Genomic DNA, 72,089 nt, shown 5'->3' on the forward strand with positions numbered 1-72,089 from the left:
ACTTCCATAAAAGGTATGTGAGCAACCATATTGGAAAGTACCAAAAAGACCTCAAAAAAGACCCTAACCCCTGTCAGGTGTTAATTCCAAGTAAGGGCAATTATTACTTAAATGTTTGATGTATTTGCGGTTTTCAGCTTTATATACTCGGGTGATGCTTCGTATCGGGGGGCGCAGTACCCAATCTGCTACTCCCAACGCGTTGGTGTGTGTTCAATAAACGGGCCTCAGGCTTAGGTCTCTAATCAAATTACTGCCTGGGTGGTTTTTTCCATGACACAGTCCTTTATTGTAATTTGACATTGTGAGTTGATGTTTTAGTCATTAAGTTAATAAAATATTCAGGTGTAGCGTCTGAGTAGGTGCATACATTCAATTTAAATAGTTTTAAAGGCTATCCAAACTACTGAATTTTATTTGATGTCTTTTAGGTCACAACAAATCTTTCAAGCTATGCAAATGAAAGGTACATGCAAACTGAAAATGAAAGTCTTCTTAAAGAGCATATTTATAAAACTATTTAACAGAGCCAGTAATTCAGATCAAGAGAGAGAAGGTGGCTGAGGTAATATGTTTTATTGGACCAATAAACTACATTGCATATTTTAGAACTAGTCAACTTTGTATTGACATATATTGGGGGGGAAAAAGGGTGAGGATAGAGTAAAGATAATGATCTTACATTTAATTTGTGCCTTTGCCACACATGATATTAAAACACTGTGTGATTTAATTATTAACCAATCAGGATGCTTTCCCTATGTTATTAACCAGCTGTAGTTGATAAAATAATAAAATAAGTCAGTTTGCTGTAAGAATAATATAAACTATTTCCCCATCATACTGTTTAAATATGAATACATAGTACTATAGTAAATGAAACAACAAATTCACACAACTGTGGCTCTTTTGGGTAACGTTGATCGCTAATTTGGCTCCTGAACCACTGCCGTCTGATGATCACTGACATAGACAGTTTAAGTTCAAGGTCTCTAAGATAGCATCTGGAAGTGCTCTCTGTTCCATGCATAGGGGAAATGAAAGTCCTGGGAACATGAAGAAGGGAGGACATATATTATTGGAATAGGCTGCCCTTTAAACACAGGGGAACGAAAGTGTTTGCATAAAAAGAAAAAAAAATAGATTTGGGGAGTATAGGAGTTGTGAGCATAGGAATTTATAAACATGAGTAAACCCCTGGAACATCTAAAAATATTACACCGCCATCATATAAATGCATGCTATATTGCCACCTTGAATGCTGCACCATCAAGGATAATGATGTAAAACTTTCCTTCTTTTATAGTTTCAACCTTGCTATGTTCCTAACACAGGACAGTGTATTACTATTTATGCGTATGTAGGAAGAGATTGCAATTGACATTTTTGAGCAAAAACAGGGAATGCAAAGACAGGCATGATTGATTTTCAGACAAACATTAGAAAACTTTGCAACACGTACTCAAGCCTGAACCATTTCCAGCATTCATTTAGTGGAATAACCTGACCCTTTCTTATAAATCACTGACTTTTAACTCTGAAATGCTTGATTCTTTTTACATCAATTTCATTGTAAAACAACTTGATAAATGAGTGTTTGTAGAGAAAGAAAGATCAAAGAACATCAGTGAAGCAACTAAAATATTTTTATTGGTAATTCAGTTTGTTTACACTGTAGCAAACACAAAAGTTGCTATTTTAGTGACCATAAAAAGCAATTATTTTACATGGTTATACACAACACTAAAGAAAAAAATGATTTTACATTTTCATGTAGGTACACACAACATTCCACTGCTAACCACCTGTGTCTTGGTATAGCCAGTACATGTGTCTATTAAAAGCTGTTTGGGATAGTTAAATACCAACAACATACAATGGACACTATATACTAACACTGTATTTGCATTTGATTTTTCCTAAATGCAGTACCAGTGTATCAGTGCAATTCACCCAGCATGAAACCTACTTCACTCACATAAAGCACTATGTGGGTGGAGTACAGAGAGGATGAGGAGGTGAAAGCCACCTGCTAACTCATGGCCAAAGCACAAAGCTCCTGCGTAGCCCCCTGGGTGGTTGGTATCAAAGGCCAGGGCAGGCTAAGCTTGCTCTACCCCAGGCCATGGCCCTATCCATGTTCCGCCCTGAGGCCCCACCACTCTCTCCCCCTCCTCCCCGAAGCTGTCGGCAGCTCAGCTCTAGCTGGCGGTCTGGAGCTTGGGCTTGCCAGCGGCTGGTGCTCAGGCCAGCGGCTTGACCCAGTGCTGGGGCTGGCTGGTGGCCTAGGGCTTGGCCTGGTCAGGGCTGGCTGCAGGCCCCAGCAGAGGAAGCACATGCCTGAGGCAGCACATGCTAAGGGGCGGCATTCCGTCCATTCTTGGGGCCGCTCAGTCCGGGTGGCTTTTTTTTTTTTTCTTTGCTTTGGCAGTTAGGGCGGTAAAATGGTAGAGCTGGCCCTGGGCCTGGTCACTGGCTTGGAGTGGCTGGGCTAGGGCTCCTCCAGCCACTGGGGGTGGGAGGGCTTCGGGGCTCTAGCTATGGGGAGGGGGTGCTGTGGGCAGAAGGGGTAGGGCTGGTGGGTTAGCCTCCCCGAATGGGGGTTCACCCACCGCCCATGATGGGCCCCTCCGAGGCTGTTAATCTAGCCTAGGGATTGAAATAAGAGTTTTAAGTCGCTCTGTGGCCATTGCACAGGGTACCAGGGCTGAGGAATCTAGGATCCTTTCTCTGGCTCCCCGTCATGTTGGCCTGCTATGTCAGGCTCTTCTGGGATAGTGCACAGACCTTTTCCATGGTACCTAATGGTGTACAGGTGCCCCATATGGCTGATAGAGGATACATGAGATGTCTGCCAGCCTAGATCTTTACACCAGAGCCAATTTCACTCCCTTTTACCTCATCACTAATCTAGGTAACTCCTCATCCTTGAAAACAAGTTTTGCATTTACTATTTATTCAAGGATGATAGGACAGGTAGCAAATTTCAGATGGGTATTTTAAAAGCTCCAAGTGGTGGCCTAACTTCTCTTACGGAAGCCAATAGTTAAACTTCCATTGACTTGCCAACACTGAGCACTCTTGAAAATCCCATCCTTCATAGCTTGGTTTCTAGCTAGAACACAGATTCTCTTGTGTTTTCCCTTGTATTTTTTTTTAACCCATGTAAGCAGCAGGTTTTGTTATTACAGGAAAAATATAGTTGCTGGAAAAAATACTGCTTTGTTAATACTGGAAATTAAAAAAAAAAAGTTTTCCATTAAGTATATATTATGTTCTGAAAATTAGGCAGTGCACATGCCCTTTGTCTGCAATACCTAAATGTCTGGGCCCATGAGGGTTCAACTTAACAAGGAACTAGTCCAGGAAAAAGAAAAAAAACATGTTACACAGTTGTAGAATAAAACAGCTACATTTCAACAGAAATAAAAATAATATACATGTACAATATTGTAATGATATAGCTTTATGAAAATAACACTGACCAGTATCAAATTTAGGATTTAGTTGGTTACCCATTTTTAATATATGAAATGCATTTCACAGAAATAATTGTTTATTTGCATTAATTCACGTCTCAATGTGAAAATTGATAAAATAAACAGTGTGTTGAACATTCATAATATTTACATGGTATACTAGTCAAATTATTGACTTCTTGTGCACAAGAAAAGAAATTATTTTTACTTCAAAAAACTATTTTTCTACTTTAGGAATTGTCAGAACACATCTTGAAGGACTTCTTACTTTGTGTTTCTGTTTAAAGAAACAACCCCCCCATGTATTTCATTCTGTTAAGTGTATGGTAGTTGGGTTTATGGGCCAAGGGTGATGAAAATAGCAAACTAATGATCTGATTCAAACTGTTTTTATCCTGAGAATATCTAAGGCACTTTGTGGACAAGGTGTACAAGGAATTCTTACACTTGACATTTGGAAGGTAGGAAAATTCCTGAGTTTGACCAATACTGTATTATAATAAAGTATGGTATGTGCTGAAACCATTTCTCACTTTCAAAATGTTTTCTGTTGGTATTTGTAGGAAAAACTCATGATTTACTGCTTGAAATGTGTTAATTTTTTTGGAGAATCTGCAACAAATCAATTGGAGATGCAAAGCCAAAGAGTCATGCTTTTACTAATCCTAGTATTGGTAACTAGTACTAGCAAAAGATTTAACGCGAGAGTTGCTTGGATTAAAATATTTAAAAAGACAAGCATTAGTCTGCCATGCATACACAAAATGTGAACTGCTCCTGGCAATACACATCATGTTTACCACAGGCATCTTTATCTCTCTATATTCTTATAGGGTCCTGCCCATATTTTAATATTTTACATTTAATTATACTTCACTAAAATATTTACAGAAGTAGAAACTAATCACAAATGCTATTACCACATGGAAAGAAAAAACATTTTATAACAATGTCAAGAATTACCGTATGATGTAGTATTTGCCTTTTAAGTACAGTCTGTGAATATTTTCTTAAAGACCTAGCAGAACTAAATACAATTAGAACCCAAAATGCTCTGTCTACCTCTGGTACATTTTGTACTATCTGCTATATTAAGGGTTCTTTTTCCCAACCATCATTTAGATTGCTTCTGATTTTTCCCATGAGAAATCAATTTCATTTGTAATCTCTAGAAAGATAAAGTTGGCTAAACTACAGTCAATTACTTGAAGGCCCATTATTTAAAAGGGATGCTGTAAACTTGATATCTAAACAATTTAAAAAATCATTAATTTCAGTGACTGTGCAGAATTTTTGTGATTCTGCAATCATATTTTCCTCCATTTAAAAATGTTTTTCTCCTCTATTATGTGAAACACTATGTCAAATAACTGGGGAAACAGTGGACTGGACTATTAAAAGTGCTACCACAAATGCATGAAATAAACTGATAAGAGAGAACAATATTTGTAGTGACCTTAAATGTTACTTGTAATAGTAGTAGGTAAAAATATTTAGACAGAAGTGTGATTTTTAACTTGACTGTATCCTGTTAGTATTGTTCTCAGCTAGTAGTAGTGTAACATTCCAGATAAAAGTACTTTTTTGTTTGTTTGTTTGTTTGTTTGTTTGTTTAAACTGTGCTATTAAGTATTTTGGATTTGATTTTTTTAAAAACAATTTAGACACTCAATCTGCTTTACAAATATAATACATTGAGTTATATACAATATTGGCTTTGATCTAACAAAAGATATTGTTTGCTATTTAGTAAGAATTGTGACTCTAGTTCCTAAGGCGCTTATAATGAACACAAATGACTGATATACTGGAAGTGAGGATGGTCTGGAATTGCTGACTCCAAAGAATTTAAGTGCTTTAACAATTAGTTTTTTCTGCTGTTGTTCTTCATGTTTTGCAAGTGGCTAATGATACCATGCATAATTATGAATGTTATGTAACTGTGGGCAATCAATTTTTTATTTACTTTTTGTGCAAACAGAAAACTAGATTTTTCAAAAGTTCTACTGTCTTAATCTATAACAGCAATTGTCAGTCAGACTCAAATAAAGGCACTGAAATTAATTTCAGAGGATCCATTTTTTTATGATGAACTGTACTTATTACTGGAGCGGAAATTATCATATCCATGATCATCAGCTTTGAACTTTAAGCAGGATTGTTTTTCCTCCAGGGACAGCATGTCTTTGGATTGGCACCAGCAACACAAACATGACTGTTTTAAATAAAAAGAATCATCATTTTACATCTTTCTATTATGCACATTTTTGCACAATGCATTGAAATATTGCTATTACCCAGACTTGACTGAGAAGTTAGGGGCCATTATAACTCTGTTTTACAATGGGAAGAACAAATGCAGCCCCCTATAAGCCTGGATGGAATGTGGCCTGCAATTTTTAATGTATCTGGAAATGGAATGAAAGATGATGTATTTTCATTCTTCCTGCAATCCTTCTTTTAGTTTTATACCTGTGGGTGTTGTAAGACCTGAGTGTACCTCTCACACGTGATTGTGATTTTTACAAAAAATTGTGTGATTTCCCCCCCCTTTCTCTTTCATCTAAAGGTAGGAAAGTGAAATTTTTCCATTCAGTCCCTCTGCCAATGCAGGATTGGTGTGTGGGAGTTGGGGACAACTTGTAAACCATGAAGAATTCCCTGCCTCGTGGAATTTTTCTCTCCCACTGCCCAGCAGTTTCCAAACTCAGGGCCTGATCCAACAAGTCTGTTCTGATGCTGCACGCTCTTAATTTCAATGGGTGGTCCAATAGTGGGGAAAGCTTTCAGAATTGGGCCATCATTATAGATAGGACCACAAGAAAGTTGGAGTGTAACACTAAAATCTCATTAAGACATAATGACAGTTAATATTTGACATTATATTCTCTAGAATCAGAGGAGGGAAATGAGACGAGAGGGTTGTAACTTGTTTGACCAAATGAAATTTCATCAAACCAAAATATTATGAACAAGGTTTTTTGGTCTGAGAGGGGCAAGGGGAAGAAAAGAGGGAAAGAACTAGAGACCCATGTAAGAATAGCCAGGAGACGAGGGCACTCACATGGGATTTGGGAAACCCAGTAGCTTGGTAATTAGGGCGCTCACTTGCAGAACAGGGATTGAACCTAGGTCGCCCACATTCCAGGTGAGATGTCCTAACTACGTGGCTATTCTGAGGTGGGTTGCTCTCTTTCACACAAAGTTTTTGAAGGTCTCTGTTTTGTTCCACCTTGACATTTTTTGAAACTTTTCATGAAACAGAATTGTTTTCTGGCCAGCCCTAATAATTTGTCTTTGGACTCATGAAGTTTTAAGGCTCATTCTGTATGAGAGGAATAAAGACCAAAAAGTACACTCCTGAACTGCCCTAAGAAAATGATTTATCAACCCACATCAAACTGTTGAGTGAGTTCTTGATCCAGCTCAAAAAAGGCAAATAGACAATAATTTATAGTGCACAAAGGGTGAAATGCAGCATATGAACAAGGTACATCTTGCAGGATCAGGCCCTATGCAGAATGCCTGTACTAGGCCTATGCATTTTTTAAAGTTCCATTTGAATCTGAAGGGGTAAATCCTTGCTTAAGTGCACATGTCCCTCTGCCTGGAATGAATTTCACCCAGAGAGAACGTGTTTTTCTAACGTGGTGAAAAGCAGTCTTAGATGGCTTCTTACCTTAAAGCAGTTTTTGAATCTTTTGCTCACCAAATACAGGGCTATTGGGTTAATGCAGGAATTCAGCGAAGCCATGTTAATACCAATGTAGTCCAATACAAGAAAAAAGCTGTGTGAAAATTAAAATAAATGTGATTCATACACTACTTCCTGATAATGCTTATCGAAGGGTCACAGTTGTAAACATCAGGCTCAACCCTGACATGATTTACTACCAAGTATGGTAACAGTAATGCTGGCAAACTATGTGAATGGGTTATTCAGAGGAAAACATTCTGCCTCATAGCACATTTTTGGATAGTAGGACTCATTCTTTGTTATGGTGATTACAAAGGGCCTGATCACCCCAACCAGTCGGAGGGAGATGTAGAGGAGAACATCTTCATGAGGTTTTCTTCATGGAGATTTATTCCCAGTTGTTCTAATGGGAAGAGAAGAGGAGGCAGGGTTTTCGCCTTCCAGAATCAGTAATAAGGCCCACAAATCCTACAGTATAGATTCCACGGGTTAGGGCCACCTGTGAGGATGCCCCGTGTCCTTGGCATACCTCAACTGCAATGAAGCTGTCTTGTGGGAACTTCTGCAAAAAGTGGACTCCTCTTTAAGAACTCCCCTTAAAGGGGGAATTGCACTTCTTTCTGCCTTGGACTGCACTAGTTCACTCTCCAGTAGCTCAGGGCAGCAATGAGGGGATGATATGCATCTCCCTGACCCCAAACCCAGCCTATCCTGTCTCTCTGCATGGATCTCTGGACTGGCAGAATGCCCTTTGTAGGTTTCTGGGGAAGCAGGTGGGGGAATGCTGCCACTGAGGCAGACAGACCCTTTCACGTATAGATCCTGAGCATGACACGGTCAGTCTTGAACTTTGAGGTAAGTAAAGGATTGTATTTATCATCAGATCACTGGAGCATTTCTTCTCCTCCCTTCCCCAGAGCCTGTCCATCTAACGGCGCTGGCCTGGTTGCTTAGTAACAGTGCACTCCACAGCCATGGACAGTGTCCCCTCTAATTTTTCCCACTCCTGTGCGGAATGAATTTTGTTATGTGCACCAATATGGTTATATGTTATATACACCAATATGTTACACATCATCTCCATATTGGTGCACATAACAAAATTCATGTGGCGGGGGTGGGGCCAATGGGTTTGGAGTGTGGGAGGGTGAGGTCTCCAGCTGGGGGTGCGGACTCTGGGGTGGGGCCAGGGTTGAGGGGCTCAGGGCTGAGGCAGAGGGTTGGGGGTATTTTCCTTACAAGCCTGTTATCTTATTCAGCCATAACAGTCTTACCTCAAAAGTTCACATCTATTGGGGTCTCTTTGATCATATATAGTGAGCTTCAAAATCCTACTTAGGTGAAGAGGGAGCCAACACAAGGCAAAGACAAGCACCAGACAGAACACAGTTTTGGCCACCTCGCGTCTCTGGAAACAAAATTGAAAGGAACTGGATTAAAGTTTCTCTCTTGATCTTTTATTATTTGCTTCTAAAACCATATGATACCATAGAAGTGCAAAAATAAATATGAATGTGGTACCTAGGTGAAATTCAGTGTCCCCTCTAATTTTTTATATTGATGTGCAGAATGAATTTTGTTATGTGCACCAATACAGAGGTGATGTGTGACACATCACCTTCATATTGGTACACATAAAAAAATTCATGTGGTGGGGGTGGGGCCGAGGGGTTTGGAGTGTGGGAGGCAGCTCAGGGCTGGGGCAGGTGGTTGGCGTGAGGGCTCTGGCTGGGGGGGCAGGTTCTGGGGTGGGGCTGGGGATGAGGGGTTTGAGAGGAGGCTCAGGGCTGGGGTAGAGGGTTGGAGTGTTGGGGGATGAGGGCTCTGGCTGTGGGTTTGGGCTCTGGGGTAGGGCTGGGGAAGAGAGGTTCGGGGTGCAGGAGGGGGCTAAGGGCTAGGGCAGAGGGTTAGAGTGCAGGGGGGTGCGGGCTCTGGGATGGGGCCAGGGATGAGGGGTTTGGGGTGCAGGTTGCCCTGGGGCTGCGGTGGGGAGAGAAGACTCTCCCCAGCCCTCTCTCACTGCAGCAGCTCGGGGTGGGGGAGAGGTGCCTCTCCCCGACCGCAGCAGCTCCAGTGGGACTGGGCTGTGCCGAGGGAGGGGTTCCTCTCCCTGGCAGCTCTGGCGGGCCTGGGCCAGGCGAGGGACTCCTCTCCCCCAGCAAGTCCATGGCAGGTCCGTGCTGGAGCCGGCGGGGTGTGGCGCCTCTCCCCGCCGCGGCAGGTCTGCACTGGGGCCAGCGGGGAGGGGCACCTCTCCTTGCTGCTGCAGGTCCACACTGGGGAAGAGACACCCCTCCCCACTACAGCAGGTCTGTACTGGGGGAGAGACTCCCCTCCCCACCGTGGCCCTGAGCCCCTGCGTGAGGCTTAATAGGCAGCTGCGTGGCCGTGCAGCTTACAGGGAACTTAGGTGAAGTTTAGAACATCTTAATTTTTTAAAAATGTTAATAGATTTTGAGATCTTTAACTATTGTAGCTACTATTCACAAATTTTAATCATACCTATAACCTATCTGATCATGGATCAACTGTGAAAATTCAAGGGGTCAATACATAAAATCACTTAAGTTACAGATAGAAAAGAGAGTAGTTATCCAGTCCATCTCCCTTCAAAGTACAGATTGTTTTCATCTGTATATTATCTAGTGTTTTTTTCTCTGGTCTGGTTTTAAAGAGCTCAAGAGACATAAATTACAAATATATTAATATAGGTGAACCTTTTTTATTTACACTAATGACATTGCAAATTCATGTACAAGCTAACAAACAAGAAAGTAAGGATTGCAAATATATTTTATTTTAAAAATGTAGTTTAGGTTTAGTTACTTATGATAATTCTTCATGGTATGCTAGTAAATATTCTGTAATGTGTTTTGCAATGAAGTTTTTTGATAATATGATACCTGACTACAGCACAGCAACGTTGCCAACACTCACAGTTTTATCATGAGTCTCACAATACTTGGTGTCTTTCTTAAATCCCAATTTCTGGAGTCATGTGAATGCATTGCAATCTCAGCTTTCATATAAAAACGATTCTAGCCCCCATAGTGGCAGGAAAAAAAGCTTCAAAATGTGAACCCTACAGGTCATAACCGCAGAAGACGAAAACAACTCATAACTGAGTAAAGTCTCAGGATTTTTAAGACAATCTCATAATTTTTGGGGCCTTACGATTTTTGAACAGTTGGGGTTGGCAATATTACTCATAAACGTCTCCTAAGAAGCAAGGTGGAGACTGCAATTTCAGTGGTGTTTGGATTAATGTAGGTTCTACTGTAATCTCATATAAAACTCAGCAGTGTTTTCATGTGCATATTTTTACCTGTTTTAAGTGGTCATTTAAAGCAATCTGCATTCCACTTTTCTTTCTTAACATCTCGCAGGTCATCAGAGTATAAAAAAGTGCTGTGATGGCCAACGGCAAACAGAAATAAAAGCTAAACAGCCACCAATCTTTAGCTGTCTTGTAAAACTAGGGGGGAAACAATGAGACATGTTAGGAGTTCAGTTTGGGGTGTAGGAAAGAGAACATTTATACATGAACAATGTGCAGCATTTTGCAAGCCTGAATTAGCTATCTGTCAATACTTATAACAGCACTAATGAGATATAAGTATTATTGTCCCTTTTTACAGATGAGGAAACAGAGAGATTAAGAAATATGCCCAAAGCCACACAATAAGTCAGCAGTTTCTGTTCACCCTTCTACTAAAGAATGAATTTAATAGCTAATGGAAGTAAAACTTAGTAAGTTTTGTACTTTTAGACTGTTGAGCAAACTAGATACAAGTATTGTTTAAGAGAAAAGACTTGTTTAAAAGAGAAAATATCTTACCTGCATAAAGGATGTTTTTTGTGTGGGATGAAGCATACAGATTCTAAGATGCTTTCCTTTATATTCCATAACAATCATATCAAAACCTATAGCTTCAGGAACAGCTAAAACGACTGACATAACCCAGATCAATACAATTTCAACGGCAGTCCACTTTGGCACTCCAATTCCTTTGATTCGGCTCCAGGAAGCAACTGCTCGATACCTAAATATCAACAGTGGACACTTATTAGATTAAGAGCTAAATTTTGCCCTCTGTTAAACTGATATAAACACATGTCAATGCTGTCATATCCGTTGAATGGAGAGCAGAAGTTGGCCTTATGGGTGTATTTCATATGATCAAAATGACTTTAAAAGAAAATATAGAGTTTGGTAACAATGAAACAGGTCTCACCTATCAATACTGAGGGCACACAAACTTAACACAGTGATGCCCACTGATGCCTTTTGAATGAAGGGCACCAGTTTACACATTTCAACTCCAAAGGGCCAGTCCTCTGCAAGGAGCTGTGAAAAGAAAACACCAGGTATGATTAGCAATTTCAATTTTTATAATTACATGAATGTAACATGAACATTTCTCCAGAATGATTTTCTCTTAAAGGATTTAAGGTTCAATGAGTCCCTTCAGGAAAGGGAACTTGTATATTTGGGAATCACTGCCTTAGAATATATAAACAAGATTTGTATGATCATTATGCAATAGTTCTACCAGGCAATCCAAAGGGTACATCCCCTTGGCAGTCTTGATAGGAGCTATGCTTAGCTGGTCTCAACTGAGCATCTCCTTCTTCTGTTTGAATTAGCATGAACCAGCATTGGAGAACTGGGATCATAGGTGCTGACTCTGTGGGTGCTCCAAGGCTGGAGCACCCATGGGGAAAAAAATGGTGGGTGCTGAGCACCCACTGGCAGCCACCCTTCCGTCCCAGCATCGTCCCCCTGCCACCTTTCCGTCCCAGCATCTTCAGCTCGCTGGTGGCCCTGCCAATCAGAATCTCTCCCGCCCTCCCAGCACCTCCTACCCACCGTGGAACAGCTATTCCACGGCATGCAGGAGAGGGTGGGGACAGGGAGAAGTGAAGGGCGGGGAGGGCGGGGCGCGCTCGTGGGAGGGCTCCCTCCTTCCCCGGCAAATTAGAATGTTGGCGCTGCTAACTGGGATGTGCATTGAGGGCTCAGCCCTGACCTACTGGAGCCTCAAGGATCCAACTCATTATCCCTCTGTTTTAGTGTGTCCGCTTTCATTTTTAATAGTAATCATCCTGCTGGTGGAGAAGGACTTTGGGATATTGCTCCTTATTTGGCTTGAGTGCTCATTGCTTTCCCTCTTGCAAATGCCCAGGACCAATCCCTATTTGGTAGAAACGCAGGAAGTAATCTGAGATGAATCATAACTTAGAAAGTTCTATCACCAGATACAAGTGGTCTTTTGTTGAACATTTCTCCAGTGAGATTGTATATACCACATCTCACACACCATCTCCAAAAGTACATTTAGAATAAGATAACATAGAGATGGTTTTGGATTTTTGTTTTGGTACCTTTCCTGGGTCTCACACTTTGATATATTTTAAATTTCCTGCCAGGTCATACATGAGAGGATTATTTATGTTGCGTACATCAGTCATAATAAATCTTATGGGCACATTTAGGGTCACTGGGAAGAACAGGCCTACTACATGAATAAATAGCTTATGGATTTAGAAAGCGTTTTCAACATAGCTGAAACTGATGAGCTATTTGCTGCAACTTTAGTTTAACATGACCTGATGTATCTACTAATACAGTGATTTTCACCCTTCTTTCATTTGTGGACCTCTAAAAAATTTCAAATGGAGGTGTGGGCTCCTTTGGAAATCTTAGACATAGTCTATGGACCCCCAGGAATCCATGGACCGCAGGTTGAAAAACCACTGTTCTATGATAATGACAAACTTTTGCGGATCCTTTTTTGTGGACCCCCGCAAGTCTGTGGACCACAGGTTGAAAACCACTATACTATGCTGTGAGCTGGACTGATGGCCCAGATTTATGTCATAGCATGAGCCAAATCTTTCAAAACCTCATTGAAGCAAGTCCATCCATAATAGAGGAAATACCAGAAAGGATAGTGACAAAGGGTGTACAGGAAAAGATACTCTTTGAGATTGGGTAAGTACAGTAGTCATGTTATTGAATCCCTTCTGAACAGGTCTAATATTCATAACTATCTACAAATGTCTTGTGGGCTTCTTGTAGATTGTGATCTACAAGATACAGAAGCACAGGAACACAAAGCTGTCACTGCCAACAAGGAATTACATCCCTCTGTTATTTTTCTCTCTCTCAACTGAGTGCAGAGTTAGGGATGTTTCCTTCAGAACCAGGGAATAAATGAAGCATTCTAGTTTGTAAATTTTATGGGAATAGGGGGATTGAATTATTCTTAGCTCAAATCCAGGGTAAACATTATTCAGGAAAATAATGTTTGTACATAACAATATTTATTCTTAGTAAAGTAGAGCTCTAGATGTACTTACTCTACTAAAAGTTTTACACTGTAATAAATAAAATGTTAATAAGATTCAAAATGGAATATTTACAAAAGAGAAGACTGTTTTCCTAAAGGAGATTTTCTTCTACAAACAGTTTGGATATAGGAAGTATATTCCTGGGAATGGGGAAGGAAGAGAAATACAGGTATCTAATTATTTTCATGAGCCAAACTGAAGTGCAAACAAAAATAATTCATTATATGCCAAGTAGTCTCTGCCAGTACTTTATATTCACCCAGCTTATGTGGGTGATATTTTGAATGCCACATATTTTTTAAAGAATAATACAAAAAAAAAGAAAAAAAAAGAAAAAGAAAAAAAAAAGAGAGGATACTTTACAGAATGATGTAAATCATACCAAAGAACCAAGTTCTCTTAAACATGACTTATCTATATCTAAACCATTAATAGCAAATACATATTCAGAAAGGATTAGATTGTGTATTTAGGTACAGCCCTGAGCAGGGGGGTAATATGTAATCTGCACAACTCCAGGAGGAGTCCCAACGGGAATTGTGACTGAGACCTGCTTGTGAGTTATAACTCCTCCCCTGCATCCTCTTTGTTCTGTGGGGGGAGAAGGATGTTAGAAATTTGCTGCTGGAATAAACCAGCAGCAAATTACGATATCCCCCCATGTTGGCTCAGCTGTGCTGGCCCGCAATTAGGGGGTTGGGGCCGAGGCTCCGTCTATTCCTGTTTTCTTTCTCTGGCAGGATGCTAAGCAGATATGTAGTGCCTGCTTGCTCCTATGTACCTAGACCCAAGCTCTGAATAGCCCACGCAGGAGTGTATATAGCAGGAGTTCTTATTCTCTTATACAGGTGGGTAGCCAAAGCTACAAACTAATAGTAATTTACCACTTGGTTTTCAAAACTTCAAAAACCCAGAGCTATGTGCAAAAATGTGCATGCACCTCTGTGCCGAATTCATGAACAAAATTGCACCTCACAATCCATGTACATACATAAATCTGAAAAGGCTAATATATTTCCATCTGATCAGGGCTGGCTTTAGGACTTGCGGGGCCCGATTCCGCAGTCTGGGTCTTTGGCATCGGGGGGGGGGGGTGAGGGGGGGAGAGGGGGTCCGCTCCACGTCTTCCGTGGCACTGAAGGACCCCCTGCCACCGAAATGCTGCCGAAGACCCTGGAGTGGCGTCCCCCGCCGCCGAAATGCCGCTGGAGACCCCAGAGCAGACACACACACACCTGCCTGCTGCCAAAATGTCGCCAGAGCGGACCACCACCGGGTGAGCCTAAGGCGCGGGGCCCTCTTACCTGCGGGACCCGATTCCGGGGAATCAGGGGAATCGGCCTAAAGCCAGCCCTGCATCTGATGTACTGAATACCAAGCTAGATAATGAAGGCAAAGGATTTTTCAGTCTTTCATAGGAACAAGTGTTTCAAATTATAGATTTTGCCAATAAACTATTCTAATGACGGAGATGAATTAAACAATATTTAATTGAAGCACTTGTTTAATATTTTAAGGTTATTAAGATTTATTTAGCTGTTGGGAGCTGGGACTTGCTTTTTAGACATATATGGGTTTCTTTTTCTCTAACCAAGATGAGAATGTCTTATTTAGTCTATCTGATGAGAAATGTAAATCTAATTATGTTCAGCAAATCATTTCTTTTGTTTTAATTTAATTTTCTCACCGTTTTTAATTCTTGTTTATGTTAAGATTATTACTCTAAGGGTAATTACATGCAGACACCCCCAAAGAGAAAAGAACCCCATAAACTCTAAGGAGAGGTGTTGAAAGGTAAACAGTTGTGGACCCTACACTCCCCTTGCAGGATTGGACAAGAAGCATGGACAGATGTGTTGGTTCTCAGTGAGTTGTATTGCCATTAGGCACAAACACTAGAGGAGAAGCCAAAAGACTAAGCAGGAGATGAAAATTGGTGTTGGTGTTGGGTCACAGGCATATATGTAATGAGTGAATAAGTGTACAGATAAGCTGAAAAAAACTTTACACTGAATTTACAAAATCTAAATGGGGCCTATTTTTTACAAATATAAATGACAGATTAAGATCCTTGGAAAACGGCATATACACTGCATGGAGAAATTTCCCCTATCTAATAGGTTAGAGACATAGGACCCAATTTTGCATTCACAATTGGGCCTTTGCTACATGGGGAAATTAACCAGAATAATTACTGTGGAATAAATTATTCTGGAATAGCTATTGAAGAACAACCCCTCATGTGGATACACTATTCCAGAATAAAGTCATTCTTAGGGCTAATCTACACTACTTCTCTACATTAATGCAGCTGCACTGATGTAGCTGTGTGGATACAGCACGTCTGGTGAAGACTAGGGTTACCATATTGCAGTCCTGGAAAAAGAGGACACTCCAAGGGGCCCTGGCTCCGCCCCAACTCTGCCCCTTCCCCGCCCCGGCCCCACCCAAACTCCGCCCCTTCCCCAAAGTCTCCGCCCCTCCTCTGAATGCTCCGCCCTCTGCTCCTCCCCCTCCCCTGCTTCCCACGAATCAAATGTTCGTGGGAAGCCTGAAACGGGCAGGCAGGCAGCAGGTAAGCTGGGGCGGCAGGGGGTGCGAGGAGGCATGGCCCAGTCCGGCCCCCCCGGCCGAGCGGTAATGGAAACAAGCCCGTACTCTGGGACAGTGTCCATATGGGGGATATTCCAGAATAGCTATTTCAAAATAATTTATTCCACCATAGCTGTTCTGGTCAATTTCCCCGCCTAGACCAGGCCACAGGTAAAACCTCCAATGAGCTCATAAAGAAGCCCATGAGCTGAATAGCTACACTTCAAGCCATTAATTTGCTCTTCTGAAAATATCTATATTATAGAGAAAGCAGCATAAAAATCTAATCTTTGGGGGCATAAGTTTTCCATTCTTGGTCTCTGTCTAGAGCTGAGATTTGCAAAATCTCAACAGAATTGGTGCAGACATTGAAAAGAGTGAAAATACTGTACATTTCCCATTATAGAAAAAAAATTACAACTTTTTCTACAGCTGAAATGACTGGGGGCTAATAGCTGAAATTTGGGATGGTAATAATCCTCACTAAGGGGAAGTATCTTGCCTTGGGGAAGTTGAGAAATACCAAATTGATTATTGCCCAGGCAACCTTAATTTAGGCTCTTTGTGTACATGCATTATGATTTTTAACAACATGATCACATACTAGATTTTCCATATGACCCCTGTGTCTTTCCGTGCACAGACTGGATGAACACAGGGCCAAATTAAAGTTGCACGGCAACCATAAACATGGTGTTTCGTAGCTTTTGAGTGCTAAAATACATCACAGAAAAGAGGATTATCATATACCAGGCCAGACTGAGCTTTGACTCATTGGCTTCTGTAGTAACCCTTGTGGTTCCTTAGCTTCGCTGCCCAGGAAGAGCCCCAGGATGTACTTGTGACTCAAGAGTGGCAAGTGCTTTTCTACTCTTCCCCTACCCTCATTCTGGGGGGGAAGTAATCTGTGACAGTTCCTTGCCAGGTACAGATTTCCCCCTGCCCCATGTTGGCTCAGTTTTGCCAGCCAGTGCATGATTGGGGAGAGCAGAGTCAAGACTCCATCCCACCCCACCCACTTGTGATCTGGGAAAGTGGCAGTCATGAAGAGTGAAGGTCCAGGAAGCTGCACAAGAGGCCCCTGTGTGGCCATGGAAGACTAAATCAATAAAATCAAATGGAACGTAATAATATTATTATGTAAAGATAAGAGAATGAATATTACAAACTACTACACACGTGTATTGAAAGTTGTAGAAGAAATTGTATGAGATTATATTATGGTATTTGTGAAATGGTATTTATGTAATTAAACATCATAATGAATATGCACAAGAGGTAGACTTAACGTTGTGCATCCAACTGTAAGTCTGGAATCTGTAGACTTTTGGGTGTTCCTCTTCTCAACCTTAATGTTCTCTTGGCATCTTTTTAAAAAATTTATCAATGAGTGCTTATCTGATAGCTGCCATCATAGCCAATGCTGGGGCCTGGCCCAGGAACCTTCAAGGCTAAAAGCATGAGTCTCCATAGCTTGAACTAATGAGCTACAATCTTAGGCTGACAGCTATCAGACTCATCCTCTGTGGATTGAATAAAGAGGGGGATACATAACACTTATTGATCAGTGGGTTATACTTGCACCCAACTGCTCCCATTGGCCCACACTTTAAGTGGCCTTTTGCAGCCGTGTAATTCCCGCAAAATTCTGTGTTTCTGTCATGCTCGTGAACCAGGCAGAAGGGCATCTCCAGAGGGCTCCACCTGGCACTTTGGAAAATGGAAAAGAGAAATGGTTGGCACATCACAGTTCCAAAAAGTCAAACTGCTGCATAGGGCAGTGGTAGCCTCCCTGTACTCTGCAGTTGTAGGTCTGCAACCACAGCCTTACTGTTCCCTGGGTCCTTCAAATCTCCCATCTGCATTTTTTGTGCATATTTTCTTGTTTGCTTGATCTGTGCAATATTTTCCATTTTTCATAATGCCCTTATTTTAAAATACCCCTTACATGTTACCTTGTCTCATAGTTTAGATGATATTTGATTATCTTTAGATAGCTTCAGGATAAGTGATTTGAATTTTCAAGATTGAGGTGTTTGAACTTTTTGGCTTTTTAGGAACTTACTAGACAAGAATATCTCACCCTAACCTCACCAAGCACATCATTAGAAGTAAGCTCCCCAGAAACCAGGACACACCAATTCAAAGCGGCACCAGACCCTACCATAACAACTGATGCAAAACTTGCAGACATATTTCCACTTCTATGGTGATCAACATTCTCTACAACACACCTTTTAAGATCCATTGGTCCTACGCCTGCCTATCTCAATATATGGTGTACCTCATTCAGTGCATTAATACCTCAATAACATCTATGTGGGTGAAACCAAACAATTACTCACTCTTGAATGAATTCACACAGAGAAATGCTAAAACACAAAATATCACCTCTGGGCAAACACTTTTCACAAAAAGAAGAACAGGAGTACTTGTGGCACCTTAGAGACTAACAAATTTATTAGAGCATAAGCTTTCGTGGACTACAGCCCACTTCTTCGGATGCACAAAATGATCACTCCATTTCTGACCTCTCAATCCTCATCCTCAAAGGAAACCTGTGCAACACCTTCAAAAGATGAGCCTGGGAGATTAAATTTATAACTTTACTAGACACTAAAAATCATGCTCTTAATAAAGACACTGGATTTATGGCATATTACAACAATCTGTAATCCACTAACCACTCTTTTTTGTCCTATGACTGCCAAGGTGTTAACAGGTCACTTTACCTTGAATAGGTTTCAGAGTACCAGCCGTGTTAGTCTGTATCCTCAAAAAGAACAGGAGTACTTGTGGCACCTTAGAGACTAACAAATTTATTAGAGCATAAGCTTTCTTGGGCTACAACCCACTTCATCAGAATGGAACATATAGTAAGAAATATATATACATACAGAGAACATGAAAAGGTGGAAGTAGCCATACCAACTGTAAGAGGCTAATTAATTAAGATGAGGTATTATCAGCAGGAGAAAAAAAACTTTTGTAGTGATAATCAAGATGGTCCATTTTAGACAGTTGACAAGAAGGTGTCAGGATACTTAACATGGGGAAATAGATTCAATATGTGTAATGACCCAGCCACTCCCCGTCTCTATTCAAACCCCAAGTTAATGGTATCTAGTTTGCATATTAATTCAAGCTTGTTGGAGTCTGTTTTTGAAGCTCTTCTGTTGCAAATTTGCCACCTTCAAGTCTGTTACTGAGTGACCAGAGAGGTTGAAGTGTTCTCCTACTGGTTTTTGAATGTTCTGATTACTGATGTCAGATTTGTGTCCATTTATTCTTTTGCGTAGAGACTGTCCAGTTTGAACTCCGGTTCTTTTAACTACTTATGTTAATCTATTCTAATTTGTATTTAGTGAGTACCTTTCCCAGACCTGAAGAAGAGCTCTGTGTCGCTCCAAAGCTTGGCTCTTTCACCAACAGAAGTTGGTCCAATAAAAGATATAGAACTGAATCACAGAATCACCCACCTTGTCTCTCTAATATCCTGGGACCAACATAGCTACAGCAACACTGCAAACAGTATCTTGAATTCATCATGCTGAACAGCTCACACAAAATCTGTGCTTTGTGCAAACTCTGAAGTATCTATTGTGGATCTGTCTAGTTCTGCTAGGTACTTTTTTCATACATTAGGATGGTATTTCACTTTCACATTGGCTACTGTAAGCATTATTAAGAAAGCTACTAGCAATGGTAGGGTTTTGAACACAGTAATTTCCTTCACAATATTTTCCAAATAGGTACCCTCTTTGATTGTCACTCTAAAGGTCTGGGTCAGTGGTATTATAATTGCTCCAAATCATGAGTTACAACTGATGAGTTTGCTTCCTTTACAAAAATGAAATACTTTGCTAGCTTCTACTTTTCTCATTCCACTAGGAGATTTTGATTACAGGTCATTTCACTATAATCTGCCTCAAATGTTACAAGGCTTTTTGGGCTCATCTCTGCAACTGAATTAACTGGATTGTGAAGTTGGTAAACGGACACTGTCAACTCAGATTTGGCACATAATGTAAATTATGTACAATAAGCTTTTACCAAATCTCAGGCCAATAGAAATGTATGTTTCCATTAGCATTCATTGTAAAATTCCATTGGAATCAGTTGTTTTTAAACAAATCAACATTACACTGTGGTGTTTGCAAATGCTGTGGCCACAAGAATCTTAAAGGGAAACTGACTTCAGTGCCCAAGATGAGAGAGGACTGTAAAAAGCATTCAACCACACAAAATAGTGAAGAATAAATTGGATTTTTTGGCTTCTGAGGACAGCGTTATATAGGGGTAGAGGTGTATAGGTAAATGTGTTTATAATATCATTTTAAATATACAGCATCACGTCAGTTTGGGAGCTTGGTTACGATGGATGAGCAGCTCTTTGCAATAGCAGGACCTTTTTGAAATGACAAGTCATACAGAGGATTAACTTAAAAACACATCTTTTCAACATAGCATTCCCAAATTAAAATAAGATCCAAGTCCAAAACTTCTAACCTTCTGGTGGGGAAAGGAGTGGAGAGAAGATCTGCTTGTTTACTTTGAGTAATCTCTGTAAAGTGTTCAAGATATTTAGACTACAGCAACTATCTTTTGTATATTCACTGTCCAGCACAATGTGCCCTGATCTTGACTGGAGACTCTGGATGGACTAGTAATAAATATGAATTAATAATCATACCTGACAGTGACCAGGGTAGAATAGAAATATTTGTTTGCACTCTCTTCTATTTTTATTGCAGCTTTATGCAAAAGTCATAAGGATGACAGCAGCACTTGAAGTGCAGGTAGCATAGTCCCACTCAGAACTACAGCCTTTCACTCGCTGCTCTGGGGCAGAGGTGGGAAAGAAAAAGCTGTAGAGGAGATCTCAGGCCAGGCCACTGGGCTTTGGCACAGGGTGAGTTCTTTACAGTGCTAAGGGTGCACCATTCCCCCTCCTAAAATGCAGCTGCAATTTGAGAACCAGGGCCCAGATCCACAGGCAGGTATTTAGGGGAAACATCCACTGATCTGTACCCAAGCCAGTTTTTCTTTGCTTCCTCTCTCTTGAAGGAAGCCTAGAGTCAGCAAAGCACTTAACAGGTTGTTTAATTTTAAGCAGGTGAGTAAACCCACCCCTAATCAACAAGGTAGGTCAATTTAGATTATTCATCTGCTTAACATTAAGCACCTGAATCTCCCCGTATTTCATCCCCCGTTGAAATTCACCCTGGTGGATGGGACTAACAGGAACACTTAAGGAATAGGAGAACAGGAGTACCTGTGGCACCTTAGAGACTAACAAATTTATTAGAGCATAAGCTTTCCTGGACGACAGCCCACTTCTTCGGATGCATACAGACTAACAGGGCTGCTACTCTGAAACCTGTCATTAAGGAATAGGTGCTCTTTTTGCTACCCCTCTACATGGGGGTGACCAAACCCCCTTTCTTGACTGATTAATATTAGATCTAGGGTGATATTTGTCGCTTTGAGACAGCAGGTGTTAATGCCCTTGCACCTTTATTTAAATAAATAAATAAATAAAAGAAAGGCTTTCGGACACAATGTGGTCGAGAGGGGGCAACGCTGTTGCTGCCTACATGGCACTTCGTGGAACAACTTCTGTCAGCCTCAGCTCTCCGGGTCGGGGAGATGTACCTACCCACCCACCTACCTATGGCCATTCAGCCGGCGAACCAGTCTACCTGCCAGCGTGGGCGGGTGGCGCTCGGCCGGCGCAGGCTCCCTTACCTTGTACACGTTGACGGGGATGGCGATGGTAATGTGGAGCAGGTCCCCCAGGGCCAGGCTGGCGATCAGGATGTTGGGGCCGTTCCTCATGCACTTGTTCTTGTAGATGATGCGCAGCAGCGTGGAGTTGCCGATGATGCCCAGCACGAACACCAGGCAGGACACCAGCGTGTTGATGTACTTGAACGTTTCCTTCACCTCCGTCTGCCCGGTGCACATGGGCGGAGACAGCGAGCGGGCTCGGCCGGGGTCGCCGGCTCGGCGGCTCCCGGGCACAGCCGAGCTGGACGCGTTGGAGCCGGAGCCCTTGAGCCCGGGCGTGCGGGTCACCGCGGCCCCCGGGGAAAGCGGGCTATGCTGCGAGACGCCCCGCGGGCGCGGGGACCCCCTCTCCTCCCAGGCGGCGCAGCAGCTGAGCAGCAGCGCGGGAGCGAGGAGGCTCCAGAGGCTGAGTCCGTGCATGCCGCTGCCAGGAGTGGGGCAGAGCCGAGCGGCGCCGGGTCCCACTGCAACGGAGAGACAAGAGACCGGGATCAGTCCGGCCGCGGGTCTCCAGGTGCAGCGCCAACCCAGCCGCCACCCACCAGATCAGGCTAGCGGCGCCCCCTTGTCTACACTGCAAGCGAGACTCCCGCGGCGGGCCCGGGCTGACTCCGGCTCAGGGGAAGGGGCTGGGGCATTGCAGTGTAGACGTTCCGTAGGACCCGCGCCGGATCACAACGGGGGGAGCCCTTCTCCCCGCCCTGAGCAAGAGCCGGGAGTGGAACGTTTAACGCGGCTCAGAAAGCCCCCCTCCCCCCCCCCCCAGCCAAACCGGGCGGAGGCTTTAAACGGAGAGGCGCCAGCCCTCCCCCCTTACAAAACGCACCGAGCCCCGCAGAAACCCACTTCCTTTCCTGTCCCGTCCAATGTCCCTTTCAGAGAGAGAGCAAGCTGCGCTCTCCCTTCCTTAGTCCGAGGCAGGCGCGCTAGGTGTATGGGAACAGCGAAATACATGCAGTGAAATATCAATTTGCTTTTTAAGCACCGACCTTAGTGGAAACGTCAATTGCAGCTAGCGAAAGGGAAACCCGAGAAACAATCGGAGCGGAGAGTCCCACCGCATCGCCCCCCTGCCTTAGCTGCCCCGGCTTGCAGCCCTTACCTCCGTCCCTAGGGAGGGTTTCCTCTCAGCACCTCCAACTCCTTTATCCGTTCAAAGAAAAGCCCCAAGGTTTGGGGTTTTTTTTCTCCCCAGGGAAGAAAACGCGTGTTCAGTGGCTCGTCCTCAGCTTGCTATAAAAATCTATTTACCTTTCAAATCCTCCCAGCACAAACCGGCTGCCAAGAGCGGGTTCCTGCTTCCCAGAGCCTGCCTGCGATTCAGCACCCGCGCTCTGAAGGACGCTGCCTGGTTAGCAGCAGCTTGGCTCTGCAGCCGCAGGAAGAACTGGCTCCCGCGAAACGACTAAGTGGATGTCAGCAGCAAAGCAGCCTCTCCTCGCTCTCGGTATGCGCCTAAATCCAGTAAATTAGGCAAATCGTTTTTTTTTTTAAATTCAGTCACATCTTTCCCATCAATCACTGCCAAACTCCACCCGCTCCCTCCTACAGAGCAACAACCTTTCGTCCTGTCCCTTTGCCAGACTCTGGCTCCCCCAGATGCCTGGAGAGCATCAACAGAAAGTTTCCTGCTAGCAAAGGCACGTAAGTGTCACTGTGGCCAAATCTGCCCGCTAAATGGGCCGGTTAAGTTGTTGATTTCATATTGGTTTTGAGAGTTTTAAAATGATCTGGCCACATTTAAAAAAAAAAACCAAAAACCACGAGATAATTCAATGCTTCTAGTCTCCTAGAGTAGAGGTTCTCACAACAAAATTTTGGTGGCCTTGGAGTGCAGCCAGCAACTCTTGCTGGTGGCCAGTCTGATAATTTTCCCTAAAATACTCAACTTTAGGAAAAACAAATAAATATGCACATATACATGTCCAAATCATTGTAATTTATGAAGGATTTTTTTTTGCAAACTCAATAATAAAAAGAATGTACAGTTGTCTCTATTCTTTACTGACCCTAAGTAGATTAGAAACACAAATAAGGTGCTTTGCACATATTTGTCTTGTTTCCTTGTTTTTTCTTTTGCCTTTTTTGGTTGCTTCTTTCTTTAAGACTTGCTAGCTACTGAGTCTCCTGTGAAAAATGATATTAACAAACATATACAAATATCACTTTTCACAACAGACTTACTCAGCCCTGGCAAGCTCAGGGACAAATTAAGCCCAGGATGGGGAGGTGGGTACAAAGGCAGCAGGGGGCATGGGCAAGGCGGCAGTAGGCAAGGGTGATGGGGGGAGCTCGGGGCCAGAGCCTGCCAACGTGCAGCCAGGGAATGGAGCCTGAAGCCCTGGGGATGGAGCCTGCCACCCACTGCCCCAGGGCTGAAGCCCAACCCCACTGTCCCTGGGAGGTGGGGAACTCACTGGCTACCTGTTCCTCCAGCTTGTTTGTCTCCAGAGGGAGGGTGGGGGTGGCAGGGCCCAACCACTGCTGGTGGCCTTGGGGGAGGGGCACTGCTCCTCCTGTCCCCCCCCCATCACCCAGGAGGCTGTGGCCGCATTTGCAAAATGCTGTTGGTGAAACCAAGCAGGTTGTGTTTTTGCAACTGGGTTCTAACATAACCATATTGACAACCCGTCTTAAATATTCATATTTAATATTAAAGGATTAAATACAGTAAAAACTAGTCTGCCAGATTATGGGGCAAAATAATCACACAACTCCTTTTTCTGGGTCTTCGAATGTATCTTTCTTGGTCAGTCTTCCTATTTGTGTCTTGGAATGACCTGAGCATGTTGTCAGCCCAATAATAATTTTCTTTTGTGAGATTTTTTTATTACTAAAAACCATCTCAGACTTTCGACTAGTGAAAAGGGGCCACGTTACCACTAGAGGTTTGCCCAAATTCCAGTTTGAGTTTCTGCTGAAATTCACTCTGCCTTTTCAGTTGAATATTTTAGCCTTTACTTTTGGTTCTAAATTGCTGTGTAGTATTGTGTGCTATAATAGCTGTCACGTGCCCCACATCCAACTCGCCCTCCCCCAGCGGTATCTATTGGTGAAAGTAAGAGCTTAAAGTGATGGGAAGTTTGCCTGAGAGAGAGGAGTGGCAGGGCTAGTGCCATAGTTTTTTAAAGCGCTTTGTGGGATGACAGGTGTTATGTATGATGCTGTTCTTATTAAAACCAATTTTATTATGATTTACACTAAGTTACAGCCAGCTAATCTGATTAGCTCTTTGCCAGTTTAGGCAGCTTTAGAGACTGTTCTCAAATAGGGGCTGGAATCACGGGTCTCATTAATAGAGCTTAGGTTTATGCAATGTTTTCTTCCAAAAGTCACAAACAATCTCTGAAAGTTGGAAGGAATGTCATGTTTGGTTAAAGAGACTTCAGTTTAAAAATCCTTTTCTAACATAAGTACTTATTTCTCTAGGATCTCAATTAAATCATGCTGAAGGCCAAATTCTGTTGTCATCTACACAGCATGTGTGTGTAAACACTGTAATTTACGTAAGTGGCTCATCGCCTTCACATAAATTATGATGTGTCAGGGAAACACTACATAAATTGAGTTTTTAAAGTCTCTCCATAGTCTGGCTTCAGACTAATTGCTCTGCGTCCCTCTCCACCCCCTCGCCTCTCCCCGCTTCTTCTGCTAATCTAGTACTAGTCTCATTTCTGCCCTTTCACACAACAAATTTGCCACTGTGGGTTAGAGAGCCTTTTCACCGGTAGTTCCTGCTGTCTAGATCAACCTTCCTGTACCTCACCCATCCATCTGTTTTCAAACCTTGCCTGAACCTATATAACTTTTCTCCCGTAACTATAACTCTTAATTTATCCCTCACACTTTCTTTTTTGTTTTGTTTTATATCAGTTGTAAAATAAAGTCTGATTTGTACCAGTGTAAATGAGAGCAGCCTATGGCCCAGCTGAACAGGATTCACTCCAGTTTTCAGGATCAAATCACAATTTTGTATTTTGCAGTTATAACACCACAGGCCAAATTCCACTCTCATTTACTCCAGTGTAAATTTGTATTAACTTGATAGAAGCTTTGAAATCAATGGAATTACATCACATCTTTCACTGGCCAGTCCTGTACCCTGCAAGTTAACTGTATTGTGCGAATTAACAAACTTCATTGTTTGTGCCTCAAATTTGTGGAGTTCAACAAGTTACCAACCTATCTGCTAGTGCAGCCAGGATTCCAGACAGCTGCTGGTACTTTAAGCATCATGTGGTCTAGTCCTGTTCAGAGGAGGTGTACATCATTACATGGCATAGCACTTAAAATGCTGTTGGCCGCCAGCACCTTGCCTACAGTAGGTTTCAACTGTTAACACTAGTGGAGCTGAATCAACAATGTTGGGAAATTTTAGGTGAAAAAAATCCTAGGATAGACACAGCAAGAGTTGTTAAATGGACAATGGACAATCCTCCCTGCTCCTCTTCCTGGCTATTTTTACAGGGGATGGAAAACTTGGGAAATAAAAAGAAAAATATGAAAGACATATTGTTGCCCCAAAATCTTAGGTAGCCAATGAATAGGTAAAGAGAAGAAACATTCGAAATGAATTGGATGTGGGCATAAAAATAATACTTTGTCTCTGAATGTAACATTATAGTGTTATGTATTGTAAATCATTCTACCTCTGTAGAAATTAATACAACCCTCATATCTTGCACAACTGACTGAATCAAAATTTCAGTGAAATACTTAGCAAACTCTTATTCAGTGGATAGTCCTATTGATTTCAAGGACTATTTGAGTGAGTAAAGATTTGCAGGATCAAGCTATTAGTAATCCCAGATTCGTTATTAAAACATAGCTGAGAGCTTTTATTTTCTCCTATAGTCCAAGATTAAAAGAAATCTGACACAGAGAAATTAATTCCTCGGTATGAAGCAAGAAAATCACAATTTAAATATTTAAAATTCTTAAAATTAATTAAAATGACATTAAAGTAGCTACATTTAATTTGATTTGTTGTAGCAAAAAGACAGTGGACTAGATTGCCCTCTTTTAAAGGAAAACATAGAATGGGGCTTTGAGTGAAGGAAAACCTTTCAGTATTTTGTCCAAATAATTTAGGCCAGTGATTGCCACAGACCTGCCCCCCCCCCTCCCACCCTCCCACACGCACCACCTGCTGCAAAAGAAGCAGTGGGTTCAACAAACCCCCTTTGTATCTTGGAGGATCTATTGGAGGCACAGGGATTTTGCCTGAGCTTTGGGCATCTGCTCCCCTGGCAGCATGACTCAGAGGGAGCAATGTTTGCAGGGATCCCTCACCAACTGATCTCCTGGAATCTCTCCCTCCCTCAGGGTGGTCCCTAGGCACTGAGGAAGATCTGTGCAAAGGTAAGTGAAGCCTACAGATTACACAAACTTTAGGATGGGCACACTTGACTTTGCTGATGGGACGGGGGCGGGGAATGCCAACACTTGAACGTGCAGATGGCCCTTCGCATTCAGGGGAAAGAGGGTTTGGGGACTGGTGCTGCGGCAGAGACTAATCTCCCTTCCCCCCCTTTCCATGTTGGAAGACGGACAGTCAAGCTTGTGCCTGGGTCCTCAATATGTCATTACAAAGTTCATTTTTCTTTTTCCCCTGATATTTAAAATCAAAGCAGCCAGCACACTTTTATATATTTTAATTTTAAGTTGTCTTGTTTAAAATGTTGCATTTACAACATGGATGAAGACGTACACACTTATATCTTTGATGGGAAGTAATTGAAAAACCAGAAATGCAATCTGTTTTTGTTTCAGAAATGAAGGTGACCATGTTTACTTTTGAATTCCAGATGCAGCATGAGATTGGATCTTCTTCTTCCTGGAAGTCTAGATAAGGTCAGTCATAAAGAACCATTGGGAATGTATCTGTGACTGAGAAAAGTATGAGCTGGCTCAAGGATGTGATAGCCAACCATCTATTGTTTATTTTGCTACCTACAAATCACTTTAGGAGAGCCTACCAAGTAATGGTGAAATCTAGCAGACATCCTGTGTCTGAGCTACCATGATTTACTTAGTCTTGCTTTTCTCAAATGTTGTAGAAAGCTTACTCTAACATGAATAGAACTGTCATATAGATGAAAGCATAGATGTAAGTATATAAAGCTGAAATGATTCTCCTGAAAAATTGCACCCCAATGAAATCAGAAATCAAACAAAACCTGGAATGCAGCACAAATCCCAAGTAGCCAGTCTATTTGCTAAGGATGTCTGTTGGGGATGGATGGGGAATATCCTCCTCTTCTCAGACTCAGGACTGCAATCGTACTCATGGCTGGTGCCTTTCCTCTCCATGAAGGAGAATTAATGATTGATCTGCATAATTAATGGGATTACTTACCCAAGTAAATTAGCAGGATTTAACCTTAAATGAAAAGGATTGCACAGGACACCCTAATAGATATTACCCACTATGTACTTTAATGATTGACAATGCTACCTAGATGGATGTTTGCAGTGTTGTTGTAGCTGTATTGGTCCCAGGATATGAGAGAAACAGGATGGGTGCAGGAGCAGCGCCAGGGTTTTTGCCACCCTAGGTGGCAGCGCTCCTCCTCTGAGCATTCGGCGGCGGGGGTCCTTCCACTCCACATCTTCAGGGCACTTCTGCGGCAGGTCCTGGAGCGAGTGAAGGACCCCCCACTGCCAAATTTCCGCCGAGGACGGCAAAATGCTGGCCCCCAAATCCTGCTGCCCTAGGTGACCGCCTAGGGTCACCTAGTGGAAGTGCCGGCCCTGTATGGGTCAGGTAACCTTTTATTGGACCAATTTCTGTTGGAGGAAGAGACAAGCTCTCCAGCTTCACAGAGCTCTTCTTCAGGTCTGGAAAAGGTAACCAGAGTGTCAGAGCAAAATAACAATCTGTCCCACCTTGTATTTAGCTGTGACACTCTGGTTACCTTTTCCAAACCTGAAGAAGAGATATGTGTGAAACCTGAAAGCTTGTCTCATCTACCAACAGAAGTTGGTCCAATAACCTCACCCACCATGTTTTTAACCACATGGATGATTAGAATCCAACCACTGGTTCACAGAACCCCAGAAAGAGTCACAAACCTGCATGATGTCCCTGTGTGCTCAATTTTTTTTGTTAGGGCTCTAAAATATGTAAAAATTCCATGTGGGCAGTCAGTTTCCTATTAATCAGACATCTGAGGAGGCTCCTCTGCAATGTATATTCCTGCAGATGAATTGCACTCAAAAATGCACTCCTGATATATTAGTCTCAGTCAGGAGTATGTAGATAACCTGTGTGTAATGCTGAAACCACGTCAGTAGTTGTCTTGGAGCATACTAGCAATATACATGTATTCGGTATCTATCCTAATGCACTCGTTGGAAGGGGGCAGTATTCTGGAGGAGGACTCCTGATAGTCTGTCACCTCTTTAGGACCCATTCCCATGTAGTGCTGAGCATCTCCTGAGCTCCATTTCAGTGGGAGTTGAGGTTGTTCAGCACCTCTCAGGAGGCTCCCAATATCTCTGCTGAATCAGGACCATAGACCCATCCCACTTTTTTGATTCTGTGTATGTGGAGCCCTGAGCTCTAACTTTTGTTCCTTGTCAAACTTGGCGCATTTATTTAGCTCCTTGTTGAGAGTGTTACTTGAACTCAAAAGCCAACATCTCTTAAGATACTGCTAAAAGATCAGACTCTGAACGTTTGTACTTCTGCATAGACATTCTAGAGTTATTGTCATTGCAGATCCTCTAAGGAGCTCATCAGGGGAACACAGTGGCCAGTACTTAGTCCTTTCAATTTTATGTACTGTTTATTGGTGTTGGACAGATTTATAACACAACGTAGTCTCCACTAGTTAAAAAAAAAAAGTGGTCATAGATTAACACCTACTTCTCCCCTTATATGGTAAAGGCTCCAACTCCATGTGTGAATTGTACACATATCTATATTTAGTACCAGAGAAATACATACTATCAGCCAAAAAGAAACAAGAGTTCTGACTCCAGATGCTCTTTTTATAGAAAATGGCCTCTGGAAAGAGGCTCAAAATCATGACTTTGTTTTTGACAGTACTAAGATGATCCTGGCTTCAAAACATTGAATTCCATTATTTTTCTAAAACTAGCTTGTGTTGCAAGTACATAACACTTCTGCCAGAACATATTTTGTATAGATTAAATATTGTTTACTACTTGGTGGTTATGAAGTGATAGGATTTTGTCTTTTAAAAAAAATGTGTTACTTTGTTCCCTCCTCTATTATGAGTGTCATTTATTTAGTAGGCACACGATAAATGTTTTCCTTGTAATGTTAGAAGTGTGGGTCTACTCTGAAATGTGGATTTAAGAGTACTTCGGGGGTGGAGGGATGATTATTGTGTCTCACTGATTCTACTGCAAATGTTCTCAGTAGGCAAATGAAGAGATGTTTTCTCTAATTGCTAACCCTGCAATCAACATACAGTCTGAGGAGCAGCTCCTTACTCCACTAGATACCCTTTAAAGGCAGCTGGGAGTTCCCCTCTGCGTGGTGTAAGACCAATGTAGTTGTCTCTAAACCCAGGGAGGCATGCTGAGGGCAAGTGAGGGTATGAGCGAAGTCCAGCAGTAAGAGGCTATTATAGGCTAGCACAAGCTAGAGCAGCCCTGAGGATGCTCTAACTTTTATCAGGGGCCAGAATCAGGATCAGGGAAGCACAAAGATAGGTCCGATACTTTCTCTGCCATGTGTGCCCAGCATTGCTTTGGCATGCCTGAGGATCTGATCCTACAGCCGAGCTGGGCACTTTCACTGAGGTGCATCAGTAAAAAAGGTTCTGCAGGCAAAAGTACAGGTCTGTCGCATCTTAAGCGCATTTAACATGCGCGAATTCGGCTTTACGCGGTCAGCAAAACAACAACAAAAAAAGAGAAAAATACCAATTTAAATACTGGTCCTATAGTGTGGGCGATTCCGCCTGCCATTACACTCAATGTAATTTTGACTATACGCGGTTTTCACTTTACGCGCTGACCGCGGAACATAACCCCAGCGTAAGATGAGACAGACCTGTAGGCTTTAGTTACATTGTACAACACCATTACCTTCAAAGCAATTTGTACAAATGTGAGCAACTGGTTCTCACTGGCTCAGGAAGATTCAGTAAAGACTCGCTCAAGTCCTTCTCATGCCCTAGGCTCAGGACACATGATGTTGTTTAAATATCTACCTTTTCCCTTGAGTGCTCTCAGACCTCCTTCCTGGCATCTCTCTGAAGGATGGTCTCTCTTCTGGCCATCTATCTGGGAGTCACATATAAACTGCAATTTCTCCATTTTAACCATAGGACGATATAAAGTGATTTGGTGCTCTGGCTAAACCTCCTTTGGGGTAATCAAAATCCAAAGTAAGGTACCAATCTTCAGTCCTGGACTCATGTCATATTTAGGCTTTAATAGACCCCAGTGACATGCTCTGCATCAGGAATGTCTACTTGTGAGAGAGCAGATGGAAGGAGGGATCTGCCGGTAGGAGACTTGAAGCCTGGAGCAGACTTGCTAAAGGAGCCAAGCAGTTGGCTCCCTATAAGAGAGCTGAAACAGTTCTTGAAGGGAGCTGACTCCGGGAAGTTTGCAAAGGATTCAGCTTCGAGCAGGGCAGCTGCAAGCGGAACCCCAGAATTGGGCGCCTTCTAAGAACTAATAAAAAGACCCTGTGAAGGAACCCTTTTGCTCCTCCAGGCTCTGAGATAAGAGCCAGGCCCCGGGACAGACTTCTGGGACTTTGTTTTACTTTTCAGTTCATTTTGTTTGAATCAACCCTGTGACGAGTTCCCCCCACGAGGTGCCACCTAGAACTGGTGTACCACTGAGCCCCCTGACCCACAGCTTGGGCTCCCTCTCATACTGTACTGCTGCGACAAGCTGCAAAGCCTTCCACCCTGCACTTTCACCAGCATTCATACAGGTAGGGACACACACAGCTGCAGTTACACACAGGCTCTCTAACCACCAGCTTCCCAGCCTGGGATCCTCTGAGCAGTACCATCCTGCCCTGGTCAAATCTGGCCAGTATATGGGTTTAATACCTTGTTCTCTTCACATTGACGGAGAGTTGAACCATGCATACTTGTGGTAACCAAGCAGAGATTTTCCCCAAGCACTCCAGTCAAAGCTCACTGGTTTAATTAAAATAAAAACAAGTTTATTAACTACAAAAGATATCCCCATAAGGGATAGCAAAAGATCAAAGCAGATTACCTAGCAAATAAATAAAAAATACAAACTAAGCTTAATATACTAGATCAATTGGATATGAATTAGCAGATTCTCACCCTAAGAGATGATACAAGCAGGCTACAGATTCTTAAGAGGCAAACTGCACTTGCTTTACAGCTTGGAATCCCCAGGTGTTTCATACAGGCTAGAAATCCCTTTAGCCTGGGTCCAGCACTTCCCTCAGTTCAGTCTTTGTTCCTCAGATGTTTCTAGGAGTCTTCTTGTGTGGAGAGTGAAGAGCACCAGATGATGTCACTCCCTCCCTTATATAGCTTTTGCATATGGCAGGAACCCTTTGTTCCAAAGCTTGGTACCCAGATCAGTTTGTGGAAAAATACTGACATCCCAAGATGGAGTCTAGTATATGCGGCCTGGTCACATGTCCTTGTAGAGTCATAGCAGCCATCACTCACAGACTGTCTGTAACATTCTCAGGAAGGCTCACCAGGTGGGAAATAAGCTTCTTCTAAGACCTATTGTTCTCTCTAATGACCCATTGCCCTGAATAGGCCCTTCCTCACCAGCTATCTAGACTGAAAGCATCTTGTCTAGTGGGTGTTTCCCAGGTAACTACATTTGAAATACAGATACATAGTCAATATTCATAACTTCATACACAAAAATGATATATACATACAAATAGGACAATCATATTCAGCAAATCATAACTTTTCCAATGACACCTCACATGACTTATCTTGCATAAAATGCGTCATAATTATGCTATAACTATATCATAGTAATATCACTATGAAGAATATGGCGTGTAGTGTCAAAAAATCCTCTCTAGTAAAGGTGGTCTGCAGTCTGTCTGAAAGGGTCCAGAAGAGAGAGAATAAAGAGCAAGGCAGTGCAGAAGCATCTCAGGCACAAGGCATGGGGACGGCCAATTCATTTACACTACAGTCATCAAGACTGGGTTTTCACCAGAATGAAATTAGTGCAGTGCTATCTCCTTCACCTCAGGAGCACAGTTTACTCAGATACTGATGCATCTGCAGCATTTGAGGTATAGGTCCCTTATAAGGTCCATTCCATTGCCTGGATAGATAAATCCACAGTTTCACAGCCCTGTCCTTGCAATTTCCATTGCAGCCTTAACAAACCCCACATCTGTTCCTCTTCCACCCATGCAACTTCCTGAATAATTATTCTGAGCCAGCCCCCCTCCTCGGGCAGACCCATTTTCCTTTCTGTACATCTGTCTTAAATGTGTCCTAGATGGGCTTTCCCTTGCATCCTCCCAACTCTTGCTTACAGATGGGGCCCTTGCTTCTTCCCTTCACAACTCTTCTGTGCATCATCCTGGGGTTCTCTATTTGGCACTCAATGGTTCTTCTGTTTGGTTGGTCAGTCTGCCTATCACCACAGGCCCTGTCTTCTGAAGTACCCCAGTGCTCAGTTGTTTTTCTTAAGATAGCTGCCTCATCCTCCAGGCTCTCCAACTTTGCATTCTTTTCTGTAAAGAGCTCAAGAGGATTTCAGAAAGGTGCTTAATCAGCTCATGTGCCTGCAGCAACTTCAGAATGAAGTCTCTTTTTACTCTGAAACAGGACAGTTCTTACTCTGCCTGCATGGCTTGTGCCAAAACCTAATCCCTTGAGGAATGTGTTTCTTCCAGCTCTTGGAAGCACTGTGTCAACTGACTCTGTAAATTGTAAAGTTATGAGGGACCTCAGCCCAGTTTCTGTCGGCCTTGGCAACCTTCTCTTGTAGATCAACCAAGTGAAGAACTGGAGAAGTTAGTTGGGTGGCTGAAGGGGCTACTGTCATCACTCCCACATTTACCCTGCACTCAACATCTGTGTTTGTTTTGTCTGATAACCACTCCACTGGTGGCCTTTCAGTTCTTTGAACATCTACACAGTGAACCAGTTGGTCTCTAGGTTCTTCTGACCCCAATCTCAGAATTGCTTGTGTCTTGATTTCACAGCCTTATTGCACAGCTCCACGGATGCTTCTGTGCTCTGGTCACATACTTTTTCTCAGTTCTGGAACAGCATTCTCGGCACTGGGGCCTTTAGATGCCTTTAGTTGCCATCTATTAGTTTTCTCTGCCAGGTTGTGTGGCATTGCTGTCTCTCCAATGAGTCTCTGGAGTCTGCTGGCCTCAACCTCCAATTTCCCTTTTATCTCTGCTACCTGCTGCTCCAAATACACTTGATTTATCAGCTCAGAAATATGCTCCCTAACCAGGCTTCTGGATCTGACAGGAATCTGTTACCAGGCTATACAAGTCCCTTGCATTCGTAGGTTCCTAGGATGACAACAGATTTGAGATATCTACTCCAGTCAAATGGGAGTTCAAACTTTGCTGTTATCTTCCCACTTTTAATTCTAGACCACAGGGACTGCTTCCTGATTTGCTTATTTCTGAGGCCCTAGACTTCCCCTTGTTCATTTTTTCCCAGAGTCTAGGCTCTTCCTAGGGCAGTGATTTTTAATGTGTTCTGTTCCTCCTCCCTTCCCCTCCCCCCCCAAAAAACCCCTAACAACCTCATACTACCCTGGGAACTTTCCCTTCCTTGCCCCGTCTTTCCTTTTGCATTATGCCAGGCCCCTTTTGTACCCCCTGTTAAACATGGGGTCTCCCTAGAGCTTTGCTTGGGTTCAGTCACTGTATATGTGATAGGCTGTACTTCTGTAGCCAAGGGCGCTGTCCTGGGTAAGGCCTGTGTCTTTAATTCCAGAGACAGAACTTCCAAAAGACTCTGAAAATCTCACAGAGTCCTAAACCCAGGGTCCAGTCCAATTGAGTTCCTCGTGCCACTGACTCTCTGTTCAGTGAATTAATTTCCCCGATTCCCTAGGACTTTCCACATAAAGGAACCTAGAGTTTCCCATGTTCTTAAAGGAGCAGGTCATCTTACAGGATCCAGAAACTCTGCAAGGAAAAAAGACCTTTAGTTTAGGGTTTCCCATCTTCCATCACTTCTGTCACTCCCAGTCTGTGTCCACTTCTGGGCATCCAGCTTCCATTCGCCAATTTCCCAATCTTCCTGCAGTCCCAAAAAACTGGGTGGGGTGTGTGCGTCTATTTACCAGCATCCAGTTCTTCTGCACTCTTTGCAACAGAGAAAGCTGTAAAGTCACATTTCTATGTCTGAAGTGTAGTTTAAATAATAAAGTGTGCCCAGAGCCAAGGGCCTGATATGAACTCAGGCTGACACCAAATGTAGCTGATTGGAGCTTAGTAATCAGTTCTGGTGAAACAAGGTGGGTGAGGTAATATCCTCTATTGGACAAACTTCTGTTGGTGACAGAGACTAGCTTTCGAGCTCCACAGAGCTCTTGTTCAGACCTGTCTCTCTTACCAACAGAAGCTGGTCCAATACAATATATTACCTCACCCACCTTTTCTCTCTAATATCCTGAGACTGACATGGCTACAACTACACTGCATACAATTCTGGGAAAGATGAATAGGAACGGGAAAGAATAGAATCCAACTCACTTTCTGTCAGCTAAATTGGCTCTGCAGTACTCACATAAGTAAAAAGCAGTACAAACTTGTTTTTGTTCCTGAGTCAAGCAAGTATGATTCAGAATACAAACAGGTAGCAGATCTGCTGGGGAATATGTGCCAGTGTAACACAGTCACTTTTCAGAGTAAATCACATTAATAAGTTGTGTTCATTTTGGGTAAGCAACCAAAGCTTAGGAAACTTTTCTGAAACACCTTGAACCCATTGGAAATGTAGAAGCTCATGAAAATTAGCTGCTGTCTTGTTAAATTTCCAGTACTCTGCTTTTGGCCAGGATAGAAATGCCACAATAGTAGCCTTTGATCATTTCTGTTGGAAACGGTACAGAAAAAATAATAAAGTATTACTATTATTATTAAATGCAAATATTTTAAAATCAAAAGGTTCCGTGTGGATTTGGTTCAAATAGAGGTGAAGAGTCAGAGAGGATCTCATTTTATCTGAGACACTTCCTCCAATCATACTGATTAATCTCCTGTATGAACTAACTGGTCACTAATATGTTAAAAATAAAGTGAAAGGAAGATAACCCATTAACCCATGTTCTCTTCCTATGAATTAATTTGTTTGACTTCTGTAATGACGTGAGCGTGTATTGCTGCTTCCTCTTTCTTGGCTACAGAATGGAAACAAAATGCTTTTTTCAATGGGAATTTCCTGGGTAAACATTTTAAGTAAATTAATAAAATGAAGGAGTTTGCAAGTTATATCCTTTCTGACATGGTCCCTAATGCCTTCAGATTGATGTGACCCTTCCTGTGAATATCTTGAATGCAGTCTGGGATGCGCATATCTTTCATACTTGCATTATGCCAAAGGGCATAAAAGCCATGAGAATTAGGCCAAAGAAGATAAGTGGTGATCCCGTAATATTTAAGAGTGTAGTTCTAAGTTTCTCTCCTGTGTGATTGTTTGTATAATAACAGCTAATTTGCCAAAATATCTCAGGGTCGATGTATGCCTAAAGACATTGGGACCAATTATTATCTCATTTACACCAGTTTTATAGTGTCATAAATTGGTAGGGCCAGATTCATCAGTGCATTCCAGTGGGGCAAAGCAGTTAAGATGGGTTTGTGGCTGCTCAGTGTCACCAGAACATACCAATGAATCTGGCCCATTCACTTCAGTGAAGTCATTCCTAAATTTATGCCAGTGTAATTGGGCCTAATTCTGATCTCAGCATTTTATTCCAGTGCTTGCTTTTACTCTTAAGAAAAATATTCTAGTTCTTTAATGTCATTCCTTACCCAGTGGCTATTCCAAGAATTATGATGCTTTCACCTTGTCTCAGATTTTGGACTTGCAAATGCAATTATCCAAAGGTAAAACCAATACACACATTTTTTGCCTTTAGAACAGAAAGGAACAGTGCAGCTGGGAAACCAAATTCCCTCTCTTTTTCCTACGCTCAGTAGGAGCATAAATGTCTGGTTTCCATCACGTACATATTGTTGAGTACAGTATGTTTTCTTAAGAAGATTTCCTGTAGGTGGGGTTAAGCATAATTTTTATGTCCTACTTTCCTCTTCCCCCATGACAAGTGGTTATTTTCAGTAGCATAGAAGGAAACTAAGCACCATGCGCACCTACATTTCTAAATAATACTACTATGCAGATGCAAGGTTTTGTAAGCAGAACAAAATTATATTCGCAAGATTGCTGCGTGTTCCTTATTCAGTGCAAAACTGGTGAAATTCACCTCTGTTCAGAGGGCCAAACCAACTTCCATGTACCACTTGAGTTCCACTTAAGCCTTGAGAATAGGGTTTCAGTGGTGCATAGGCTTTGTGCTCTTTGTGCCCTCTGCACAGGGTTGAATTTCCCCAAATTAGCGTAGCTTACCACTGTGAGAGTCAATTCAACCTGGGTTGCAGCTCTCATCAACAACATCCAAGTTACACTATTTTATCACGCTCATCCACCTAACCTGTCTTCTAATCAACACCCAATATGTATCTTGCACCACTATTTAAGCCACCAGTGAATTCAGATCACTGACTCCAGACCATCGCTGCTTGTCTGCCTTCAACATTCAAATTCTAGTTCCATCTCCTCAATCAGATGCGGACTATAACAGATATTTTTATTCAAATGGGTTAATATTCCTACTTCATGACCAAGAGGAAACATTTCTCTGATCTCCATTTTGTGTGTGTGTATGCGTATATGTGTGTGTGTGTGGTAACAACCCACTCTTTCTTGGCTCTGATTTCAGGTTATTTAGGGACCAATTCTGCTCCCCCAGAAGTCAATGGGAACATCACATTGACTTCCTGAGGAACGGAATAGGGTCCTTAATCATGAAATGGCGTTGTCGAGTTCCGTTCTCTTACAGTTAAAAACAGCGAAGCTAAAAGAAATAAATCAGTGTAGGATACATAACTTCTGGAGAAAAGCCAGGTATAATAAATAACTCATGAGTAAAGGATTCTCTAGATTAAGGAAACAAACTTTGATGTTTTGCCAGACATTAATACTTAAAAAAAATTGCAATGTTATCTTTTGCTAGACTGTGGTTGTTTAAGTAATACTGATGACATCAGTTGTATTTTGAACACCAAAACATATAATAAAAAACCTCCAAAGATTGAGAAATGTAAAAATATTTAAACTAATTCGAACATCTGATATTTTTGTTTGTTTGCAAAGCAGTTACAAATTTAAAAAGGTACTTTGACCCAAAGGAAGCTTGATTGACTTGAATGGGACCTTGGGGAAGTTTTTCTCTTCTTTTGTTTTCATATGTGTCGCACTTGCCCTTGTGTACTAATAGCCGTGTTTCTTTATAATATGTCAAAAATCCAAAATATAATTCTAGCTATTTGGTACAATTATGGGACAATATATAATTAGAGATGGGCCTAAGCCATAAATTTGGATCCAGATTTGGACTTCTCCAAAGACTGGAAACATTTGGTGTATAGGCTTGTGTCTGGTAACAAATGTATGACGTATTATAACTATACACATGGGGAAAGTTCCACCCACCATTTTACCTGTGCTACCCCACCGACATCACTAAATCCAGACAAGTTCTGGCTCGGACATTGAAGGGAAGTTGAATGAATTTGACGACCTTTATTAAACTGCCTTCACTGGGAATGCACAAATGGCATCGAGGGCAGGATTTGACCTAAGAACTTTTAAATTCATGTGAGTGATTCAAAAAAGTTAAGGCTAGATTGAACCTAAAGGCTCAGCCCTGAGTATGGGGCAGTGCTTAGGCATGCTACCCTGGATGGATCAACAGGAGACAGTGTCACTCAGAGCTAACCCGCTATATAGTGTCGCAGGCTCCCTTGTTGCACTGGAAGAGTGTATTTTGCAACCATCTGTTTTCAGTACGTAGCTTGGTCTCCCGCTGCATGGCCAACTAGTTCTGCTGGTCAGCTTATGGGGAGTGGGATGGAGCCATTGTGTAGCCTACTTTTGACCATTCCCCACCCACGTGCTCCCTAGAGGGAGCATTTGGAGCACTGCATTCCACACATAGAGCTAAACTGTGGGTCTAATATGGCTGCGCGAGGCGGGGAGGGAAATCCTTACTTCTTCCTATTCCTTTGCACAGCTGCCTTAGGGTGGCTAGTCACAGTTTGGTCCATAATTAATGAGATAAGACATGACAATCTACATCAGTTTTGGAGGCAATTGGTCAAATTCTGCTCTCAGATGCACTGGTGAAATCCTTTTGAAAGCACTGGGGTTGCACCAATGTAAAAAAGTGAAAAAATTGGGCCAATCAGGCTGCTGAGAGAAATCTAGCTCATTCTGAAGGAGGTGAAGTTTATTATTTTATGCAGGACAGATTCATAGAGGAAAGGTGCTGAGCTCCTGTCCCTTCCACCACAAAATCCATCTTCATTTGCATTGATCTCCCTTCCGAGAACAGCTGTTCAGTAACTTCTTTCTTTCTTTTTTCTTTTTGAAAGCAGGTATTAATAGTCTTTATAGGTTTGTTCACTGTTGTGACTCTGGTATGCCAGGGAGAGTAATCCCAGCACAGGGAACTGACTTTACTCCCTGAGGAATTGTCTATAGTCTCTGCTGGCCCTATGATCAAAGAATGCAAGTTTTGACTCAAACTTGCTGACTTAGTGAATTGGAAATATAAACAATACCATTGCCGGTGTTGAATGAAGTTTCAGATCTGGTTCATGAACTTCTCATTGATATTCATTTCAGTGTCAATGTTGGAACTTGTTTCAGTTTGGTTTGTATTTGCTTTTTCTCTTATTGTAATACTGGCCAAAATTCAACCCTTGTGTACGTATATGCAATTCCCATTGGCTTCAACTTACACCAGTGGTTGAATTGGTTTCTTGTCCAAAAATTAGATGTGGCGGGCCAAATCCTTACTTAGCTTAACCCCATTGGCTTCACTGCAGTTACCCAGGAATGGATTTGGTCAAGTAATGTAAAAACTGCATGCCAAACACTTCACATGTGAGTGCCTAAAATTAGGCATCTAAATTCATACATAGGGTTCCACTAAGACTACTTTGAACTCCACTAAAAGGCAATAAAGCAACCAGAGAGAGCTGGTGGAGAATTTCCCCCGCACAGAGGAACTTTCCACTGGTAGAAAGCTGGCAAAGGTAGTTCCATTGCCTTCTGCATCAGCAGCCCTCTTCCCCTTCTTTTAAGGGCCAGGAAGATATTTTGGGGTGGGGAAACAGAGTTCCATTATGCTCAATCCTCACTCCTGTGCATTACTAAGGCTATGTCTACACTTGCGCAGTTTTTGTGCTGTAAGTTTCACTGGAGATAGGGAACTGGACTCACTTATCTCCACAGGTGTCAGAGAGTGTTTACATTAGCAGCACATCCATTGGGGATGAGAGCAGTGCCCTAGGGCAGCTATCCCACAGTGCAGCTCTCTCCAGTTTGACAATGGGTCTTGTGGGAAAGAGGGGCGGGGGGTGATCGCATGGCATCCTGGGTCCGTGCACAGCCTACTCTCCCCAAACACTGATAAGCTCCAATAGCTCGGCATTGCTTCAAGCAGGGGATTGTTTGCTCCGTGGAACAGGCATTGTCACCTGGCCAGATAAGTGAGCACTTGCCAAGAAAACAGGAAGGGGAGTTTCAAAGTTCCCGGGGCTTTATAGGGGGAAGGGTGGGTGTCTGTTTACCTGGCAACAGAGCAGCAGAGCTGCTGGCTAGAGTGGTCACCTAGGCACTGTGGGATATCCTCCGGAGGCTAAAAGCTGTGTAAACAGGAAGAATATGTCTTCACTTGCACATCATCGCAAAGGCATCACTGGTAAGAGCCGTATGCCTCTCGTGGCAGTGGTTTTCTTTTCGCGGTGAAACTTCTTTGTTTCACTGGAAAAAGTCATTGGCAAGTGTAGACGCTCCCATGATTTTTGCACAAAACAGGGACTTTTTTTGCTTTAAATGGCAAGAGTAGACATGCCCTAAGTTATACAGAGGCTAGGTGGCCCTGAATTATTTAGCTGCAACCCACTTCCTATCTTCTCACCCCAAGAGAAATCAGAGAATCAAGGCCATTGTTTCTTAAATAAGTGTTCTGATTTTTCAGGGTTAGTGTTCTGAATTCCCTTTGACTGTAGAAGGAGCTGTGAGTGCTCAATACCTGTAAAACTCAGCCCGCTTTTATTCTGATGCCTAAATATGGGTTAGGTGCCTATTTTTAGGCACCTAGGTTGGAAAATTGTGGTAGAAGATTTCTGGATAAATGTTTGGGGCCTAGTTAGTAAAATGGGTACATCTAATAAGCTCTGGAAAGCTAAGCTGTGACCTCGATTAGATGCCAAGTGAAATTCATTGTTGGCACCAATTTAGAGTGTACTGGACATTTGTCAAGATAACAAATCCACATTACAGTTTGGCTGAATTTAGCTTAAGGGGCATTGTTGGTGAAATAATAAGGGTGTTTATCAGCCAGGATTGAGATGCGTAAACACAAGTGAGAACTAATTGCTATCCTACTGATGAACAAATTTAAAGGATTTGGTTTGGGTACACATCCGTACCTCTCTTGGGCTACAATTTAAGTTACAAATCTCATATATGAACACATTCTGTGGTGAAATTTCCATTTCCTGGATCTGTCTGGGCAAGAAAATATAGAGCCACAGCTAAGTTTACAGGGTTCAGAATAAGATGGTGCAGCCCGGCCATTTTTTGTTGCTTTCCTCTGGACTCTCTCCAATTTAGGATAGATGGCGACAAACTGGAGACAGTATGGGCAACAACACAAGTGATAAAAGGTTTTAAAAGCCTGACCTGTGAGGAAAGATTTTAAAAAAACTTGGATATGTTTAGTCTTGAGAAAAAAAGACTGAGGGGGACCTGATAACAGTTTTCAAATATGTTAAGGGCTGTTATAAAGAGGATGGTGATCAATTTTTCTCCATGTTCATTGAAAGTAGGACAAGAAGTAATCAGTTTAATATGCAACAAGGAAGATTTAGGTTAGATATTAGGAAAATCTTTCTATCTATTAGGGTAGTTGAGTACTGGAATAGGCTTCCATAGGAGGAGTCCTTTGATTGCCTCGTGCTTGTTGCTACTCCCACCCAGTATGTTTATTTCCCTTCTACAGTCAGACATTCCTCCTCCACCAGATGTACACTACATATGCTAGGGTTACCATATTTTGTGCCTCCAAATGGAGGACACTCCACGGGGCCCCGGCCCCGCCCCCAGCCCCGCCCCCTCCCCAGCCCCTCCCCCTCCCCAAAGTCTCCGCCCCCTCCCCTGCTTCCCGCGAACATTTAATTCGCGGGAAGCCTGAAGCAGGTAATGGGGGGGAGGAGGTGCGGGCCCAGGCTGGCCCCCCCGGCGGCTCCAGCCTGGGTCGGCTCGGGCCCTGGGGTGCCAGCCCCGGCCGACCACCCCCGGCCCGCCCAGCACTGCCGGCCGGCCCCCGGCGGCCCGGCACACCCCCGGCCCCGCGACCCCGGCCCGGCTCCCGGCCCGGCGCACCCCCCCCGGCCCCGCGGCCCGGCGCACCCCCCCGGCCCTGCGGCCCCGCCCGGCTCCCGGCCCGGCGCACCCACCCGGCCCCGCGGTCCGGCGCACCCCCCCCGGCCCCGCGGCCCGGCGCACCCCCCCGGCCCTGCGGCCCCGCCCGGCTCCCGGCCCGGCGCACCCACCCGGCCCCGCGGCCCGGCGCACCCCCCCGGCCCCGCGGCCCCCCCCCCCCGGCCCCGCGGCCCCGGACCGGCTCCCGGCCCGGCGCACCCCCCCCGGCCCCGCGGCCCGGCGCACCCCCCCGGCCCCGCGGCCCGGCGCACCCCCCGGCCCGGCGCACCCCCGCAGCTCCGCGGCCCGGCGCACCCCCCCGGCCCCGCGGCCCCGGACCGGCTCCCGGTCCGGCGTACCCCCGGACCGGCTCCCGGCCCGGCGCACCCCCGCGGCTCCGCAGCCCGGCTCCCGGCCCGGCTCCGCGCACCCCCCAGCGGCCCAGCCCCTCGGGCCCGGACCGGCTCCCGGCACCGCGCCCCCTGCTCCCCGCCCGGCCCCGCGCCGCGACCCCGGCCCGGCCCCGCACCGGCCCCGGCCAAAGAGGCCCCGGCCGAGCCCTCCCTCCCTCCCGATTTTCCCGGACATGCCCGGCTTTTGGGGATTTCCCCCCGGACGGGGATTTGAGCCCCCAAAAGCCGGACATGTCCGGGAAAATCCGGACGTATGGTAACCCTAACATATGCCCACCCAGAGAGTAAACCATCTGCGGTTACTATTGGCATAATGACCCATGCAGGCACCCATATATACTTTCCACTTCCTCTTGACTGTGAGTCAGAGGAGGTTGAGGGGTACTGTGGTCTGGCTGGGCCTGGGGAGTGATGGTAGAGAAGCCTGTCCTCTTTTTAGGCACAGGGTGAGGGGCACAGGAAAGGGAGTCCCAGGGCCAAGAATAATTGTTCCTTTGCATGGGTCAGTCCAAAAGGGCATATAGAGCTGCTTATTATAGAAGCTTATATTACCTTTTTTAATCTAAGACTGTAACTCATTTGTGTGTGTATGTTTCCTGTTTTAACCTTGTAAATACATTTCTTTGCTTAGTTAATAAAACCTTTGTTAATTTATTACAGGATTGTCTTTGGTTTGAGATCTGAGTACAATTGACTTGGGATAAGTGACTGGTCCTTTGCCTGACTCCTTTGGGACTGGGAGTAATCTGAATATTCTTGTGATTTTTGGTGTAAAGTGACCATCTATGAAATAGTCCAGCTTGCCTGGTGGCAAGATAGACTGGAATGCCACAATATCACTGTCATAACTATAAAGGGAAGGGTAACAGCTGTCCTGTGTACAGTACTATAAAATCCCTCCTGGCCAGAGACTCCAAAATCCTTTTCCCTGTAAAGGGTTAAGAAGCTCAGGTAACCTGGCTGGCATCTGACCTAAAGGACCAATAAGGGGACAAGATACTTTCAAATCTTGGGGGAGGAAGGCTTTTGTTTGTGTTCTTTGTTTGGGAGTGTGTTCGTTCTCGGGACTGAGAGGGACCAGACATCAATCCAGGTTCTCCACATCTTTCTAAACAAATCTCTCCTATTTCAAACTTGTAAGTAAATAGCCAGGCAAGGCGTGTTAGTTTTCCTTTGTTTTTCTCAACTTGTAAATGTACCTTTTACTAGAGTGTTTATCTTTGTTTGCTGTACTTTGAACCTAAGACTAGAGGGGAGTTCTCTGAGCTCTTTAAGTTTGATTACCTTGTAAGGTTAATTTCCATACTGATTTTACAGAGATGATTTTTACTTTTGTCTTTAATTAAAAGCCTTCTTTTTAAGAACCTGATTGATTTTTCCTTGTTTTAAGATCCAAGGGGTTTGGATCTTGATTCACCAGGAGTTGGTGAGAGGAAGGAGGGGGGATGGTTAATTTCTCCTTGTTTTAGATCCCAGGGGGGTTGGAACTGTATTCACCAGGAGTTGGTGGGAGGAAGGAGGGGGAATGGTTAATTTCTCCTTGTTTTAAAATCCAAGGGGTTTGGATCTGTACTCACCAGGGAATTGGTGAAAGGTTTCTCAGGGCTTCCCAGGGAGGGAAAAATTGGGAAATGGTGGCAGCGGAACCAGAGCTAAGCTGGTAGTTAAGCTTAGAAGTTTTCATGCAGGCCCCTACATTTGTACCCTAAAGTTCAAAGTGGGGATCCAGCCTTGACAATCACTAAACCCCTTTGCAAACCTTCGGTAATAATTGTCTAGACCAATAAAGGATTGGACCTGCTTCTTGGTTTGTGGGGCAACCTAACCCTGAATAGCTTCTACTTTTAAAGGGTGAGGGTGAACAAATCCACTGCCCATGCTGTGTCCTAGATAAGATGCCTCTGCAGCCCCCATCTTGCACATGGACACCTGGCAGTAAGGTTGGATTCTCTAAGGCTCTGTATCACAATTCCCACATGGTTTCAGTGGTCTTGCCAGGGGTCAAAAAGATAGTCAAGTCATCTACATAAGCCCTGGCAAAGGTATTTAACCCCTGCAACACTTCATTGACAGGCCTCTGAAAAGTAGGCCCTGAATTAATCAATCCAAAAAGGCATATTCTTAAACTTGCATAAACCAGATTCCACTACAAATGCTGATTTTTCCTGGACATTTGCCAACACCCTTGAGTCAAATCCAGGGTGCTTATGAATTTTGCACCCCTCAATATATTCAGCAAGTCATCTATTTAGGGTATGGGGTATGGGTGAGGTTGGTTGATAGCATTTAACTTCCTGAAATCTACACAAAACCTCATGGTTTTATCCCTTTTAGGTACCATCACAATAGGAGATGCCCAGGGGATTTTCGATTTAGTAATCACCCCATATCCAGCATGCTTTGTACTTCCTCCTGAATTCGTTTCTGCATTTCTCCTATAGTATGATATGCTTTGCTAGGAGTAAAGAGAGGCCAGGTAGTTTCAATGGAATGTACAGTCTTGTCAGTTAAACCTGGCTGGTTGGAAAATACATGTCCGTGATGCTGCAAGAGGGCTAACATCTGCTTTTGGGTGGGGTTTAAACCCTCTCACATCTCAATGCTCTCCAGAGAAATTTCTTCCTTACTTTTGCTGACCAAATCAATTAAGGAGACAGTTCAAGTTCCCTCATCAGCACAACAAATCATATTCACTCCCATCTCTCTTTCCTGATAAGCTTTCAATCTGTTGACATGTACTGTTTGCAGAGCTCCCCCACCATGGGGCTTCCTTACATCATATGTGACCTCATTTACTCTTTCTATCATCTCTAAAGGTCCTTCCCACCAATCTTGCATTTTGTTCTTCAGCACTGGAATAAACACTAATATTAAATCACCTATGTCAAAAGATATTTCCTCAGCATGCCTGTCATACTAAACCTTTTGGATCACCTCACTCCGTTCATTGTTTTGCTGTACTAAATACATCATAGTGTCATACTTGCCTGCAGGCTGTCCTGTCTCCTCTGTATTACCCTCCCAAGAGCCTCCAGTCAAATGTAGGGGTCCCCTCACATGTCTCCCATAAAGAAAATCAAAGGGAGGCAATGCCAGTAGATTCTGCTATATGTTAATAACAAATAAGGGAGCAACACATCCCGTCATTCTCTCACCTGGTAACATACATCTTCAGCATAGCTTTCAATGTACCATTTAATCTTTCCACCAGATTATTAGTTTCTGGATGATAGGGGCAGCCTTTACGTGCCTGACTCCATACAACTCCCATAACTTTTTGAAAACTACAGACATGAAATTTGCACCGCGGTCCAAAACCTACTGTGCTAAAAATGGTGAATAGGGCAGTAGCCACAGTCTCAGCTTCTATATGAGATAGAGCTGTGGCTTCAGGGTACCTGCTAGCAGAATCCACCAGAAGTATATATTTCTTTTCATTCCTGGAAGGTCCAGTGAGAGGTTCTATGATATCTATACACAATTTGGAAAACACCTCTTTGATGATGGACAAGGACTGCAAAGGTGCCTTGCAGGGTCCCTTTAATCTCTTAAGCTTCTGACAAGACACAACTCTGATAATAATTTTTTACTCTCTCAAACAAGAGGCCAATAGAAATTCTGTTTAAACCTGTCACACGTTCTCTCCACTCCTAAGTGTCCAGCAAATGGGCAATCATGGGCTAGCTGCAGCAATTCTGTTCTGTACTTATCAGGCACAATCACTTGCATGCAAACCTCACCAAGACATCTCTTTTTCCCCGAGCCCTCTCTATACAACAGACTTCCTTCTACCCAAAAAAAAAAAAAAAAAAAAAAAAAAAAAATCAAATCAACCCTTCCCTTCCCCAGCTGGGGTATTATTCTGAGCTGCAACCCTCTCTTGGTCCAGGGAAAGATCAGCCTATTGACCCTCAATAAACTTTCTGAGTCCCACTTAAGTTCAAAGCAGGCTCTGGCAAATCAGTGGAATATTCAAATCCCTCCTCTGAGCAGAAACTGCTACTCTCAGCTTAGAAAGGACTGCAGGCATTCCCCTCATCCTGCAGCCCTCCCTGCTCTCCACAGACAAAGCAGGTGAGTTAGAGCCATACTCTTTCTGACTGTGGATAATGCCATTAACCTGCTTAACATGGTTCAAGTATCATTACCTATTAAAATATCAAGAGGGAACACGTTTCTGATGCCCACAATGGCATCTCCCTTAAAATCCTACCATTTGAGGTGGACCTTAGCCAGTGGTACAATTACAGAAAATTCAGCCAAAGGTAATACATTTAAACTCTTACCAGGGAGTTTGTCTTCCTCTCTTACCAAACTTACCTTGACCAAAGTGACTTGGGATGCTGTCCCCCTCCGGCCCTTACAATCTATGCCACTTACCTTAGCATCCTTAATAAATTCTTCACTTCTTTCCTAAGACTCAGTCCTAATATAGTTCACTGGGTCCTTCACCTCCCCTTCTGCTGTCTCTGGGTCCAGGGTAGCAGCATTCACATTGGGGGTTGTGGGTGTGGATCATGATGTGACCTTAAGTTTTGGACAATTTGGTTTTATATAGCTGGGAGGCTCACAGTGATGGCACACAACCTGCCCTACCTTGGGAATTGGATTTTAAAACCTGGGCTCCCTTGGGTGTTTTTATCAAAGTTGGGGGTAGGTTTATTGCCAGACCCCTCCTCCCACTTACTCTGGGGGCCGGAGGGATTTCCCGTTCCCTGGGATTTAGGCCTACCATTATCCCTTGACTCAACATATTCATCAGCAATTTCCGCCTCAAAAGCTTTGGAAGGTTTTTTTTTTTTTTGTCACAGATGGCTGTCTTCACCTCATCTGTAACTACCCATGACAATTTCTCCTTGGGCCATCAGATCGAACAGTTTTTCATAATCCTCTTCAGCCCCTGCCCCCATTATCCATCTTCTCATAAAATTACACATTTTAGGCACATATTCAAAACGAGTGATACTATCAAACATTTTAAGATTTCTACACTTCAATCGATAGGACTCAGGGGTGATCTTAAACCTTTTCAGTACACTTTCTTTAAATTTCTTATATACCATCGCATCACCCTCCTCCATATCATTTACAACTTGTCTTGCCTTCTTAGTTAATCTGATCAAGAGGACGGACATCCCACTTATCCTCTGGGATCTTGTGGATCCCACAGAGCCTCTCAAAGGTGGACAGGAACTCTTCTACACAGCCAGTCTCTATAAATTGGGCAGGCTTTTCTCCACTCCCTGGGGCTTCTATAATAAGCAGCTCTATATGTTTAGGGCTGACCCATGCCAACCTAGATGGTGTTCTCCTGCTTATGTTTAGGTATCTTTGCCCTTCAGAGGCCTAACAGCATAAAAGATACAGTTTCTCCTTGTTAGGGATTTTTATCCCCCTCATCCCAAAATCCCAGCTGATGGGATGAGAACTCCTGCATGAAACCTCTTCCTTGGGTGGGGGAGCTAGTGACAAAGTGTTTGCTTGGCCCATTTGGATTCAATAGTCCTTCCTGATGAGCAGGAGATAACATCTCATGGGGTGAACTAATATTTCACGCTTGGTAATACTTATCCCCTGACTGGGGGGAATTTAGTCTTAAACATTTTTATACTTATGGAGCAAACATTTGAAGATTGCTTTTTACCATGGGATACAAATATTGTAAGTAGGACTACTACATGTACTTCCTACAAGCATTGCATAAAGTCTAAACACATTGCTATAACTCTAATATCTATTTTGATAATACTACCATGCAGGTAAGAAGACTGGTTTCCAGCTGTGCATTTGTAAGTGTTTAGTGAGGCCTAGGGCCCTTGGCATGAGCTGGCACCTGGTCTGCCAGTGTCACAGCCTGTTTGTTCATGTTTGCTAGAATGTTTTGAATGACAATCATGAGGAAGAAACAGTCCTTGCTTGAGACAACTTTGGAATTCCAGAAAGGATTCACAAAGATTGTTTGGCTGTGTTGTGACGTTATTTTGTCTGAACTGATTTGCCCATCCCTTGTTTACCCACAGAATGTCTTGGTGTTGGTAGTGCTTTCAATCATAGACTTTCATGAGCAACAAAAATCCACCTGACCAAAAAAAAGTAACGTGATTCAACATTTAGTTAAATCTATGTAGCCTTCTCTTAACAAAAATAGGTATTTGCAGAATAAGGGGCAAGCTAGAAGAAAAAAGATCAGAATTATACCAATAATATACCTATGTCTATAAAGAGTAACTTTTTAGCAAATGCTAAGACTTAAACACCCACTGGTATTAGCCAGACTGGAGGTTTAGTGTATACATTTGTTGGTTTTGCTCTCATCAGCTTTTTTTTTTTTTTTTTTTTTTTAAATAGGTGGGTGGGGAAGAGGGAAGGAAATGATAGAGCTGGAACTTTTGTAAAGCTTGACATGTCATCACTTTGGATTAGTTGAGAAACTTAAGAAAACAATTACAATGATCAAAGTACAGTGAAATTTTTATATTTAATACAAATTCCTGTGGGAATTCTCCCCCATTCCCACTATGATTTCTGCCACCACTCAGCTTGTTGTTCACCCTGATTTATTACAAAACTCTTGGGGAAAAAATGCACTTATTTCAGCTAAACATCAGTGCTTGTGAATGGCCCCAAAGATGATAACCTCGGGCATATGTAGTAGTTTTTAGTCTAGAGCAATTGATTCCCAAAGTACAATGACAGGAATTCAAGTTAGTAAGTAACAGGGCCTTTATTTCCCCAGAGATACTAGTGTGGAAGTCAAGGGAAATACAGTGACGTTGTTAACGTTGTATTTATAACTGTTGATAGTCCCACCCTCAGCTGCATTGTCTGAAGCGCTGCTGTTGTTTTCATAAAGAACACAGCAGGCAGTTTCTGTTTTATACAAATGACATGTTCTACATGTGGGGGGAAACGTTTTTATTGGCAGCTTGTGGTCTATTAAAATAATCATCATACTACTTAGTACTTTGAAATTAGTTTAATTAGACAAACTAGTTAATATTTGCATAGCCTTTCAAAGATATAAAATGCTCAATATTACTTTCCATCTTACAAATTGCTACTTAACTCTAACATCGTCCCCTGTGGTGAAAGTCGGTATTATCATCTCTTCCTCTTTTTAAGGATGGATACTGAGGTAGAGATGTTAATAATTTAAGGGTGGAGATTACAGATCAAACTACTGAACCCAAGTGCTCAGACCTCTCTTTTATGCCCTCTTTGTGTGTCTTTGTCTTTTCTCTTCTCATTCCTTTCTCTTCATCCCTCTTTTTTCTTGATATGTTTATCTATGATATGCAGAAAGATATAAGTTCAATGTAACAATAGTATAAATTCTTTAGAACACATACCCTTGTATGAAACACCTGTATTCTTGGCTCCAAACTGCTTTTTAGATTCATCTCCTTATAGTCGTCTTTATTATATAACTAAGGGATGGGATCACATGAGAACCAACTAGAATCTTCGCTCAAAACTCAGATGGAAGTGAGTTCAAACCTTTTCTAAGGTTAAGCAAACAAATCTGTTTATTTGTTTTAAAAAATTGTTACAGGCCATTGCTTTCAGCTGGGACTAAAAGTGTGTATAGCACTTGCTATTCTTACAATATTTTTGGGCTGGCCAAACACAGGAAGTTCTTGAAAGAGACTAATGTCACAGAGTTGTCAAGCACAAAGAGCTTTGGACAAGTTCAGCCTTGGATAATCATTCAAACTTCTGGTAGTTTGTCTGAACTTTTTGAGGTTTGCCAAGCACTTGCTATGAAAACACTTCTCAAAATATTCAACAGCGTTGACTCCCATCTTTGAGGTTAGCATGTTTAATGTGACTGGCAAGTCTATTACAGATCATTGTAACATGAAATTTTAAATATCTAACCAACTAACAATAAACAAACTCCTAACAATGTGTCTGTGTTGCAACGGTTGGCATTTGGTCAAATAAATTTGGATTTGTGACTCTATCAGAGTGTGCTGGTGCTTTAAGGCCTGTCCCAGGTCCAGCAGCACATTCCTGTTACTGGACTGTGCCCAGATTAGAGGGATTCTAGGGGTTGTAGTCCAGAGGGACCCTGGGCACTGTACATACAGCAAGGCATTGTGGGAAGGTTGCCAAGGGGATATAAAAGGCAGCCTTGCCTCAGAACAATGAGAAATCTGATGTGTTGTTGAATCTCTCTTCCTCTCCACAGGAAGGGGTTTGGAAGAGTCTGGGAAGAGGCCTAGAAGAACAGCCAAAGGACTGAAGAAAGTACCACAAGAATGATGTTTTGGGCAAGAAAGACAGAGACTTGGCTGGGGGGAGGAACCTGGAGAGAACAGGAGCTGCTCATGGATCTCCTCCAAAGGACCATGAAAGAAGCCCAGCAATAAAAACTTCTTGTTGGTCCTGGACCAAAAGAGTGAGCCCTTCACTGAGAGGAAGGCTTTATATTTTTGTTGAACTCTGATTTTAAAGTATCAGAGGGGTAGCCGTGTTAGTTTGAATCTGTAAAAAGCAACAGAGGGTCCTGTGGCACCTTTAAGACTAACAGAAGTATTGGGAGCATAAGCTTTTGTGGGTAAGAACCTCACTTCTTCAGATGCAAGTCATCTTGACTTGCATCTGAAGAAGTGAGGTTCTTACCCACGAAAGCTTATGCTCCCAATACTTCTGTTAGTCTTAAAGGTGCCACAGGACCCTCTGATTTTAAACTTTATTTACCTGGGAAGGGAAGGGAGTAACTTTGATTTGGGTGGAAGCCTAAGCTACCCTAGCAAGAAGAGGGAAACCGAGGCAGCAGCTGTACCTGACAGTGAGGGGGGAAATCACACCACTACAGGGACCTTAAGTGGTCACACTTGAAATCTTTTGGTTTGAAAGTTGTCACTGATTTGAGGGAGATTTCCAGTACATCCGACAGGCAATACCAGTGACATCTTTGACAGGTAGATATTTTATAAGTGTGATCATTCTCTCACACTTGAGTTTGAGTTGCATTTAGTTTTTAATTTGGATCTATGTGAGTGCTAATGGTCTGGTTTCTTTTTCCTCCCTTGGGTCCATCTCTTCAGCCTCTCCCCAAGGAACTGAGGCAGGAAGTCATTCTCTTTCCGTCACCTACATGTGCTGTATACGCACCAGATTCTTCTTCTCTGACCAAAGGAAAGATCAATTGGGTTGTCTTCTCTCTCCTTCTATATTCAAAATGGTCAGGAACAGGGAGAGAGGCTAGTAACTCAATTTTTTGGAGTCTTTTGGCATAACAGAGGGTGAATTGGACAACTTAAAATGATCTATAAAATGTTGTGTCTTTTCTTTAAAGCAGGGGTCGGCAACCTTTGGCACGCGGCTCACCAGGGTAAGCACCCTGGCGGGCCGGGCCAGTTTGCTTACCTGCCGCGTCCGCAGGTTCAGCCAATCGCGGCTCCCACTGGCTGCGGTTTGCCTCTCCAGGCCAACGGGGGCTGCGGGAAGCAGCGGCCAGCACATCCCTTGGCCCACGCCACTTCTCACCGCCCCCATTGGCCTGGGATGGTGAACCGCGGCCAGTGGGAGCCACGATCAGCCGAACCTGCGGATGCAGCAGGTAAACAAACTGGCTCGGCCTGCCACGGTGCTTACCCTGGCGAGCCACGTGTCAAAGGTTGCCAACCCCTGCTTTAAAGTATGAGATGAGGAACCCACCAAAATCACCTATTTTTCATCCCAACCTTTCTGTCGCCTCTCTCCCTGAGTTCCTCATCACCTTTCCTTCCAAGTGCATTATCTCAACAGGCCCTGTTTCATCTCTTGGCTTAAGAGATTCAGGGAATAGCATGAGTTTAGCTCTCTCTCCAACTAGTTTGAAGGAAGCTCAGGAGAGGCGTAGGTTGGGCTGAAGCAACCCACATCCTCCTTGGCTTCACAATTCTCCTGGGTCCTGGCTCTAAATTGATCTTCTTGAATCCAGGCTGCAACAGAGAAAGGAGATGATTATTTTTTGTGATGATGGTGATATGTAATCTGCTGCCAGGGCTGGAGTTAGAATTAGCCTCTCAGCAAGTTTAGATGTGTGGGCAGAGTGCAGGTGAGAAAGCCACACATCTACATTAAAATCAGTTTAATAGTTCTCAGTTTATTTCATAGTTGCAGAAATAATGCACCAAAGGGATGTTGACCAATCCACAAAAACGTATGTAGTACTAATAAATGTGATGTAGGGGGGAAATCTTACAATGGCAGGGGATTAATTTAGATGACCTACTAGGTTTTTTCCATATCTGCTGAGACCTCCATTTTAGCTAATGGATCATGCATCCTTTTCTGCTAACAGCACAGTTCTACCAATAATTTTAGCAGCTATTAGATACAGTGCTATGATATCATACCAAAGAACATAGTATAAATGCCTAGACAGATAGATACAGAATACTTACTTTTTTCGAAAGGATTTTTTTTAAATTATTTTTTTATAGCTAATGCTCATCCTCCAGATTATTTACACAACAACATAGTAATTATGCCTAAAAAAAGTAATTATGCCTAACCTTGTTTGGCCATGACACCTTCTGTTTCTAGGAATGTTTAAAAGTATTTTATTTTACTAAGCTTTCATTTTCATGCTACTTTTCCCTCAGTTTTTGTTTTCCCGACAGCATGTCTGAGAATCCTGAAAGCAGTGGAAGAGCAAGATGTGCCCCAGATACTTCAGTAAGCCCGGAGTAGGTTTACTTGTGCCACATAAAGTTTTCCCTCTGGAAATGTACTGCATTTTTAGGGCTTATCCTGCCTGTGCTGAGCACTTTGGCCCTTTTCTCATTTTTAAGCATGCACTTCAGTTGGAGCACAAGTGCTTTGTTGGGTTGGGGTCAGAGTGGTTAGTAGGTTCGAACCCTTGGTTATACCTTGTGCTTATGCTCTGTGGCCTCATAGTTATATTATCCTGTCTCAGCCAATGGGTGGACAGACAAACAAAAGAACTATTGGCCAACTAATGGTCTGATCATGTCCTGAGCACCCCCAACTCTGATTGGTTTTAATGGGAATTAAGGGCACTTCAAAACTCAAGATTTAGGACCAGAAATAAAGCAAAACTATTTTAGATTACATAACTCAGCTTGAGCCAGTTGTATTGTGTTAGGCAAGCAATGGTGTAACTGATATATTTTTATACTTATTGTATTTCAGTTTGATTTCTTTGTTTCAAAGGTTATTCCCTTTAAAAGGCTAGATTATTTCTTTCTTTCTATGTAGATACTGTCCTGGTTTCCAAGCGGTCAAGAAGGACTTGGATTTCTGGCATGGGCTATTTAACTGACAAGAGACAAATAAGGACACAGATACAGTGTATTCTTTCTTAGTCCATTTTTATTAAGAATAGTCCAAATCATGAGGCCTTTATTCAGTTTTTACACAATCCTGGCTCAAATAAAGCTCCTAGGAAGAGTTGATGGAATTTTCCTGCATAAGGATTGAGGAAAAACTATGTTAAGGTTTTTCATGATTTAGCCTAATGCACATATTGCTCATTACCATACTGAGTAAAGATGGATTAACATTGCAAGTAGCAGCAAAGTTCACCAAATATCCACTCACTTCTAAAGTTGGAGCAAAAGAGAGCTTTTTTTGTTAAACGTCTTACAAAGTGTCCTTCTATCTGCATCCAACTGACGTGTTTGTGTTGTAATCCCACTCCCAAAACATTAAAGTCCTATTGTAAGTACACAGACTTGGCATGTTACTCAGAAATCATTATTCTCTCATCATCCTGAACATGTGTTTGTACATGTAGCACAAGTGAGTCCATGTCTTTTATCTTGTTTAGCTAGCCTCAGTCCACATGCAGTTGTCTTGCAATTAGAGAGGGAGCTCCCTTGAAACTATTACATTTGAGACTATAGATTAGGGTTACCATATTCAAACATTTAAAAAAGAGGACACTCCACGGGGCCCCCGGCCCCGCCCCAACTCCGCCCCTTCTCCGCCCCCATTCCAACCCCTTCCCCCAAAGTCCCCGCCCCAACTCCGCCCCTTCCCCACCCTGGCCCCGCCCCAACCCCACCCCTTCTCCGCCCCCATTCCAACCCCTTCCCCAAGTCCCTGCCCCAACTCTGCCCCCTCCTCTGAGCACCCTGCATTCCCCCTCCTCCCTCCCGCTCTGATCTTGGTTGGGGGTTGCTAAGTGCTTCCCTGCTCCCCTCGCCCCGTAGCCCCTACGCCCTTGCCTGCCCTGCTTCTCCTCACCCTGCAGCCTCTGCACTTCCCCGCCCCTGCAGCCTCTGTGCCCCCTGCTCCCCACTCACCCTGCAGCCTCTGCACCCCCCCCGCCCCTGCAGCCTCTGTGCCCCCTGCTCCCCACTCGCCCTGCAGCCTCTGCACCCCCCCGCCCCTGCAGCCTCTACACACACACACACACACCCCGCCGCCTGCCCTGCTCCCCCCGCTCCCCCGGCAGAAGGAGAACTGTGAGCTCCACGTGGAATTAAACACAGCCCCGCTGCTCTATGGGGGAGGAGGGAGCGGGGGAGGGGGAGGGACTCTGGCTGCTAGAGGCCCTAGTGGCTGCGAGCAGCTTTCAATCAGGCCAGGCATCCAATCAGCCGCGCCGCACAAGGGGAAGGGGGAAATCCCGGACATTTCTACTTAATTAGAAATCCCCCCCGGACGGCCATTTAACACTGAAAAAGCTGGACATGTCCGGGGAAACCCGGACGGATGGTAACCCTACTATAGATGATGCAATGGGTCTGATTCTCCACAGCCTTGCAAAAGGTCAATTACATACTGATTTGGTGACTATTTACACACAGGTGTGTATGACTTTACACAAGTGTGAATGACTAGCAAAGATGCAAAGCAGCAGTGAATCAGGCCCAATGTGGTATTTAAGTGGCCAGTTCATGATTGCCATGGGTACCGGATCACTTTATGCCAGCTATGTTGGTGCAAAGTGGGCACAAAGCATCTGTGCGGCCTGCCTGGAAAATACTCCCGGCACAGAGGGCTTTCCTCATCTGGTGCAGCATCTGGTTCCCTTGCCTAGCTATCTGGGAACACTAAAGGTATGTCTACACTACCCGCTGGATCGATTTATCATGCCTAGTCTAGACGTGATAAATCAACCCCCGAGTGCTCTCCCGTCAACTCCTGTACTCCAGCACCACGAGAGGCGCAGGCAGAGTCGATGGGGGAGCAGCAGCAGTCGACTCACCACGGTGAAGACACCATGGTAAGTCGATCTAAGTACGTCGACTTCAGCTATGTTATTCACGTAGTTGAAGTTGCATAACTTAGATCAATTCTCCCCTGCCACCCCAGTGTAGACCAGGGCTAAGGATATGTTTACACTGCAGTTAGACATCTGTGGCTGGTCTGTGCCAGCTGACTCAGGCTTGCAGACCTTGGGCTAAGGAGCTGTTTAACTGCAGTGTAGACTTCTGGACTTGGACTGGAGCCCGGGGTCCAGGATCCTGTAAGATGCAGCCTGAACCCGTAAGTCTACACTGCAGTTAAACAGCCTGGCAGCCTGAGCCCTGTGAGCCCAAGTCAGCTGACACAGGCCAGCTGCAGGTGTCTAATTGCAGTGTAGACAAACCCTAAGTTGCAATCTATCATTCTGTTGCCTAGGATGGGCAGGATCAAGGGCAAGAAACAGTTCTTTACATATTCTTCTCCACTAGTGCATCCACATAGCAGAAGACTGGATTTGCCCATTCAGAGTACTGTTTTGCCTGAATGCAGTTAAGCTGACACAACATGCACCAAGGATTAGTGTTTTTACTCCCACTTTGTTCCAGGCGGTTGCCTCCAGCTGCATTCTGTTGTGTACCTTGGAGTGCACCCTATAAATGAACAAAAGTGGAATCTGCAGGCAAGCTCCCAGCATGTGCTTTCACAGTCTAAGGGCAAGAGAGAACACAGTAGACAAAGCAGAGTGCACCCAGCTGCCAAATAGTGCACACCCCCAGAGTACAGTATCACTCTGTAATAACATGTGGGTTTTAAACACCACTGTCTTGTCAAGTTCATAACAACATTGTTTTTAATAAGCATAACTTTGTTTGAAGCTTGTGAAGTATAGGAGTGAATTTTAAGTATTTGATAAGAAATTGTAATAATCCTATCAAAAGAATTAACTTAAGGTGATTAGAAGGTTTTTTTAAGGTAACTGACAGGTTAGGGAGATCCTAAATAGCAAGGGGAAAGGTATTTGGTACCTATCACAATTGATTGTGACTTTTTTTTTTTCATTTCAAATCTCCAGTCACATACTGTCAGTTCGTGTTCCAGGACATGTCATGCCATATATTATCCTGATGACCTTAGAACCACCACAGAATGCCGACAGGGCCAGAGGTAAGTGGCTATTCCTTGCAATGTGTTGCAACTTTACTATCTCTGTTTTAAAATATTCTTTACCATATAAAAATCATGTGGATGTTTTGTCTGCATGAGGTGAGCTGGCCCATTTAGCAAGGGGAATAACAAGAAGGAGAGAGGTGAGATCTACATTGAGGGAGGATAATGACCTGCCATATCGGTTGCCACGTGAGACAAGTGCAGTCATGGTGGTAAGCTCTGAAGAGAGATGTGGCTAATAATTTAACTCTTTTGCCAACCCTTCCTTGTCAAAGCTCTTGCTGCAAACCCTTCAGCATGTTGGCCAGGAGAAGTGGTAGAGGGAGTCCTTCACCCTGAAATGGTGAACCCTACACAGTTTTACTTAAAATAGACATATTGAACTTTTTCGAAAAAGAGCACCCTGGACCAACTTCTGTTCTCTGCTGTGCAAACAGATTGGGTAGTCGTGCACGGAGTTTACACTATTATAATGATTAACATGCAATTGCATGTGCAATATGCTTGTAGGTGCCCATTTTGAAAAAAATAAATCCTTTGCGAATAACATGATGATTTATTGAGCTACAATGAAAATTCGGATATTGGATAAAATAATTATTTCCTCTACATGTCTTATTTTTCAGGCAGGTTTCTTTTCAAGCCTCCTGTCAGGGACACATCAACTTTAAGTAGCAACTGAGACACTGCTGTGCCTGTTGCAAGTTATACTTTCTATTAAAAAAAATAAAACTTTGGAAGACACAAGAAAGAGCAGTACCAAAGGAAATTTGTTGCGCAACAGTTGTCCTCTTTCTGTGGTCAAAACCCCTCCCTGAGTGAACTAACCTCGTTATCTCCACACTGATTTATACCTGCCTCTGGAGATTTCCATTACTTGCATCTGAAGAAGTGAGGTTCTTATCCACGAAAGCTTATGCTCCCAATACTTCTGTTAGTCTCAAAGGTGCCACAGGACCCTCTGTTGCTTTTTTCAAGGGATATGAAATTGCCACTGAATTACTACCAGACTATGTTTTAAACTGGAATCCATCATCTATCTTTGTCCTCATGGGGCTGATCATGAGCACTGTTTGAGCCATATGAATGCTTAGTATCCAGGATCAGACCCAGAATGTTTAGGAATTCTTCTTACAGGATAGACTGCTTGTCTAATCAAGGGACACTTATACGGTGTCATCATGGAGTCCCCGGGCAATGCTCTGGAACTGCTCCCCACAAAGCCAGTCAGGACTTTGGGGAACCTCCTCTCCCTCGGAGCAGACTGTCTTCAGGGCAAGAAGCTCACACGGCTTCACCTCCTGGGTCTGACCTTGGAGCATTCAACATATGCCCCTCTGCGCGCTTCCCACAGCGAGTCCGCCCAGGCGGGGTCCTGGGGAAGCCAGAGGGTCCTGCATGCACCCCCAACTTCGCAGTCAGACGTGACTCTCAGCCAGCCAGTAAAACAGAGGTTCATTAGATGACGTAGCTTGTAGGTACAGAGAACGGGATCCCTCAGCCGGGTCCATTCTGGGGCCCAGCAAGCCAGACAACCCCGTCTGCCCTCACTTCCCGTCGCCAGCCAGTTCCCAACTGAAACCCCCTTCAGACCCTCCTTTCTGGCCTTTGTCTCTTTCCCGGGCCAGCAGGTCACCTGATCTTTTTGTTCACCTTTAGCTATTCCCTTGCAGGAGGGAAGGGCCCCACCCATTTGTTGCCAGGATACAAAGTGTCAGCCATTTATGCACAGTAGAGACTTAAGAAATGCATAAGGGAAACTGAGGCACCCACACAGTATTCAGAGGAAACATTAAGAGCAGTCCCACTTTGTCACAGGTGTTATAGACTCAGACCCTGAAACTGCGAAGATTTATGCCTGTGCTTTAGTTTATGTATGCAAATATTCCTTGTAAAGGATTGGGGCCTAAGTTACATCACCTTCTTCTGGCTGGACCCAGGCTCAGGGCCGGCTCCAGGCACCAGCTTAACAAGCAGGTGCTTGGGGCGGCCAAGGGAGAGGGGCGGCACCTGTGGCAATTCGGGGGCGGCAGGTCCCTCACTCCCTCTAGAAGCGAAGGACCTGCCGCTGAACTGCCGCCGCCGATTACGGCTTTTTTTTTTTGCTTGGGGTGGCAGAAATGCTGGAGCTGGCCCTGCTCAGGCTTGTGCCTGTGGAGCCAGTTCCCTCCCTGGGAAAATCCTGTCTGGGTCCTTCTCACAGAATCCAGGGAGAGTAGATTCCGGTCAGATTAATTGCTGTGGGTTTTATTTCAAGCCTTCTTAATGAAAACGAGGATCAGTGCTTCACAACCTGTCCCCATAAAGTCTGTACAGGTTAAGTCAGTTTCCCTCAAGTCTGTCCCTCATCCCACAAATTCACCACCCCATAAGTTCCAGGCTTATACTTCAAAGCCTTTTTTGTGATAACAGGACTTTTCCCAGTCTCCCTTCTGGCCATTGGTTTCTTGGAGCTGCTCCTCACAGCAGTTGCTCTAGCCTCTGGCAGATAGTACAGGCACCTTGCTTCTCTTTTTATGAGGATCAGCCAGTGAAGTTGCTGGTATTTTCCCAGGTGCAGTGGGTGGGGCTAATTAGCCAGCCAGCTGCCGGCCTCTGACCCCAGAGGACTACTGTCCCTTATACCTTCACAGTCTTATTAAAATCAATTAAACTACTTACTAGCATAAAATTAAGCATGTGCTTAGGTCTTTGCAAGATCGGGGCCTTAAAGTGTAAACCCGCCTTCTCCCACCTTCACCACTGATGTTATTGCTTTCCCCCTCATACTTGTCTGTGGAAAAGTCTCATGCCATTAAGTTAACACTATGATGATGCAATTAATACAACTCCTAAGAAATAACAGCAACAGAATACGTGCTAAAGCATTAGACAGTGTCTACTCTCCGTGTAGTCTTAAGCTTTACTAGCAAAGAAAAAGAACAAAACTGAAACCTTGCATCCTCAGGACAGTCACCACTAGAGAAAGAAGTACCCTCTGCACAGCACAATTCCAGTTCTTATCAAATGTCTCAAGAAATTTTATCAAGTAGCGCACTGTCATGATTTCCTTTGGGAACACATTGAAACATGAAAGAAAACAAGCTTCTTATAACAGTAACATTCTTATCAAATACAATTAATGAGCAACTGCCACTTCATTTAAGTTTGGCTGCAAAGGCAAAGCATAATCACCCAGGAATGTGCTCTCAAAGTGATATTATATAAACAAGTGCTGCCATGTTCCCCTGCTTGCATGGGGCTGTAGCTAAAAATGTGTATTTCATTAGCCAGTATTCACATCTTACGCACATCTGTTGTCCTGCTCTGCTCTTAACTTTTAACTTATAATTTTAATTAGCACCATGAAAATGCTATGCTTTATCTTCTTGGCTATTCCTTGTGTAGTTCTGCTCTGCTTTTCCTGTAAAACAGTAAAATAAAGATAAAATGTAATGCACAATGAAAAAGAAAATATTGACCCTATTACAAAGGATCCAAGACATTTGACCAATTATACTCTATTGAAAGCATGATTTGATGTAATTCCTGTAAGTGCCAGTAATAAAACTGAGTTACACGTACTGAATTTCATTCTAGAAGAAGTATTTTCTAGAAGAAGTAGTTTCAGAAGTAACTTTAAAAACAAGGGAAGGAGACCCTGGAAGAATTCCACCATGATTTCAACAGCTTCCACCCCACCATCAACCTCAGCCTGGACCAATCTACATGGGAGGTCCACTTCCTAGACACCACAGTACAAATAAGCGATGGCCACGTTAACACCATCCTATACCAAAAACCCACCGACCTCTACACCTACCTTCATGCCTCCAGCTTCCACCCCGGACACACCACACGATCCATCGTCTACAGCCAAGCGCTGAGGTACAACCGCATCTGCTCCAACCCCTCAGACAGAGACCAACACTTCCAAGATCTTCACCAAGCATTCTCAAAACTACGATACCCACACAAGGAAATAAAGAAACAAATCAACAGAGCCAGACGTGTACCCAGAAGCCTCCTGCTACAAGACAGGCCCAAAAAAGAAACCAACAGAACTCCACTGGCCATCACCTACAGTCCTCAGCTTAAACCTCTCCAACGCATCATCAGTGATCTACAACCCATCCTGGACAATGATCCCTCACTTTCACAGACCTTGGGAGGCAGGCCAGTCCTCGCCCACAGACAACCCGCCAATGTTAAGCATATTCTCACCAGCAACCATGCACCGCACCATAACAACTCTAACTCAGGAGCCAACCCATGCAACAAACCTCGATGCCAACTCTGCCCACGTATCCACACCAGCAACACCATCACAGGACCTAACCAGATCAGCTACGACATCACCGGCTCATTCACCTGCACGTCCACCAATGTTATATATGCCATTATGTGCCAGCAATGCCCCTCTGCTATGTACATTGGCCAAACTGGACAGTCACTACGCAAGAGGATAAATGGACACAAGTCAGATATCAGGAATGGCAATATACAAAAACCTGTAGGAGAACACTTCAACCTCCCTGGCCACACAATAGCAGATGTAAAGGTAGCCATCTTACAGCAAAAAAACTTCAGGACCAGACTCCAAAGAGAAACTGCTGAGCTCCAGTTCATTTGCAAATTTGACACCATCAGATCAGGATTAAACAAAGACTGTGAATGGCTATCCAACTACAGAAGCAGTTTCTCCTCCCTTGGTGTTCACACCTCAGCTGCTAGCAGAGCACACCTCACCTTCCCTGATTGAACTAACCTCGTTATTTCCATACTGATTTATACCTGCCTCTGGAAATTTCCATTACTTGCATCTGAAGAAGTGAGGTTCTTACTCACGAAAGCTTATGCTCCCAATACTTCTGTTAGTCTTAAAGCTGCCACAGGACCCTCTGTTGCTTTTTAAAAACAATAGATACCTTTGTCTATATTCACCCATATATTCCAGCTTGTACGCACTGCTTTGGCAATTCAAAACAGCAACCTAGTTTAACTGGTCAGCTGAGCTCGGTTTATGCTGCTTTGCCTTGTTGGAACAGTTCAAAGCAGCTAGAAAGCACTCATGGATCTTGGCCCTCTATATACTCAAAAAGCAATAAAACTATGTAACCTCTTCCCTACGTGTCTTGGAGTGTTATTGCTTGCTTGTATAAGGAAATAGTCACCTTAAAATTTCAAATGCTATTTGGGACTAGATTCCCTGGTACGTCTGGCCGCTTTGTGATGCTCTGGTGATGTGAAAGAGCAGTAAGTAAGCTGGCTAACTAACTACATGAAATTTATGGCTGCATTGCATATCTTGAATGACACAAAACAGTCAGAGTATACTGGTGAATGTGCCCCCCTTTTTTTCTTGTTTAGTAATTGCTGTTTTGGCAATTCTGGTGGGGCCACAGGAAATGAACAAATACTGCTGCCTGCTTATAGAATTCCTATGGCATGAAATTAAACGGCAATCCCAAATTTTAGTTCTCTAATGGTCATCTGGTACTGATTAAAAAGACAAGTTCCTCTACTAATTTTGCATTGATATTGGGGACACTGGTAACACATGGTTGTTTGCTATCATCTGCTATACTAAATGCACATTCAGATTGAATGATAGCCGCTGGTGCAACAAATATATGAAAACATTTATAAACAGAGGCTATAGATGGCTCAGTGAAATCCACTGAGCACCAGGTTCTCAGCTACCCACTCACATAGCCTTAGTAAATCCAGCACTACCTCATTGAAGGTCTAGTGTTAGAAGGAAAGAATGTCACCAATATCATGCTCCACAGATATCCTTAAGTATATCTGACATATGATATAAAAGGTTTCACGGAGCCACAGCATTGGGAATTGGGTGATGTGGGGTCATTGTCATTTCTGTTTGATAATGCCTTAGATATTCATTTGGCTTTGACATCTTTGAGAAGATATGTGTGCATAAATCTTTCACCCAACACCAATTATTTTAGAAAATGAAGTATGTATGTTGTGAGCCAATGAGTTTCTAATTGCTAGATTGTGTGTGTATGTGCATGCGCACACACATCAACAGGTGCTGTCAATCCCCCCCCCATTAAGATAATCCTTCAAGCTTTTTGAGTATAATGTGTTACAGAAATGCCACTGCTAACTGAATATCATAGCTCCATATATCAAAAGTATCTTTATACTCTGTAGAATGTTTTGAAGTATAGCTTATTTCTACTACTTGAAGGAATATCAGGGGCAGGGACAGATTGGTCCTGCAGGGAGCCAAGCTCAAGTTGAAATTTGTTTTGTTTCCTGCATTAACAATACAGGAAACCCCGGGAAGGGGTAAGATTGTACCATATCTAGTGTGTGTGAACTGTGATAGGAACAGGGTGGGAATACCTCCTGATTACATGCTCATTTCTGTTCACTTGGATCATGCAGTTCCATATGTGTGCACAGAGGCGCCAACTTTTTTCTGCGCCGGTGGGTGCTTGCGCCCCAACCCCGACTCCATCTCTGCCCCAAAGTCCCCACCCTAACTCCGCCCCTCCCTGCTCCTATTGGATCCCTCTCCAAATCCCTGCCCCGGCCCCACCTCCTCCCCCAATCGCACCGTGTTCCCCCTCCTTCCCCCTCCCTCCCTCCCAGACTTGCCACGTGAAACAGCTGTTTCACGGCGCAAGTGCTGGGAGGGAGGGAGGAGAAGCAGGATGCGGTGGCGCGATTAGGGGAGGAGGCGGAGGCAGAGGTGAGCGGGGGGGGGTTAGGAGGGGGAGAGCTGCCAGTGGGTGCAGAGCACCCACCAATTTTTCCCCATGGGTGCTCCAGCCCCAGAGCACCCACGGAGTCGGTGCCTATGTGTGTGCATGTGCTGCCAAACACACACATTTATGGCTTGCATTGGTACTAGTCCATATATTATTCATAATATTTGCTTTGTTCTATTTACTTTGGCCAGTATTTTCTCCTTTGCTGCTCTGTGTGGCAGAATAGTAAGGCTCAAGGTGAGCCAGAGAAAATGACCAAACACTGAAAGCTGAGGCCACAGAGACATAAGAAAGCATCCATGAGGCTTAATGGGACCTTTGCACTCCCCTGGAGTTCAGTAGGACTCCTTACTTGAGTAAGGACTACCTGTATGACTTGAGTAAGGACTACCAGTCTTGCAGGATCAGGCCCAGACTAACTTATACAGTAGTTCTTAGGGTTTTGGCTTGCAGCTGAATTATGGTATTTAATGAAATACTTTATTTGTTTGCTTTCACTTTGTGTGACACTTAATAAGTAAATATGATTTAAATACGGAAAAAGTTAATTGTCAGACTATTTCATAAAAACAGGCAAAAGTAATTGAAATTTGTATTTAACAAATATTATTAAACCAACTCTACTTGTAAGGAAAAATGTATGTTTTTCTCTCTTCACTTCCTATAAAGAATACAGAAACAACTGTCCAAAACCAGATTCCTTGTTAAATAGTAACATTATTTGAAATACACAACCTCCCAGTGCTTTTTTAGCCTGTATTCCTAGATCTTTGGAAATGAGCAGATATCTTCACTGACCCTTTAGAATATTTCAGAGTGGTGTAGCAGTGGGCTTAATCAGAACTGATTGCTGTTACTGTACATGAAACTTCATTCTGCTAGAAAGCCATTCTAAGATAAAACTTACATAGCCCAGACCCAGATGTGAAAATAAATGGCCATCCAATTCAGCCTGACCACCCAAGCCAGCTCTCAAGAATGCTCTGTTGAAAAACAGCTGAAATGAAATGAAATGAAATAAAATAAATTCCTAATCCTTCTCTTTGTATGTATGAGAAAGTTTCAGGATTAGATCTCCTACAGGCAATGCTGCTCTTGCACAATTTTTAAAGGCAGTGTGACATCTGCTCATGGGGATAATTTCTTCAGCTCCCCCCTTCCTTTCACCAGGAAGCTGCTGTGATTCACCTCCCATCTCTTGATAAAGTTTCTATCACCCTTACACCATCCATCTTCTTCCTGTGTAACAGATAGTCACTTTATTACCACCATTCCCAACCCCAGTACTTTGGCTCCGCATGCAGCTGAAACCCAGATCAAGGAATGACGCATGTGACAGGACTCTCTGCATTTTCCCCCATCCAGCTCTGTCTGTGGTATTTGTTGATTTCTGTGCTTTCATATGAGAGATGTCTCATTGCTTAGAAGAATTTGTATTTAGGCCAAATGTGTCAACCAGCTATAAACAAAATGGGGAACATAGAAACACAGGACTGGAAGAGATATCCTGGCTCACTGTGTCCAGTCCAACGCTATCACAGGCAACCCCAACAACAGGAGTAGTGGAAGCAAATGACTGAATTGGTTTTAATATGGAGCTTAAAGCCACCAGTCCTCAATATAGCCAGCTCAGATTGGTTCTGCCTTTTGGTGATAACAGGAGATTGTTATTTTTCTATAAATGTATCTCGTTTGTTTTTCTGGTGAGAATAAGATATTTTATTTGTAATAGGGAGGCAGAGGGTAAGTTGCTGTCTAGCCTCTCACAGAAAGAGCTCTGCCAGCTGAATTACTTAGAGTCAAGTAAGTTGTGAAAAATAGTTAATCTTTGTTCCCGAGAAAGCTGGGTGGAGCAGCGTTGTCTTCAAGTGAAGTGTAAACAGCATTTGTAATTATTGCTTGCGTGAGCTTATTATGTAGCCATTGGGTCAAATTCAGAGATGGATGTGCAAAAAGATGAACATTAAGCACACAGAGGAATGATTTCCCCAGGTGTAAATCCAAAATGGGCTTCAGAATTTGCACAGTAAAGGACCAGCCCAGAAATCTCTATTTGCATGGATAATCCCATGGATATCAGTGCAACTGCTTGTGTATGTGAGGATTATTCAGATGAGTAAAGGGTAGTCGGATCAAGCCACAAGAATGGTGCAAGTCCCAGGAGACATGGTGGGCAGAATGAGGTATCTGTGATTACCAGGTATGCTGCAAGGCACTGTTTATGGGGGCCAAACCCAGCATTGCCAATGCCAAGCATTCAAAAAATGATCAGTCAGGCCCCCCCAAAAACATGACTGACTTTAAAGATCTCATGATTTTCAAAATAGTAAAATGTGGGTTCTTTTAAATTTTCTTTAGGTTTTTGAACCTTTAGGATTACACTCGGGTCACATTTTCAAGCTTTTCTCTTCAATCATGGGGTCTAGAAACTTACCTTGACTCAACTAGATGGGGCTTTAAGAAAAAGTCCACATATTGTAAGACTCCTGACAAAACTGCACATGTTGGCAACACTTTAAAGCAGTGCCTCTTTGTGTGTGGATAGTCTTACATTGGTTTAAACCCCATCTATATTGGTTCAGGCTGACCCAATTGGTTTAGCTTAATATCACACCTTAATTAAACTAGTGCAACTCTGTCTCTGTCTCTATGGCCGCAGACTCGGTCCCCACAGTAAATAAGCCTTGCATTCTAACAATTAGGGGTAAATTATGGATTTAGGTACATGTGGACAATTCAATTGATCTCAGTTGAGAGCAGAATTTGGCTGTAGGGCTTAATCTTGCCTGCAGCTCTGTGGATTTCTCTTGCTAAGTACTGTACTTACATGTGAAGGTGCAGTAACTGTTTTGCAATGTATGCACCTAAGAATTTGAAGGTGAAATACAATCCTGAACACTGTGTGTTTGTTTAGGCTCACAAAACATGGTCCTTACCTAGGTGTGCAGTGAGGTGGGGGGAAGGGCCCACATAAATTGCATTCCCTTCTCTCAGAGATGCTCCAAGGGCACCCAATGCTTCCAAAGTGAAGAGGAGTGGGCGAGATCATTGCCCTAGTCCCTGTCGCATTAGTGTAGGGAGCAGAAATGCAACTGGCACACAGTATGTAGCAGTGGGGGCTCTCTTAGTAGACACCAGGTCACTCTGGGAGTCTTTTTGCTTCTCTGAACTTCCCAGCGCTTTGCCTGGGGCAGTACAGCTCCACACTACCCCCATGCAGGGCACAATTGAGCCCACAGAGAAAGACAACACAGGAAACCTTTATTTTTCTACAGGACTGATACAGTGCAGGCAGGCTCTGTACAATAATGTTCCAATTACTGGCCCTATCCAGTTAGATACCTCCTCCTGACCTTGTGGTCGTTTATCTGCATGGTAGCTCTGAGTTCTGAGGCAACCTTAAGAGACTAACAATTATTCATTGTCTTCCCTCTATTCATCATGTTGCTGGGATATAAACCTCTATAGTTTTTTTTTTTTTTTGAGGGAGGGAGAGAGAGAGAGTGATTGTCCGTCTGCCCTTTCACTCACAATTTCAGAGACCAGCTCTCCTCCCATCTGTAACTACATAACATCCCTGTGGCCATTATATGATTTTAGGCAAGTGTTGAGTGGGCTTTTTGCTGTCTTTTAATGAAGTTTATTTGTTGGAAACAAGGAGGAGGAGCCAGCACTTTATGACCAGCCAACTCCCTGCAGACCACCAACAAGGGGAAGCTACACTGTACAGTCTCTACTAGAGTATAGAGAACCACATGATTATACCCAAACCTGACCTCAGAGCTAGAAAGCCTATTTCTCCTATCAGGTCTCTCACTCCTGGCAAAAACGATAATGGGCTAAATTTATCTCTGGTTCATGTTGGCCTGCACTGTAGAGGCTTGGCCTCTGGTAGGGGAGACCCCTGCTGGGGCTGGTTGTGCCACAAGTGAAAAATCTGGCTGGTGAGGGCACATGGGTGGAGTATGTGGGGGACATGCTGATTCATAGCCCCTGTGTAGCATTTTTCGCTAAATGGGATTCCCCAGGAGATTTTAAAACTCTTCCCATGAGGGGAAGCAGGAGGTACACTGCCTGCCCTCCCTTGTCCTCTGCTGTGGCCTTTCAGCAAAAGAGGTTGGTCTGATTCATACTCATTAGGAAATTATATAGAGAGACTAAGAGTCTGTTTTTAAAGCCAGAAGAGGCCACCAAGTCATCTAGTCTGACCTCCTATGTATCATGGGTCATCAACACAGCTCAGTACCCACTCACTAAACCCAACAATTGAAATTAAGCTACAGAAAAGTAGACTACTATGTGCCACAGGCAGAGACTAGGTTGGACAGTGTTCCTGCATTCTAAAATATTGTGTGCAGACAGAACGTTATCTGGACGAGATGTACATTGCGCATTATCAGAAATTTGTGATGATTTGTTCTGGCAGTTTTTAACAAATAACAACATCAAAGGGCATGTGCTGAGCCAGAAATTTTTCAGTTAGGTCATTCACCTGCTAGAGACCAGAACACTTATATCTGTAAGGATAAAAAACACAGAACATCCTGTGAAGTAAACTGTCTACAAACTTACGGCCATTTGGGCTATGCATTAAATTGGAGTATTTTCTATTACATGTACAACCTCTTTTCAAGCCATGCCTCAAGGAGGATAGGTCCATCAGTGGCTATTAGCCATGATAGTCAGAGATGCAAACCCATGATCTTGGTCTCTGACTGTGAGATGCTGGGACTGGACAACAGGGGATGGATTATGCAATAATTGCCTGTTTTGTTCATTTCCTCTGAATCATTTGGCATTGGCCACTGTCAGAAGACAGGATACTGGGCTAGATGGACCATTGGTCTGAGTCAGTCTGACCATTCTTATGTTCTCAGAACAAGCCCTTGTGCCAGTCAGTGTGTATTTTCCAGGAAATAACTGCCGCAGTCTAAAGCATGACATACTATACCTGGGGCTCATTTAAATGAAAGATGATGATTATTTAAATTCTATTTGAGTTTGCTTTTCTCAGAAAAGTGCACTTGCTTCAGTTGGCAGATGAGGGCATTTCAAAGCATTCCGCTGAGTTGTGGACAAGCGTAAGGAGTTTCATACCTCTCTGTAGCCAGATGCTACAGTCCTTCTGTGAAGTTCCATGAAGGAGAAGCAGCTTCTTAATAAAAGTGGGTGGCCAGGTGCTCAATCCGGAAGAGTGCTGAGTGCTCTAGCCCTGATCCAGTAAAGTGCTTAACTTTAAGTGTCTGAGTAGTCACACTGATTATACTGCTATTAACATAAGCACTTTTCCAGAATGGGATGAGCACCTTGTTGGACCAAGCATCACATTCTCTGCTGGGTGCCTTCAATGGACTGATTTATGCCTGCTGAGGATCTGGCCCCGGATGCATTTGCATTTATCTTTGATGAGGGATGTCCCTTTTCTTGGACTGGCATGGAAATTGCAGGTGTCTGATCCTGATCATCCTGTTTTAAAAGTAATTCTCCTAGAGATGCATGTTACACAACTATATTAAGGTCCATTCAAGCATAAATATATTGGATGTAATTCATCTCTCATCTTTCTTTAAAACTGGAGTTTCTTTTCTGTTTTGATCTGATTGTCAGCCAGAAACATGCTTGAGGATTCGATAAATAGTATAACAGGAAGCATTGCTCACCCTGAGGTGTTCTAGAGAAGGGGAAAAAAGATTGTAGTTTATTTACATAATGTGGTTTGTGACACTACACCATTCAACTGCTGCATAAGGCTGAAGAACAAGTTTTTATGCAATGTTAAGTCACTGCAAATCTTGAGCCAAATTCTGTTCTTTGATACACATGTGCAGCTCCAAAGAAAGACATTGGGAGCTGTAGGTGCATCTCTGAAGGTCAATTGTGGTCAGGGTGACCAGATGTCCCGATTTTATAGGGACAGTCCCGATTTTTGGATCTTTTTCTTATATAGGCTCCTATTACCCCCCACCCCCCATCCTGATTTTTCACACTTGCTGTCTGGTCACCCTAATTGTGGCCTCTTTGCTTTTAACAACAGTCATGGCAATTTGGCTCTATCTGATTAGCACCATCAACTTTGGCCTCTCCCTTTAGTTCTGTTTTGCACCTGATTTGTGATCATTCTGTTTGATTTATATCACTGCAGAAGGGATCCTCTCGGAGCATAATTTAGAAGTTCACAAATATATTTTCCTAAACTCTTCCATGATAATGAATTAATATAAACAGAGCAATGTAAAGCAAAAACCAGATAATACACATTGCCTCCCAGACTAAAAGCAGAGGTGTATAATAACACCTATTTGGTTATGAAATCAGTTCTTCACAGTGTATGAACTAAGACTACTACTAACATTCTGTACAGAGAGTCTTCATTAAAGATCAAAAACTGTTTCAAACAGTGTTTCAGTTTGGCATCTAAAGTAAGTAACTGGAGGATTGGAACATGGTAAACTTTCTTTGTGAGTTACTGAGGAAGGGGGTGCAGGCTCTGGGAGGGAGTTTGGGGGCAGGAGTGGGTGTGGGGGAAGGGGGTGCAGGCTCTGGGAGGAGTTTGGGGGGTGGAAGTGGGTATGTGGGGAGGAGGTGCAGGCTCTGGGAGGGAGTTTGGGGGTGGGAGCAGGTGTGGGGGGAGAGGATGTAGGTGCTGGGAGGGAGTTTGGGGGTGGGAGGGGGTCTGTGGGGGAAGGGGATGCATGCGCTGGGGGGGCGAGTTTGGTGTGGGAGGGGGCATGGGGGAAGGGGGTGCAGGCTCAGGGAGGGAGTTTGGGGGCACGAGGGCATATGTGGGGAGGAGGTGCAGGCTCTGGGAGGAAGTTTGGGGTGGAGTGTGTGGGGGGGGAAAGGGGTGCAGGCCCTGGGAGCGAGTGTGAGGGCGGGAGGGGGTATGTGGAGAGGAGGTGGGGTGCAGGTTCTGGGAGAGAGTGTGGGGGAAGGGGGTGCAGGCTCTGGGAGGGAGTTTGTGGGTGGGGTGCGGTGTTTACCTGGGGCTCTAAGGCAGGGCGGGCCGGGGGCCTCCTCGCACTTCTGCCCCCAGGCACCGCCCCCACAGCGTCCCATTGGCCGCAGGGGCGCTCGGGGCGGGGGCAGCGTGTAGAGGCACCGCCCCGCCCCACCCTTGGCCCGGCAGCCACTGCTCAGCTCTGTTGCGCTGCCGGGGCCCCTGAGAGGGGAGCGTCCGGGGGTGGGGCCAAGGGAGAGACCCGGCCCCAAAACTGCTGGAGCCCCGCAGGCCACAAATGACCCGTGGATCGGGAGTTTGAGACCCCTGTTCTACCTTCATGCAAGGCTTTTTGTAAAGGTGCCTCATGAGCATTAATGAATGGAGTTAGCTTTGCAATACCCTTGTAAGGTAAATATCACTTTCAATTGTGAAAATTGAGGCATAGTGAGATTAAGTGACTTGTTCAAGATCTCTCAGGAAGTCCAGGTCAGAACCACGAATAGAAGCTAGAAGTTGATTTCATACCTGTGGTAGCATCATTGATTCCATCAAGGAATTTGTCCCCAGCTTTCCTGACTCTTAGTTCTGTGTCTTAACTAGAAGATTAGCTTTCTTCCCTCGTTCCTTTCACCTTCCTCCCTTCCTTCCTTTATCAAATCTTAAGAGAATGATTATGAAGAACCTGTTAAACTCCTCTCTCTGAAGATGTTAATTTCCTCCTGCATACATGTAACAAAAAAGAAAATGGACCCCCTCCTGAGGTAAACACAAAGGAAATCGAAGACAGTGATTTAAAGGAAATGCCACAAGAACCACAAATCCATGAGACAAAATCCCCTTTCTCTGCTAAATTTGAAGATTTGCAGATCCCAACATTCTAGAAGAATACATAATATTAAATTGGATTAAATTCATTATGGTTTTATGCAGAGACAAAGCAAATAATACTTTAACTAAATCTCAGGGCTCAGATACCCTGTCTTTGCAATATTTCAAGTTATGGTAATAAGGTATCATAGAGAACATGCCTTTAAAAGATCCTTGTTTTTTATTTCAGGGGAGAAAAGTG

The 72,089-nt window shown here is 43.6% G+C and overlaps 1 protein-coding gene and 1 long non-coding RNA gene across 4 annotated transcripts; one reads left to right on the top strand and one right to left on the bottom strand.

Moving 5' to 3' along the window:
- Nucleotides 1–1,628: 1,628 nt before the first annotated feature.
- Nucleotides 1,629–23,847, bottom strand: EDNRB (endothelin receptor type B). Of its 3 annotated transcripts, none has more exons than XM_054011786.1 (8): nucleotides 23,164–23,847; nucleotides 21,871–22,376; nucleotides 11,412–11,524; nucleotides 11,015–11,219; nucleotides 10,502–10,651; nucleotides 8,451–8,584; nucleotides 7,159–7,267; nucleotides 1,629–5,694 (listed from the first exon to the last, which is right to left on the bottom strand). In XM_054011786.1, the coding sequence occupies exons 2-8, from the start codon at nucleotides 22,330–22,332 to the stop codon at nucleotides 5,563–5,565; spliced, it is 1,305 nt and encodes a 434-aa protein (XP_053867761.1). In that variant the 5' UTR covers nucleotides 22,333–22,376; nucleotides 23,164–23,847; the 3' UTR covers nucleotides 1,629–5,562. The 3 variants fall into 3 exon arrangements, with proteins under 3 accessions (XP_053867761.1, XP_053867764.1, XP_053867770.1); XM_054011789.1 differs by having other exon boundaries at nucleotides 23,015–23,847; XM_054011795.1 differs by lacking the exon at nucleotides 23,164–23,847 and adding an exon at nucleotides 22,902–22,921.
- On the top strand, nucleotides 23,275–51,555 carry LOC128827728 (uncharacterized). The gene is made up of 3 exons (XR_008443096.1): nucleotides 23,275–23,359; nucleotides 27,720–27,765; nucleotides 51,231–51,555. It is a non-coding gene; the product is annotated as an uncharacterized LOC128827728 (long non-coding RNA).
- The last annotated feature ends 20,534 nt before the right edge of the window (nucleotides 51,556–72,089 follow it).

Source organism: Malaclemys terrapin, chromosome 1 (assembly GCF_027887155.1).
Source record: "Malaclemys terrapin pileata isolate rMalTer1 chromosome 1, rMalTer1.hap1, whole genome shotgun sequence".
NCBI lineage: Eukaryota > Metazoa > Chordata > Testudines > Emydidae > Malaclemys > Malaclemys terrapin.

Excerpts from the sequence above, each read along its gene's own strand:
- EDNRB (XM_054011786.1), bottom strand. The coding sequence starts at position 22,332 with ATGCACGGACTCAGCCTCTGGAGCCTCCTCGCTCCCGCGCTGCTGCTC. Across the intron at positions 11,525-21,870 it reads TCCCCGTCAACGTGTACAAG|CTCCTTGCAGAGGACTGGCC; the intron begins GTAAGGGAGCCT and ends TTCTTTTCACAG. Across the intron at positions 7,268-8,450 it reads AATAGATGTGAACTTTTGAG|CTTTTTTCTTGTATTGGACT; the intron begins GTAAGACTGTTA and ends ATTTTCACACAG.